Below are 72,089 nucleotides of genomic sequence, written 5' to 3'. Positions count from 1 at the left end.
TATTTCTCAGTCTATGGATTCCCGGCTCGGATACACTCTGATCAGGGGCGGGATTTTGAGAGTCACCTTCTGAAGGAGGTGCTGAAGATAGCAGGAATTAAAAAGTCTAGGACAACGCCTTATCACCCCCAAGGTGATCCTCAGCCAGAGAGGTTCAATCGAACCCTATTAGATATGTTGGGAACTTTGCGACCAGAGCAGAAGGCAACCTGGAGCCAGCATGTCGCATTTCTGGTGCATGCCTACAATGCCACAAAGAACGATGCTACGGGAGTCACCCCATATCTCTCGATGTTTGGGCGAGAACCAAGATTACCCATAGACTTGTGCTTTGGTGTATCAGAGGATGGAGATAGCTATGAAACTCATCAGCAATATGTATCCCGACTAAGAGAAAAGCTGCGGGATGCTTATCGCTTAGCTACCGCTGCGGCTCGGAAGAACGCAGACCGCAACAAACATCGATATGATGCTAGAGTGCGTTCGCAGGAGCTCCAGCTGGGGGACAGAGTCCTGCTGCGAAATTTGGGTGTTGCTGGCAAACACAAGATAGCTGACAGATGGAAGGCAATACCTTACCTGGTGATGGAAAAGCTGGGAGATCTGCCGGTCTACAAGATCAAACCTGAAGACGGTCCAGGGCAAATAAAGACGGTGCATAGAAACCTTTTGCTCCCTGTGGGGGAATTGGTAAGCACCCCTTGTGAGATGGGCCACGGCAGGGCCGCCGGGCAGAACAGAGGTGCTAGACCAAAGCCGCCATCCAACACAGACAGTGGGCCCCCTGCAGCTAACTTACCCCTATTCTGCACATCTGAGAGTGAGTCTGAGGAGGAAGACACAACCCTGGTGTATCCTGGGATGGAGACAAGATTTCAGTCTCGATCAGCTGAACCAAACGAGAGTTTTCCCTCTTCCGCCCTAAACCCAATGGCGGAACTATTTAGGCCCCTTTCTGATACCCCGGTGCTGCTGATGAGACCCCCCTGTGATGACACACACAGGTTATTGGACAATGGGGACAGACAGGTAGAGGATGTCCTGGGCACCTTGGACCCTCCAGCGTTAGAACTAGGAGTGCAGGGGCCTACACCAGTAGCCGAGGGACCCTCCAGGGAAGCCTCTCCATCCGTCACTCAAGAGGATGTTCCCCTTACTTCGGCAACAGAGATTCTCAATAGACGAGACAGGGTGATAAGACCAGTGAAACGGTTAACTTATGATGCACCTGGGGTGACTAGTGAGGAGCCAATACATTTAGCACACAGGCTTGTGGAAGCTAAAGTGGGCTTCCTGAGGCCCTTTGGAGGAAACCAATGAGTTGGTATAAAGGGAGTGTGATTTGTCGGGACGACAAAGTCTCGGCTGGGGGGAGGATGTAAGCAGTGTCAGGATGAGCTCCACCCTGACATCTGGTGGTGAGGTGTGGCAAGTTGTGGAAAAGAACTTCAGGGGCCGATCTCATTTGCATAGGCACACCCACCACGCCTAGAATGAGACCATAGCTGCCCAAATGGTCACTTTGGCTGCTGTGGGATCCCCAGTGTCTCTGTTATTGGGGCAGGAAGAATAAATTGTTATTACCCTGATTATGGGAACTGTGCTTGGAACTGTACGTGGCCTTTTGTTACGATGGAGGGATTCACCATCATCTAAGTAGCACTCGCTAGGCAAGGGTCATGGGTTCCAAAACTGTGTGAATGGAGAGAGGCTGGGGACAAGTATTAATACTTGGTGGCATGGGCCCCTTGGTGAGGGCCTTACATGCTAATTGCACTTCCTCCTCTCTCCACTGTGGAATATCAGAGCTAATTTTGATTTCATTAGAAGTCTAGTTATAGGCTGCTGAGCTCACTTTGGGCTGACAGTGCACCAGCACTGGGGCTCCCCTATTATAAGTTGAATTCACCTAAGCGCTGAAATCACTGAGTGTTGTGTTAAGTAGTGGGGGAGCCTGAAGATATATTGTGGAGCAGTTTGCGGGACGGCTGGCGAAGCAGTTCGACACGGAGCAGTGTGTGGATGGCAGGAGCTGCTTGTGGGCCGTGGAGCTGAGCGAAGGAGTTCGTGGGGCGGCTGGCGGAGCGGAGCGCAGCTGAGCGAAGGAGTTCGTGGGGCGGCTGGCGGAGCGGAGCGCAGCTGAGCGAAGGAGTTTGTGGGGCGGCTGGCGGAGCGGAGCGCAGCTGAGCGAAGGAGTTCGTGGGGCGGCTGGCGGAGCGGAGCGCAGCTGAGCGAAGGAGTTCGTGGGGCGGCTGGCGGAGCGGAGCGCAGCTGCGCGAAGGAGTTTTGTGGGGCGGCTGGCGGAGCGGAGCGGAGCGGAGCGCCGCTATGGAGCTATGGGGCGGTCAGCTTCAGATCACGTAAGGTGCCTCTTACCCCCGTCCCATTTCCACCCAGGTTGGGAGGTAAAGCTCCGCCGATAAACTTTCGAACTCTGGGGCTGCCCTGACCAGGGACAGAGACTTTTGGGGCATTGGACTTTTGGGGTTGCTGGACTCAAGAACCAAAGGGAAAAGGGCATGCCCCAATTTGCCTGGGGTGGGGTTGTTTTTGCTCATGGGTTGTGTTATGAATCCGGTTGGTGGTGTTTCCCCAACATAATGCCACATTGTTTCTCTCTGTTATCAAAGACTTTTGCTACACTCAGACTATGTGCTTGCGAGAGGGGAAGTATTGCCTCTTGGAGGCGCCCAGCGGGGGTGGTATATATTTGTCCCAGGTCACTGGGTGGGGGCTCGAGCCGGTTTGCATTGTGTTATTGGAATGGAACCCCTAGATATTGAACCCGGCCCTTGTTGCTGCCAACTCTGACGGGCAGAAGGGTTACATATACGTAAAGCTGCTGTTATTCAGCATTGTTCTTCCATATCTGCCCTGCTTGGCCTTGTTTAGTTTCAGGCAGTCTGACTCTGCAGCATATTGTTGCAGATCCTCAGCATAACTGCTGCGAGTGCCTCCAGGCGGGGGGCCAAGGACACTTGGGCCTAGTGCAAGGGGGCTTCATCGACACTCATGGTCTTCCATCCCCTCAAGTTACCTAGTGGCCATGCCCCAGTGTCCCCAACATATGCAACAATTTCTGCATACTGATGCCCCACTTGTTTGAACTTGGGACTATAGCTAGACCGAGAAGTGGTGGCTTTATTGTGTTCACAGGTATCAAGTTGGTGTATCACCTGAGTCAACCTCACATTAATGTCCTATGACACAAGGTCAATGTAATGGGGGTTTTCAAACAGATCATGTTCCTCATGCCTGTGGTAAGAAGGAGGTTCAGAGGAGCTGGCCTTCTGAGAAATGCTGGAAAAGTTGCCAAATGAATTACAAAGGAAGATGTCTTAAATATTACTCATTTAAACAAAGAGGTTGTGACCTTTAATAATAAAAATGTACAGCAGTATCTTCAGTTGGTTCCATCTTAGAAAAAAATACAGAACGAATCAAACAGACAGCAAAAATATTACTTTGTGAAGGAATTACCTTTCCCATGTTACAAAGTGCATCAATTCAAACTTTCCTGCTCCATGAAGTAAGAAAAGGGATCATTTTACTAAGATGTGCCAATGAGTTAGTTTAATGGTTTATTTGAAACATTTTTGTATACAAAAAAAATCCATGAAATAGCGAAGCCCCCATCCAGAATCTTTTTGATAACTGTGGGAGATGGAAGCGAAAGCCTTATGAAGCAATGAGTCTGTTCTCAACAGCACTGCAAGCAATGTGAAGAGGTGGCAAGGAAAGCAGCAGACGTTTCCCTCATTCTTATTTGCTTTTAAGGTTTTGGGTGGTGGCATGGGGTGTGTCCTAGTCCAGCCTGCACTGTCACTAATTGAAGTTTTTGTTTGTGTTAATTTATCTTCAGGGTAAGTCAACTGAGGTCAATGGAATTGCACCAGAGAGAAACTTTACTCATTCGGTTTTGAGTAAACTTCTTAGGAAAGCTTTCCTATTGGCTTATTTTCTGTATCTATTAAATATCTAAACATATTACATGGATATAAGCAGAAAAGAAGATGATACAAAGGCCAAAAAACAACTGGAAAAGCAGCAGTGAAAAGAATTTATACTATTTGTTATACAGGGAAGAGATGAAACCACTGCAGGATTCCAGGTTTATAATATTCTCCATCCTATTGGTAGTGTAGGATATCGAGACTGAACTTGAATTCCAATCAATCTATTCCAAGATAGAAGTAAAAGGCATATAGATACACACATCAGGAGCTTCTGGTATTTATCTGTTACTTATTTCTTATAATTTAACCAGATAAAAGTGGCTGTGCACTTTGCTGGCCTAGTTAATGCATGATGTTATTGCTGGGTCTCTCATCCTCTCTCCCTACATTCCTTCCGACTGTTTGGTGTTGTGTCTTCTCTTATTATTTAGCAGTTCAATTGCAATGGGACTCAGCCCTAACATGCTAGGAACTCTACAAACATAATAAATTCCCAGATAAAAACTACATTAAACTGAAGTTAAAGTTGAATATATCTAAGTAACTCTGGGAATACAATACAAGCATTGCAAACTTTCCTCCACTAAAGGCAGCTTCGCTTTACTCCGATTGGAAAGAATGGGAGGCGGTGGCCATTTTGGAAGAGGCCAGTGGAATTCTTTGTATTAGAACATTATTCTTTGACCTCAGGAGGGCCAAATCGCACCTGGAGCTGCAGCTAGCCAGAGATGTCAAGAGTAACAAGAAGGGTTTCTTCAGGTATGTTGGCAACAAGAAGAAAGCCAAGGAATGTGTGGGCCCCTTACTGAATGAGGGAGGCAACCTAGTGACAGAGGATGTGGAAAAAGCTAATGTACTCAATGCTTTTTTTGCCTCTGTTTTCACTAACAAGGTCAGCTCCCAGACTGCTGCGCTGGGCATCACAAAATGGGGAAGAGATGGCCAGCCCTCTGTGGAGATAGAGGTGGTTAAGGACTATTTAGAAAAGCTGGACGTGCACAAGTCCATGGGGCCGGACGAGTTGCATCCGAGAGTGCTGAAGGAATTGGCAGCTGTGATTGCAGAGCCATTGGCCATTATCTTTGAAAACTCGTGGCGAACCAGGGAAGTCCCGGATGACTGGAAAAAGGCTAATGTAGTGCCAATCTTTCAAAAAGGGAAGAAGGAGGATCCTGGGAACTACAGGCCAGTCAGCCTCACTTCAGTCCCTGGAAAAATCATGAAGCAGGTCCTCAAAGAATCAATCCTGAAGCACTTGCATGAGAGGAAAGTGATCAGGAACAGCCAGCATGGATTCACCAAGGGAAGGTCATGCCTGACTAATCTAATTGCCTTTTATGATGAGATTACTGGTTCTGTGGATGAAGGGAAAGCAGTGGATGTATTGTTTCTTGACTTTAGCAAAGCTTTTGACACGGTCTCCCACAGTATTCTTGTCAGCAAGTTAAGGAAGTATGGGCTGGATGAATGCACTACAAGGTGGGTAGAAAGCTGGCTAGATTGTCGGGCTCAACGGGTAGTGATCAATGGCTCCATATCTAGTTGGCAGCCGGTATCAAGTGGAGTACCCCAAGGGTCGGTCCTGGGGCCGGTTTTGTTCAATATCTTCATAAATGATCTGGAGGATGGTGTGGATTGCACTCTCAGCAAATTTGCGGATGATACTAAACTGGGAGGAGTGGTAGATACGCTGGAGGGGAGGGATAGGATACAGAAAGACCTAGACAAATTGGAGGATTGGGCCAAAAGAAATCTGATGAGGTTCAATAAGGATAAGTGCAGGGTCCTGCACTTAGGACGGAAGAACCCAATGCACAGCTACGGACTAGGGACCGAATGGCTAGGCAGCAGTTCTGCGGAAAAGGACCTAGGGGTGACAGTGGACGAGAAGCTGGATATGAGTCAGCAGTGTGCCCTTGTTGCCAAGAAGGCCAATGGCATTTTGGGATGTATAAGTAGGGGCATAGCGAGCAGATCGAGGGACGTGATCGTTCCCCTCTATTCGACATTGGTGAGGCCTCATCTAGAGTACTGTGTCCAGTTTTGGGCCCCACACTTCAAGAAGGATGTGGATAAATTGGAGAGAGTCCAGCGAAGGGCAACAAAAATGATTAGGGGACTGGAACACATGAGTTATGAGGAGAGGCTGAGGGAGCTGGGATTGTTTAGCCTGCAGAAGAGAAGAATGAGGGGGGATTTGATAGCTGCTTTCAACTACCTGAAAGGGGGTTCCAAAGAGGATGGCTCTAGACTGTTCTCAATGGTAGAAGATGACAGAACGAGGAGTAATGGTCTCAAGTTGCAGTGGGGAAGGTTTAGATTGGATATTAGGAAAAACTTTTTCACTAAGAGGGTGGTGAAACACTGGAATGCGTTACCTAGGGAGGTGGTAGAATCTCCTTCCTTAGAGGTTTTTAAGGTCAGGCTTGACAAAGCCCTGGCTGGGATGATTTAACTGGGAATTGGTCCTGCTTTGAGCAGGGGGTTGGACTAGATGACCTTCTGGGGTCCCTTCCAACCCTGATATTCTATGATTCTATGATTCTATGACCTTTCTTGAAGTGGAAACTGGGGTCAGACCATCCTTCCATTCTGTGTTTATACAGCAATTAAAACAGTAGGGCCCTGATTATGATTGTACCCCCTTAGGCGGTACTGTATTACAAATAAATGATAATATCAAAAACCTTCCGACAAGCCTAAGCCAAAGCCTGTTGAAGTCTTTGTATGGTAAGCAAAATTAAAGCCAACACAGAATGAGGCAAACCAAGGAAGAGGCCGACATGTGCATGCAGAAACTTTGACTGTGTGAGTATGTTGGCTCCCATTAGAAACAGTGGCAAAACTCCCATTGTCTTCAGTGGTCAGGATTATGCCCTTAAGGTCTTGCACAGCTGGGTCCTGATTCTGCAAACACCCTGGCTGCCCAACACTTTGCAGCAACAGGCTTCCATGCGGCAGAAGTGCCCTTAATGTAACAGAGTTTGAAGATATAGGGCCCAATTCTGCAAGGAGCTGAGGACTTTTTAAGAAGTGCTGAGCACCCTTCTCCCCTTATTTAATTCTGTGAGGTTTGTCAGTGTATCTGAGACTTTCTGAGTGGATCCATTCAAACATATCATGAGGTTTTTCAAAATAAAATCAACATCTCTTAGTTTGGAGAGGCAGACACATCACAGCGTGCCTGAACACAAGGCCCATAGGCTGGGCAGAGGCTATGATTCTGGTGAAATGCCTGGGACTTTGAGATAAGGAGTAAATTACAAGAGCAGTGAGAGGAATTGACAAAATCCATTTGATCTTCCTACTCTGATGTATTTTTCCTGCTGTTAGTTATGATTTTCAATGGATAGAACTGGCATTTGTACCAGTGAAAGAAAGATGGCTATAGACAGCAAACAGATATCAGGCGCTTCTGATATTTATCTGTTACTTAGCTCTTATAATTTAACCATCTGATTACAAACTGATTCTTTGCAGTCTTCTGCCAGAAAGAGGTATATTTATTTATGGAGTTGGTGGAGATGGGTAGCTATCTGTACCAGAACAAAGGGGCAAAAGTGCTAAACTTTGGAAAAGCATGAGTGGTGATTGAAAGAACATCATGAAAAATCGAGATTAGAGCACTGCAGTCTTTTAATGGGAACGCTTATCATGCAAAGTTTTACAAATATGGAAAACAGCTCATTAAATAACATGTATTTGCAAATAATGTGCATATGACTGCAAACTTCAACTGCAGGTCAATACACCCTGCCCCAAGCAGTGGCAGGGGTAGAAAGTAGAGCTGCACAAAAGTTGTGGGGTGGGTGATGAAGCATGTTTGTGGAGGCGGTAGGTGCAGCTGGGTTTATGGATGTCTGAGTGCAAGATGAGGTAGCTGAGGACTATGGGGGGGTGAAACAGGTTTGTGGCTCTGTCTTTAGGAGGAAGCTAGAGGAATGAAATCTAGGGGAAGAAGCTGGGGACAGCTGATTTTGCAGCAGTGTTCCAGAGGAAGATGGGGGCAGCTGAACCTGTGGATGAGTGCTGGGTTAGGAAGCACAAAGCCAGTACGGGGCCTGCTTCGCCTTCTGTCCCCATCACCTCCATTTGCTGCCCCTGCTTCTTCCCCACGCAGGTTCAACAAGGGGAGCAGTGAGACAGAGGCTACTCGACTGCCTGCTCAACCATTGTGATATTGAAGGTCTTGAACCGATGTCTGAGAGTCCCCAGAGAGCTGCCACATCCTGGCCTCCACCCAATGGCTACTGAAACTGGGTGTGCAGAGAAGCGACTAGGGCTATAGTCCCAGCCAAGCACCATCCACACGGGAGCTCTGATTGGAGGATCGCCCGGCTCTATCGATTGGTTCAACGACGCTATTTGATCCAGGAGGAGGAACAGGAAGTTTGTCTGAGCAACAATGCAGCTGTTGTGGCTGCATTGGATCCTGCTTGTGCCTGCCTCCTGCACCCTGCCCTGTTCCTGCCTTTGCTCCTCTCCCACCATGCTTGATCCTTGCATCTCCTCCTGCCTGTACACCTCGCCTCCCATCCCTAGGGACTTCCAAGCAGGAGGCTCCTGGGAGAAGCTCCAAGGCAGAGAGCAGGAGCAGTGCACGGCAGTGGCGGGGGAGGGAAACCTGAACTGCCTGGCACTTGACAGCCTGCTGGGTGGCTGCTGCACAGGGAACTTAGGGGAGCTGATGGGTGGGCTGCTGGCCCAGCCTGGTTCCAAGCCCCCCCAGCTTGCTCCAACGGGCTGCTCTTCCTGCAAGCAGTGGCCAAAGCAGGCGGCTGCCAAACAACGTCATAAGGGAGCATTGCACAACTTTAAACAAGCATGTTCTCTACTAGATCAGTGACATCTAACAACTCACTGCAGGGAGGGATAGCTCAGTGGCTTGAGCATTGGCCTGCTAAACCCAGGGTTGTGAGTTCAATCCTTGAGGGGGCCATTTAAGGATCAAGGCAATTGGGGATTGGTCCTGCTTTGAGCAGGAGTTTGGACTAGATGACCTCCTGAGGTCCCTTCCAACCCTGATATTCTATGATAATAACATTAACAGGGGTGATGTTAAGTGAAGAGTTACTGTACTCCTCAGTCACATGCACCCAATTATTAGCTGCCAGGAATTGTCTTTCCTAGTTTTATGCCAATTGTACTTGACGTTAGTGATCTCTCTTTCTAAAAACAAGCCTACTGAATCACTGCCATTTACACATCTTATTAAAAGACACCACTGTTCTAGGCATTTTATAAACCGGCAGTAAGAAATGGCCACTGTCCTGACTTTACAGTCTATAAATCCTGCTGTGACTATGCTACTGGGACTGTTTCTTGCAGGGCCAGCCTTAGTGAAAATGGTGCCCTGGGCAAACTTGTATTTTGGCGCTCCCCCCCTCCCCTTCATCCCTGGCTCCTACAGGCTCCCTGGGCTCTACCTGCCCCCATCACCTCTGGGCCATTACCTATACTTCATATGGAATGTCCACAGGGAAGTCCATTCAGTGTAGATGGGCGTCTCCCATGGTCCACTGTGAGTTACAAGTCCTTTGATGAGCCACGTACTTTAACTCATCCCTTCAAGATGTGCTGGCTAACTATCTTGTGGGCATTACCCCAGGAGCAAACATTTGAAATCCAGGTATAGAGCCAATACTCATAACTTCAAATACAAAAATGATACATGCTTACAAATAGCTTGAACATATTCAGCAAATCATAACCTTTTCATAGACATCTTACATGCTACATTTTGTACAAGATTAGTAGCAAATATATAACAGTGGTTGCAACAATGATCTACAGGGTCATGTTTTAATCAGATAATGTCACAATGAGTAACGACTACAACTAGCAAATTCCTAGGCCACTGTCAGCAGAAGCGCAGAAGCAAGAGTGGCATGGTATATGGTGTATTGCCACACATACTTCTGTGCTGCTGCAGTGGCTTGTGGTGCCTGGCACTTGGCCTGCAGCTCAAGGCAGGCTTTGCGCTGTCATATGGGAGCTGCATCTTGCCAGAGCCCACGGCCCTCCTGCAGCCCCTAGCCACTCCTGGCTCACCACGAGCATTTTGACAGGAAGTACCAAGCACTGCAGTAATAACAACAACAACAATAATATGTGTGTGTGTGAAAGCGAGAGAGCCTGTGTGTGTGTGTATGTGTGTGTGTTGGGGGATTGTGTAACAGAGTGTGTGTTGGAGAGTGTGAGACTCTATGTGTGTGTGAGACAATCTGTGTTGGGGGACTGTGAGAGCCAGTCTGTGTGTGAGAGAAACAGCGTGTGTGTGTGAGACTGTGTGTTGGGGGACTGTGTGAGAGATGGTGTGTGTGTTGGGGAGTGTGAGACTGTGTGTGTGAGAGAGACAATCTGTGGGGGACTGTGAGAGACAGAGTGTGTGGGGGGGTGTTAGGGAAGTTTGAGCCTGTGTGTGTGTGTTAGGGAAGTTTGAGAGACAGTGAGCACACTGTCACTTTAAGTCCTGCCCCCGCTCCACTCATGTGAAAGTTTTGCTCCTCCTGGCCCCAGCCTGGTGGTGTCGTGTCCCGTCCCCACATTCCCCGAGACTGCACCGTGCAGGACTGTGGGCAGGGAGGGACTCGGCTCCGCTCCGGGCAGCGAGTAGTGGGCTGCACCACCCGTGACTGGCCACGGCCACGCCACTCTGGGCTCCCCAGGGCTGGGGCAGAGCTGGAGCCCTTGGCTGGCCGGCTGTGGAGCGAGCGGAGGAGGGGCCAGGGGCTTGGGGTTGGGGAGAAGCCTGCCGGCCCAGCGCAGGGGAGGGACCGGAGAACAGAGTCTGGCCACAGCCAGCCAGGGGAAGCCCAAGCCCCTTGTGGTGCCCTCTGGCTACTGCGCCCTGGCCATGGGCCCCGTTTGCTCAGCCCTAAGGCCAGCCCTGGGTGTGCACATGGGGGTCAGGGGCCACAGGGTGCTTTTGAAACTGTCACAAGAGAACCTAACACCCTAAATTGGCCCTGCCCTGCCCTCAGGGCCTGTGCAGCACCCACAGCACTTGGGAATGGAGACTTAAACACTGGGCCAGAATCCTCAGCTGGTGTAAGATAGCATGGCTCCCAAGGAACTATGACAATTTACCACAGATGAGGATCTGGCCACCTGTTAGAAACTCCTCTGCATACCCAAAGGGGATACAAATCTTTTGTCGTCATCCCAAATGCCACTTTTGGCTACGCAGGCCGTGGGAAAGTTTTGCCATGGTGTGTACTCCTGACCTAAACAATCCACCTGGAAGCTGAACTATCCAGTGTTATATGAATTCAATTTTAATTGTATTCAAATAAAGTCAGAAATTCTTATCATTTTTTCCAAATGTCCCAGATTATTCTTTGCTACTGATAAGTGTTTAATATTATAAAAAGGATGTATTAGCCAAATCCTTTTATTAGAGAGCCAAACCCTGAGGCCTTTGTTCCATTTTTACTAGGGCAAACTCCACCAGAAGTTTCATCTGGTGAAGGACCCTGGGATTTCTATGATGTTCACTACAGAAATTCTACAGATGTTTAAAAACCAAGTTCAGTTAGCTAGCTTGAAGAGTTGAAGGGTCTTCTTAGTTCAACTTCATGATCTTTGCCTTGAGAAAATCATGTTAACTTTGTTCAGGGACTTCCTAGAAAAATCAATATTGTTTTAATGTTCAGCTAATGATAAACATTCATCAAAGTTGAACTGACCTTGCCTTATGGGGAATTATGTGCCATAGCCCTGGTGAAGTCTGTAGGTGTTTGGTTAGCAGAAGACAAGATCTGGCATAAAGGACCTGATCGAAAGCCTACTGAGATCACTATAACAACACCCATTGGCTTCAGTGGGCTTTGGCTCAGAACCTAAATCTCCAAACACACTGAATGGAGTCTACTCATAGAATGTGCTCCCCTGGGCATAGTCCTGCACCGGGGTGCTGGAACTAAGGTTGCTGGGGGTGTACCAGCACTCCCTGGCTTGATGTGGTTTCCACCATATCCAGGGTTTACAGTTTGGTTCAATGACTCTCAGCATTCCCCACTATACAAATTGTTCCAGCGTCCCTGCCTGCAGCTGTTTGCACACTGGGTACAGGATGTCTTATGTAGGTCCCCATTCCCACCTGGATAAGTGCCCTCCGGAATGCTCTTGACAGTGCTAGTGGCTCAGAGGGAGACATTCGAAACAGGGCTAAAGTAGAGTGTAGGCCAGGAGACAACTGTTCAGTTCCCCACTCTTTCTTGGATTCTGTATGTGACTTTGGTCAAGTCACTTACTCTCTCTGTGCCTTACTTCCCTCCTTTGCAGTGGGGACTGGAAGGATATATTCATATAAGAAAATAAGATTCTCAGATAGATAGCTGCTCCCTCACTGTACTATGTACCTAGACAGATAACTTTTTTCCAGGCAATATTCTTCACATATTTGCACCATTTTGTACTGCTCTTACAACATGGCCTTAATTGCTAAGGATTTTTTTTTTTTTTAAACTAAGACCTGTGCTTAATGGTAGCACTTAAGGTTAGCTGTTAGGTTTTCACAGTTCATGATGGATGGCACATTGTTGTGAGTAAGCCCAGAGATGTCCCCAGTAGAAGGCCATAAAATTGCAAAAGGATAATGAGAGAAAACAATATGCTGACATAATTAAAATTGGGAGGGCCAAGTTTTCATGTGCGATAGAAGGCACCAAGTCATAGATGCATGCCTACAATTAGAACTGCTTAGTTTTTTCCTGTAAAAAAATTCAAACAAATTTTCATTTGAAATTTTCCTTTTCTTTGAAAATTTTATTTTGAATTGGGATTTTCATTTGGATTCAGTTTTCAAAAACCAAAACTGTTTTGACAATTTTTTCCTTCCCCCTGCCTTTTCCCAAACAATGAAATAGAATGACTGATGTCTAATTTAGTTTTGCTTTTTGAGGGGATTGGAGATGGGAGTTTCTCACTTACTTTTTTTCATACTAAACCCTTCAAAATGTTTCCAGCTTTGGAAAAGTTATTGAGTAATAAAATTTCATTTTTATCAATAACTTTTCCTAAGTTAAAAGAAAAGGAGTACTTGAGGCACCTTAGAGACTAACAAATTTATTAGAGCATAAGCTTTTGTGAGCTACAGCTCACTTCATCGGATGCATGCAGTGGAAAATACAGTAGGGGGATTTTATATACACAGAGAACATGAAAAAATGGGCGTTACCATACACACTGTAACAAAGTGATCAGGTAAGGTCAGCTATTACCAGCAGGAGGGGCAGGGGCGGGGGAAACCCCAAAAAACCTTTTGTAGTGATAATCAAGGTGGGCCATTTCCAGCAGATGACAAGAATGTGTGAGGAACAGTGGGGCGGGTAGAGGGGGGGAAAATAAACATGGGGAAATAGTTTTACTTTGTGTAATGACCCATCCGCTTCCAGTCTTTATTCAAGCCTAATATAATGGTGTCCAGTTTGCAAATTAATTCCAATTCAGCAGTCTCTCGTTGGAGTCTGTTTTTGAAGTTTTTTGTTGTAATATTGCCACTTTTAGGTCTGAAATTGAGTGACCAGAGAGATTGAAGTGTTCTCCGACTGGTTTTTGAATGTTATAATTCTTGACATCTGATTTGTGTATATTTATTTTTTACATAGAGACTGTCCAGTTTGCCCAATGTACATGGCAGAGGGGCATTGCTGGCACATGATGGCATATATCACATTGGTAGATGTGCAGGTGAATGAGCCTCTGATAGTGTGGCTGATGTGATTAGGCCTTATGATGGTGTCCCCTGAATAGATATGTGGACACAGTTGGCAACGGGCTTTGTTGCAAGGATAGGTTCCTGGGTTAGTGTTTTTGGTGTGTGGTTACTGGTGAGTATTTGCTTCAGGTTGGGGGGCTGTCTGTAGGCAAGGACTGGCCTGTCTCCCAAGATCTGTGAGAGTGATGGGTCATCCTTCAGGATAGATTGTAGATCCTTGATGATGCATTGGAGAGGTTTTAGTTGGGGGCTGAAGGTGATCGCTAGTGGCGTTCTGTTATTTTCTTTGTTGGGCCTGTCCTGTAGTAGGTAACTTCTGGGTACTCTTCTGGTTCTGTCATTCTGTTTCTTCACTTCAGCAGGTGGGTATTGTAGTTGTAAGAATGCTTGACAGAGATCTTGTAGGTGTTTGTCTCTGTCTGAGAGGTTGGAGCAAATGTGGTTGTATCGTAGAGCTTGGCTGTAGACAATGGATGGTGTGGTGTGGTCTGGATGAAAGCTGGAGGCATGTAGGTAAGTATAGCGGTCAGTAGGTTTCCAGTATAGGGTGGTGTTTATGTGACCATCGCTTATTAGCACTGTAGTGCCCAGGAAGTGGATCTCTTGTTTGGACTGGTCCAGGCTGAGGTTGATGGTGGGATGGAAATTGTTGAAATCATGGTGGAATTCCTCAAGGGCTTCTTTTCCATGGGTCCAGATGATGAAGATGTCATCAATGTAGGGCAAGTAGAGTAGTGACATTAGGGGACGAGAGCTGAGGAAGCGTTGTTCTAAGTCAGCCATAAAAATGTTGGCAAACTGTGGGGCCATGCAGGTACCCATAGCAGTGCCGCTGATTTGAAGGTATACATTGTCCCCAAATGTGAAATAGTTATGGGTGAGGACAAAGTCACAAAGTGCAGCCACCAGGTTAGCCGTGACATTATCGGGGATACTGTTCCTGATGGCTTGTAGTCCATCTTTGTGTGGAATGTTGGTGTAGAAGGGCCAGGATGGTGTTTTCAGGAAGATCACCGGTGGACTGCAGTTTCCTCAGGAAGTCAGTGGTGTCTTGAAGATAGCTAAGAGTGCTGGTAGCATAGGGCCTGAGGAGGGAGTCTACATAGCCAGACAATCCTGCTGTCAAGGTGCCAATGCCTGAGATGATGGGGCATCCAGGATTTCCAGGTTTATGGATCTTGAGTAGCAGATAGAATACCCCTGCTCAGGGTTCTAGGGGTGTGTCTGTGCAGATTTGCGCTTGTGCTTTTTCAGGGAGTTTCTTGAGCAGATGGTGTAGTTTCTTTTGGTAAGTTTTGGAAAGTTCCAAGAGTGGAAATCGGAAATAAAGTAAGAGGGATAAAAACTGAAAAAGAGGGGAAAAAATCCTGGACATTTATTTTATTGCACTCGGTGGGGAAGTGGTAGGAGGAGGAAACAAACATTTCAAATATTTTTTGGTTTCCAAAATTAAAACAAAAATTTCAAATTCAAAATTTCCCATTGAAAAATTGAATAGTTTAGTCAAATAACATTTTCCTATAGGAAAAAACTGGGTTTGATAAAACCCCATTTTTGTGTGGGAAAAAAACCTCACCAGCTTTACCTACAAGTAAAGACACAATGCAAAGGTGAAGGTCGTGCTCTCTTTTCAGCAATGGAGTTTTAGGGGCCAAATGGAGCCAAATTTTGCCATATCTGGATGAATCTGTTTCACAGCTTTCATAACTCCATGTTGAGTGAGGTTCATCTGTTTCTGAACTTTTAGTAGTTCAATAGGAACATTAAAAGGTGGATAAGGAATTGGTTAAAGGGGAGACTACAACGGGTCCTACTGAAAGGTGAACTGTCAGGCTGGAGGGAAGTTTCCAGTGGAGTTCCTCAAGGATCGGTTTTGGGACCAATCTTATTTAATCTTTTTATTACTGACCTCGGCAGAAAAAGTGGGAGTGTGCTAATAAAGTTTGCAGATGATAGAAAGCTGGGAGGTATTGCCAATTTAGAGAAGGACAGGGATATCCTACAGGAGGATCTGGATGACCTTGTAAACTGGAGTAATAGTAATAGGATGAAATTTAATAGTGAGAAGTGTAAGGTCATGCATTTAGGGATTAATAACAAGAATTTTAGTTATAAGCTGGGGACGCATCAATTAGAAGTAACGGAGGAGGAGAAGGACCTTGGAGTATTGGTTGATCATAGAATGACTATGAGCCGCCAGTGTGATGTGGCCATGAAAAAAGCTAATGCAGTCTTGGGATGCATCAGGAGAGGTATTTCCAGTAGGGATAAGGAGGTTTTAGTACCGTTATACAAGGCACTGGTGACACTTCACCTGGAATACTGTGTGCAGTTCTGGTCTCCCATGTTTAAGAAGGATGAATTCAAACAGGAACAGGTACAGAGAAGGGCTACTAGGATGATCCGAGGAATGGAAAACTTGTCTTATGAAAGGAGACTCAAGGAGGCTTGGCTTGTTTAGCCTAACTAAAAGAAGGTTGAGGGGAAATATGATTGCTCTCTATAAATATATCAGAGGGATAAATACCGGAGAAGGAGAGGAATTATTTAAGCTAAGTACCAGTGTGGACACAAGAACAAATGGATATAAATTGGCCACCAGGAAATTTAGACTAGAAATTAGACGAAAGTTTCTAACCATCAGAGAAGTGAAGTTTTGGAACAGCTTTCCAAGGGAAGCAGTGGGGGCAAACGATCTATCTGGCTTTAAGATTAAACTCGATAAGTTTATGGAGGAGATGGTATGATGGGATAACATGGTATCATGGTAACATGAATAATTAAATATTCATGGTAAATAGGCCCAATGGCCTGTGATAGGATATTAGATGGGGTGGGATCTGAGTTACCCAGGAAAGAATTTTCTGTAGTATCTGGCTGGTGAATCTTGCCCATATGCTCAGGGTTTAGCTGATCGCCATATTTGGGGTTGGAAAGGAATTTTCCTCCAGGGCAGATTGGAAGAGGCCCTGGAGGTTTTTCGCCTTCCTCTGTAGCATGGGGCATGGGTCACTTGCTGGAGGATTCTCTGCTCCTTGAAGTCTTTAAACCACGATTTGAGGACTTCAATAGCACAGACATAGGTGAGAGGTTTTTTGCAGGAGTGGTGGGTGAAATTCTGTGGCCTGCATTGTGCAGGAGGTCAGACTAGATGATCATAATGGTCCCTTCTGACCTAAATATCTATGAATCTATGAACTTCCACCAGAGTTTATCTTTAATCACCAGGTAAGTTAATGAATGTGAGACGACCTGTGCAAAAGTCCATGTAGATGCAGAATATTGGTCATCCCGTCCCCTAAACTCAAATGTCCTAGACAAAAATGCACTTAGAACTTTGAACTATGGTAAACTAGCTGAAAGCAGAACCTGTGAAACCTTTCCTTTTGGTTTTATAATATTACTTTTGGAAACCAGGCAATAAAGAAAGAACATGCTGTATGGTTTCAGAGTAACAGCCATGTTAGTCTGTATTTGCAAAAAGAAAAGGAGTACTTGTCTCTAAGGTGCCACAAGTACTCCTTTTCTTTTTGTGAACATACTGTATGTAAATTAATGAATAATAATCCTCAGCTGGAAGGAGGAATTGGACCAGTGTGGACCTGTTATTAATTTCCCAAGTTCACTCAACAGCTCAATAATTGCATTTTGAGTTTCCTCTTTCTCAAGTTGCCAAAACACAAGCTTTCCTGTTTTATTGCCTAGTCCTTTGTTCTTGCTGTAAGACATTTTAATGTTTTTTCTGCCTTTTCAAGAGACATCGACTATATTTGTGTCTACTATTATTTAAAGTAATGATCACTCTTCTCTCCAGCATATATATATATAAATTGGTGAAGAGAATACAATAAACTAATGAAGTTTACAATCTGTTTCTCCTCCTTTTTATATATGATTTTTATGTGACTATCTTATAATGTGACCGCTTAGGATTGATTTAAGTGGCTCCCAGTAAACTTGTAGTGACCCTACCATATTACCTTTTGTCTTGTCACATTTTAATTTTCCCTTTTATTATATGTGCACTTTGACTGTATTAATCTCTGTGGGTCTTATTCATAAAAATAAATAAATACAAATAAAATTTTGAAAGGCATTTAAAAAAAAGCTGAAGGCTTTCTAAGGTCAGGACAGGGGTCATTCAATAAAAAAGAATTATATCCATTCTAAATATGCAAACCCCAAGTTCAAAAATCCCCATACTCTGCCCTAAGAAGGTGAAATCCCAGAAGTCTAGTAATATGCATCTCTTATGAGTCTGATACAAAGGCCATTAAAGTCAATGGAAAGAGTCTCAATGACTTCAGTGGGCTTTTGCATCAAATCCTAAATGACTAAATATTGCATGTGAAACAAGAAAAGGGTTAGAAAAGTTTAAAGAAACACATTGGCCGCAAAGAGATTCTAATGCAAGGTAACAAATCAGATCACTATTATAAAGTATTTCATGTGTGCAGTGTTCTTGTAGCTGTGTTGGTCGCAGAATATTAGAGACACAAGGTAGGTGAAGTGATATATTTTATTGGCCCAACTTCTGTTGGTGAGAGAGACAAGCTTCTGAGAGCTCTTCTTCAGGTCCCAGACCTCAAGAAGAGCTCTGTGTAAGCTTGATAGCTTGTCTCTCTCACCAACAGAAGTTGGGCCAATTAAAAATATTATCTCCCCAACGCTATCTCTGTAAAGTATTTCAGTAACTTTACCAGACACTAAAGGGCATCTGGCAATGCAATAAATTTGCTGTTGCTTTGTGACAGAGAACAGATGTTCAACTCCACCTACTGTTCTACAAGTTACATAGTAGCGTGTAAAAATTATTCAAGGTTTTAAAAAATACCTCAGAACAAACATCAGACAAATTGTCTGACAAAGGAAACACAAAGGATAAAAATGTATTCTTAACTGAACTTTGTTCATCTGTACATCTCTAAAAATCCACTCTTCCAGGCTAATTAGCTTCCAACTCAAATTGACATTTGGCTCTCATCGTGATCTACAAAGTAACCTGGATATTCTATGATGGGAAACATATGATGCATGCATGTGACCAAAACACTTTTATAGTGTTTGAGAACAGAATAAAAACCAGAAGAGATTCTAAGATTTTCTAAAAAAACTCTTGTTAAATTGAAGAATTTTAAGCCTGAAATGATACAAATGAAGCCAGAACTATATTTCAGGACTGTACCGAGGACTATAGTTCCATTTTAGAGCTTGCAGAAAGACAGTGTCCTTTTTCCTCCTTGATATGCTTGGAGAAATCTTAGCAATTTAAACGGAAGTTATGTGCCTATGCCAAGAGAAGTATGAATTCCATATCAATCTGTGGAAAGATTCTGCCAAAAAGTAGTTAAATAATTCCCCCAAAGCAGTCAGTAAATGTTCATATACTATTTACTCACATTTCATTCATGTCACTTAAAAGCACTGCATTTGTCAATGTTTGATGTGAAGAGAAAAAAGAACACCATACCTCATGCAGAGCTTTTCTCGCACCGCAGTTTATGCCTCCAATAAAGACCATGTTGGGCATCACTGGTCTGGGATACTCAAACACAAAGTCATATCTCATCAGCCAAATCGATGTAGAACTCAGAAGGTCCAACAATGTCACATCTCTTTGCAGAACCTCAGAGGCGAAGCTTAGACCTTGTGCATAGAAACTATTGCAATATAAGAATTCTACAGAGTCAACTAAAACGTTTTTCAATCGTTGGGCAAATGTCATGTAGTCTGAGTTCATTGTAAAAATTCTTGGGACATAAGAAAGAGGATCTGGACATTGATTCGCTTTGTAATGTAAATTGCATGGTAATCCTCGCATGAAGAACACAGATGGGAGTGAAAAATAATTAGCAATTAGTGCTCCACAAAGAGAAATGGGATCTGTGAGGAGAGCATCAAAGTCACTTTGTTTCAGATATTGCATCAGTTCCTTGTTGTTAAATAAATTCTTACAATTACTAAATATCATATTGAAAATTGCTACTGAAGAGTTATGTATTGATAGAACATTAAATGGAAATGGTTGTCCCTTTAGGTGAGCATCAACATATGTCTGTAAGCTTACATCCATATCTTCCTTTGTATAAGATACTGGATATGTTTTCAAGGTATAGTTCCCTGTTATTCCCAGCTGCCAATTTACTTGAGGTACAACAACCACCACTTCATGTCCTCTCTGACTGAGGTTTTCCACTACCTGACGCATGCTGAGCCAGTGGCTTCCATCCATGGGCACAACCACCAGCTTCCCACCTTCTGAAAAGCCAGCAATCATCAGGAGAAGCATCCATGCAGCAAGCTGATAGCGAAGGAAAAGGGCAGTCAACATCTTTCTGTTGGAACTCAAAACCCAAATAAACCTTCCTTCTTCAAGAGAAAACAAATTTCAGGAGCAAACACAAAGATTTATAACTGTTGGCTTCTGCTGCATTCTCCATGTGATCTAGTAAATGATTATTAGATTATTATACTAGTTTGTTTCCAGATAATGATGGTCAGAGGAATTTTTAAAGCTGTTGAGGGAGGGCCAAAATGATCTTATGAATGATCACAGAAGTTCACCCTTGAAAAGATTTCTTGTATTTGCATCAGTGTGCCCAGGGTGGTGTTTACAGATAGATACTGAGATCAGTGGAGTTCAGCCAGGGAGAAATTTGACCCCTAGTGTTTAAGGCAGTGGTTCTCAGACATTTTACAACAAACACCCACTTTCAGTAACGCAAACCATTTCAGGACCCACCTTCAAGTGTGCTAAAGACACTATTCATACATGGCCAGTACTAATGAAATGTACAATTATAATAGATTTTGCTTTGAATCATTTCAAGAGATGAATTAACATGTTGCTAGCTTATGCAGTTCTGGAAAGACTGATCCAAACTGAAATTAGAGTGACCTGAGAATCACCCCCGCAGGGGGACAGGGTCTGGAGGTAGGCATTTCAAGTGCAGGGATGGGGTACCAACTACCAAGTGAAGCTCCCAGCCCGTTCCCCTTGAAACCACATTTCCATAGCCTGTATAAGCAAAGCCCTCAGAACAGCCAATAGCTGCTGCCGTCTCCTCATGAGCAGCTCTATGCTGGGCTGGGCACCGTAGGGAGATGGGAGCAAAGGAGGAGAGAGTCTCTCTACCCTCAGTACTGCTAGCACCATTGCAACCTGCTGGATCTCGTGAGGAATCACTGCAGCCATGATGTATGCATGAGGGAGATGGTTGTCGTAGCTGCAGCAAGCTGACAGAAAATCTAATGGAAAATCCCAGGCAGCCATTTGCATTTTTAAGATTGTAAATAAGATGAGAGTTTCAGGCCCCACTTAGACACTCTGCAGGACCTGAACTTAATGCCTGCTGGGTGAAAATTAAATTCTGGTAGACTGTCAGTCAGCATAGTTCACGCAGCCAGAAACCCAGATAATTTCCCCAAGGCAATAAGAAGACGTTCTATAAATACATTGTGAACAAGAGAAAGACAAGGGAAAGCTTAGATCTTCTACTTAGCAGGGAAGGAGAGATAATAACTGATGACATCAAGAAGGTCTAGGTGTTTAATGCCTATTTTGCTTCAATCTTCACGAAAAGGTTAATTGTGACCAGATGCTTAACATAATTAATATTAACAAGGGGGAACAAACACAAGCCAGAATAAGGAGAGAACTGGTTAAAAATGTCTAGATAAGTTAAATGTATTTATGTTAGCAGGGCCTGATAAAATTCACTCTTGAGTAATTTAGGGACTAGCTGAAGCTATCCCAGAACTATTAGGATTATCTGCAGGAACTCATGTGGGACAGCTGAGATTCTGCAGGACTGGAGAAGGGCAGACATGGTACCTATCTTTAAAACAGGGAACAAAGAGGACCTGGGAAATTACAGACCAGTCAGCCTTACTTTGATACCTAGAAAGATACTGGAAGAAATTATTAAACAATCAGTTTGTAAGCACCTGAAGAATAATAGGGTGATACGTAATAGCCAACATGGAATTGTCAAGAACAAATCATGCAAAACAAACTAATTTCCTTCTTTGACAGGATTACTGGCCTAGTGGCTGGGGGGAAGCTGTAGATGTAATATATCTTGACTTTAGTGAGGCTTTTGACACAGCCCCTATGACAGTCTCATAAGGAAACAAACGTGATCTAAATTAAATTACTACAAGGTAAGTGCAGAACTAGTTGAAAAAACATACTCAAAGAGTAATTATCAATGGTTTGCTGTCAAACTTGGACAGTGTATCTAACAGTGTCCTGTAAGGGTCTGTTCTGGGTTTGGTATTATTCAATATTTTCTTTAATGACTTGAATAATGGAGTAAAGAGTATGCTTATAAAATTTGCAGATGACACCAAGCTGGGAGAGGTTGCAACAATTTGGGGGAACAGGATTAGAATTCAAAACACCTTGACAAATTGGAGAATTGGCCTTTAATCAACAAAATGAAATTTAATAAAGTCAAATGCAAAGTACTACACTTAGGAAGGCTAAATCAAATGCACACATACAAAATGGAAAATAAGTGGTTAGTCAGTAATACTGCTGAAAAAGATCTAGGGGTCATAGTGGATTTCAAACTAAATATGAACCAACAATGTGATACAGTTGTGAAAAAGACTAATATTCTAGGGCAGGGGTGGGCAAACTACGGCCTGTGGGCCAGATTTAGCCCACCAGCCATTTTAAGCAGGCCCCCAAGCTCCTGCTGGGGAGTGGGGTCTGGGGCTTGCCCATCTCCGGCACTCCAGCCAGGGAGCAGGGTCGGGGGCTGCTCCAAGCGGCTCCCGGAAGCAGTGGCATGGCCTCCCTTCAGCTCCTACGCACTCCAATGGCCCCCTCCGGCGCTCCAACGAGAACTGCAGTGGACGGGGCAGCATGCAGAGTCGCTTGGCCATGCGTCTGCACAGGACCTGGAAAAGGAACATGCCACTGCTTCCGGGAGCAGCTTGAGGAAAGCGCCACCCAGAGCCTGCACCCCTGAGCCTCTCTCCATGCTCCAACCTCCTGCCCCTGCCCTGATCCTCCTCCCGCCCTCCAAACCCCTTGATCACAGCCCAGAGCACCCTCCAGCACCCCAAACTCCTCATCCCCAACCCCACCCCTGAGCCTGCACCCCGAGCCGGAGCCCTCACCCCTTTTCCCCCCTCCCCAACCCCAGCCCAGAGCCCCCTTCTGCAGCCTGAACTCCTCATTTTGGGCCCCACCCCAGAGCCCGCACCCCCAACCAGAACCCTCACTCCCTCTCGCACCTCAACCCCAATTTTGTGAGCATTCATGGCCTGCCATACTATTTGTATTCCCAGATGTGGCCCTCGGGCCAAAAGGTTTATCCACCCCTGTTCTAGGGTATATTAACACAACTGTTGTATGTAAGACATGAGAGGTAATTGTCCCAATGTACTTGGCGCTGGTGAGGTCTCTGCTGGAGAATTGTATCTAGTTTTGGGCACCACACTTTAAGAAAGATGTGGACAAACTGGAGAAAGTCCAGAGGTAAACAGCAAAAATTATGAAAAATTAAAAAAGCAGATAAATTTGAAAGGTTAAGAAAATTTGGTATTTTAGTCCTGAGAAAGGAAGACTGAGGGAGGACCGGATAACAATCTTCAATTATGGTAAGGGCTGTTATAAAGAAGATGGTGATCAATTATTCTCCATGCCCATTAATGGTAGGACAAGAAGTAATGGATTTAATCTGCAGGTAGATTTAGGTTAGATATTAGAAAAAGCTTTGTATCTATACAGATAATTAAACTCTGAAATAGGCTTCCAAGGGAGGTTGTGGAATCTCTGTCATTGGAGGTTTTTAAGAACACACTGGACAAGCACCTGTCAGGGATGGTCTAGGTCCTGCCTCTGCATGGGAGAATGGATTAGATGATTTCTCGAGGTCCTTTCCAGCCCTACATTTCTATGAACTTTTGGGCAGTCCGGTCAGAAAATGGAGTTTGTTTCTGTGGAAAATTTACACTTTTTTATGAAAAAAAATCTAAAACTCAAGTATTTTGGCCCAGAACAGAAGTATTCCAATTAGGGGGTACTGCCTCAGTGCCTCCATAGAAGTTTTAATTTTGGTTTATCATGCACCCATTCTCCTCTGTAGGCCAGACTCTCTAGTCAGACTACATCTCCCATAATGCATCAGGGTTCCCTCTTGGAGAGGAGAAGCGAGTGCGTCTTGAGAGATGTAGTCTGGCTGGAGAGCCCTACCCATAGAGGAAAATGGGCTAGTTGCCCTGCTAGCCCCCCCCTTAACATAGCTCTCAGTGATTTCAGCTGTTAAGGGTAGGAGCCTTACTACTGGGGCACATAAGGCAGTTTCTTGCAATAGAGACACTATCTCAAAGTAAGTCTAACATTTTAACCTAGGTATCAGTGATTTCAGCTCTAGACCATAAAATAAAATTCCCCATTAAGTCTAAACTAGCTCTTTTATTGTACTATAAACAGATAACAGTTCAAAGAAAACCTACACCACCAGATACTACTGCTCATCCCCACCTTCTCTTAACTCGCTGTGCTCTGGAACCCATGTCCCCTGCCGAGCGAGTGCCATTTAGTTGAGGGTGAGTTCCTTCATCAGGGTATGCCAGGTACAGTTCTGCTGCCCTTGGTTCACACAACAAGGATAACAACCCTTTACTACTCCTGCCCCAATAACAAGGAGACTGGTGATCCAACATCAGCCACAAGTGATCATTTGGGGAAGGAATCCCATCATGCTAAGCATCTACACAGGGTGGGTGTGTCTATGCAAACAAGATCAGCTCCTGAAGTCTTTTCCACAGCTCACCACTAGATGTCAGAGGAGAGCTCATTCAGACTGCTTATATCTGGAAGTTTCACTTGAACCCTGCAATGTCTAGTCATCTCTTCCCCTTGGGCAGTGCTGAGTAGAGGAGTCCAGAGACAACAGTTCCTGCAACACAACAGGAGAGGTGGAACAGCTTTGGGACCTGGCAGACTTTCAGCAGGCAAAGGAGTAGAGTGGCTACTTTAAGGGTAGGGTAGGACACGCAGGGGCCAAGGAATGGGTGGAGAAGCTGGGAGACCAAGGGCCCACTCTGCTAGCAGGAGAGGTACAAATAGGTAGGGGCAGCATGGTTGATAGGAAGAGTAAGCATGATTTTAAGGGAAGGAGAATTGTTTCACTGTGAGATATTGTTTAAAGCAGGGGTGGCCAACCTGTGGCTCCGGAGTCAAATGTGGCTCTTCATAAATTAATATGTGGCTCCTTGTATAGGCATCGACTCCGGGCCTGGAGCTACAGGCGCCAACTTTCCAGTGTGCTGGGGGATGCTCACTGCTCAACCCCTGGCTCTGCCACAGGCATTGCCCCCACTCCACTCCACCCCTTCCCACCCCCTCCCCTGAACTTGCAGTGCCCTAGCTCCTCCCCCTCCCATCCCAGGGCCTCCTGCATGTCAAGAAACAGCTGATTGGGAGGTGCGGGAAGGGAGGGCGAGGTACTGATTGGCAGGGCTGCCGGTGGGTGGGAGGCGCTGGGAGCGGGGTGGGGGAGCTGCTGATGTATTACTGTGGCTCTTTGGCAATGTACACCATTAAATTCTGGCTCCTTCTCAAGCTCAGGTTGGCCATCCCTGGTTTAAGGGGATGGAGTCTAATAATGGGAGCAGCATTGCTTGAGAGGAGGTGTTTTCATGTTGGGAGGAGAGTGGGTTTGGCAGCAGACAATCTTTTTTGCCTCAGTTGATCATCGTAAAAAATAACACAGGCTCACCAAACTTCTTATCTAGTTATAGCTCATTGAGATCTCATGTATTGGCTGCAGTTGAAGATTTTTTAAAAAGGTTAATAGTAATTTTTGCTGTTATCCTTCGTAATTGAAATTTGTCCTTCAGTGGAGGTTGACAAATAATGTTTTTCTACAGAGACTTCCATATGCCTGTCTTGTCCTATTGTTCCCAATCAAATGGGGCTGAAAGTGTCCTTAACTAAACCCTCTTTGAGAATGAGCACTGCCTCCCATTGTTCCTAAGAGGAGGCTTGCTTTTTTAAATTATCTGCCGTTAAATGGTGCAGTGCTCCATTAATGATCTCCAGTTTATTTCACTTCCTCAATAGTAAATTAGTCTCTGGGAAGGATGAGGTAATTTTAGATAGGTTTTCCCTAATCCCTTTAGCAATGAGAGTGTCTTGCATATCACAGTCTTGTAATAGGGCCTTCTGCTGGCTCAATTGCAGCGGGCCTGGGTAAGGGAGACTGATCCAATGCAATATAATTTTAAAGAGGCCACTGGACCATTTTCAAGGCACAGGCTCAGAGTTTCTGCCACAGACGCTTGAAGGCTTGCAGGAATAACATCGCAATCCACACTCAAAAAGGTATGAAAGTGACAGAGGGAGAGCCCCATTTTGGTTCAACAAAAGTATTTTCCATGCACTGTGGATTGTTTTGGAATAGCCCTTGCTAGTAAATCGAAGATTCTACACTGCAAACTCCTTCCGCATTATAACCTCTTTGGAGCAGGGACCACCTTTATTCCTGCATTTTGTACAGCACAGAGCACACACATTGTCAGCAATTGATTATTGCCAACCCCATGCACTGAAAAATTACAAGACAGGCATCCCAAAATCATGAGATTGGATTAAAAAACATGATTTAAAAATAAACAAACATTGGGTCTTTTTATTTGCCTTCTGGTATATTTACTTCTCGCTTTCAAGTTCTGCCTCCAACCTCCAGTGCTAGAAAACTCTCGCAGTGGCTTTTTTGGGATTGTGGGGGGATGGGGAGATGAGATTCTACTGCAACCTCCCGACTTCAGGAGCTGAGTCATTAAGAAAATCACTAAATATCACAAGACTCACGATAACACTGCAGGACTTGGCAACACTTGTGTTTGATACATACTAGTTTCAACAACTGGGAGAGGCAGACCCAGAGCCTGTGAGAATTTGTTTAGGGAATGTTTGGTAAGGGCTTTGTGTGTGGTGTATGCAGATAGCATGTGCCTGCCCTCCACTGTGATGAGAAGAACAGGACTTGAAGAAGAACTTGTGGCACCTTAGAGACTAACAAATGTATTTGAGCATAAGCTTTCGTGAGTTACAGCTCACTTCATCAGATGCATGCAGTGGAAAATACAGTAGGACGATATTATATACACAGAGAACATGAAACGATGGGTGTTACCACGCACACTATAATGAGAGTGACCAGTTAAGGTGAAGGAGTACTTGTGGCACCTTAGAGACTAACCAATTTATTTGAACATAAGCTTTCGTGAGCTACAGCTCACTTCATCGGATGCATACTGTGGAAAATACATAAGATGTTTTTATACACACAGACCATGAAAAAATGGGTGTTTATCAGTACAAAAGGTTTTCTCTCCCCCCACCCACTCTCCTGCTGGTAATAGCTTATCTAAAGTGATCACTCTCCTTACAATGCGTATGATAATCAAGGTGGGCCATTTCCAGCACAAATCCAGGTTTTCTCCCCCTGTGGGGAGTGGGGTGGGGGGAGAGAAAACCTTTTGTAGTGATAAACACCCATTTTTTCATGGTCTGTGTGTAAAAAAATATCTTCTGTATTTTCCACAGTATGCATCCGATGAAGTGAGCTGTAGCTCAGGAAAGCTTATGCTCAAATAAATTGGTTAGTCTCTAAGGTGCCACAAGTACTCCTTTTCTTTTTGTGAATACAGACTAACTCGGCCGTTACTCTGAAACCAGTTAAGGTGAGCTATTACCAGCAGGAGAGAAAAAAAACCTTTTGTAGGGATAATCAAGATGGGCCATTTCCAGCAGTTGACAAGAATGTGTGAGGAACAGTGTGTGTGTGTGTGTGTGTGTGGGGGGGATTAAACATTGTCAACCAAGTGTTCCTTGATGAACCACTTAATTTGAACAAAAAGAAAAGGAGTACAAGTGAGTTGTAGGTCACGAAAGCTTATGCTCAAATAAATTTGTTAGTCTCTAAGGTGCCACAAGGTACTCCTGTTCTTTTTGCGGATACAGACGAACATGGCTGCTACTCTGAAACCTGCGATGACAAGGGATGGGTGGCATTTTATGAGTCTTTATACCACATTTTCTGAAATTTTCTCCCCATTAGATTAAGTCTCACAGAGAAGCCACCTTTCGCCAGAGAGACTACATCTCCCAGCAGGTATTGCGGTAACTACTCCCAAGCAACTACACCTCCCAGCGGGCTTTGCGGCAACCACTCCGAGTCAACTACACCCCCCAGAGAGCCTTGCGCCCGCCGCTTCCGGTCATATGCCTCTACAGAGGGTGCTGCGGGCCCACTCGCCGGGTTCCCTAGCGGAGGCCGCTGACTCCAGCTGGCGCGTGGCCTGTGGGACTTGTAGTCCGGGCTGCGGGAGGCGGCGATGCAGGTGCCGAGGGAAAGACTCCAACTCCCATCGCGCCCCGCGGGAGCCGGCTGATAACGGAGCCAAAACAACCATGGCGGCGGCGAGCTGGCCGCGGTGCTGGTCCCGGCTGTGAGCGGTGAGCGAGCCCGGAGACTCCCCCTCGGGCCTCCCTGCCGTGCGGGGACCTCCCACGCTCGGGCGGGGAAGCCGCAGCTCAGGGTGGGGGAGGGGCGGAGACGCATCCCCGTCGCGGCGCGGCGCGGGGGCGGCTGTGGGGCGCTGAGGCACCGGGACCCCGCCGGGCCGCTCCGCTGGCTCCTCCGCGGCGCGGGGACGAGACCCCCTCAGCGGGGCGTTTGCGTCCCACCGTCGCGGCGCGGGGACGGGGGCGGAGCTGGGGAGGGGTTTGCGGGGAAAGGTGGATGTCCCCGCCGTGGAGAGGCCCGGCAGGGAGCGAAGCGCTGCGCGAGACCTCGCTGGCCTCAGCGCCTGAGGGCGGTTGGCCGCGGCGCGCGCGGGGCGGTTGGTGTTCTAAGGGGCGCCCGGCGAGGGTCTCCTCCGCCTCCCCGGCCACTGCGGTCAGGCCTCCCTCCCCCTGCGGCCGTGAAGGAGCACCTCGCCGCGCGGGGAAGTGCTTGTTCGAACCCATGGTTGTCACAAAACCAGAAATCGGATTCTGCCGAGCCTCATTCCGCTGGCGTGGCGTTGGCGAAGCCCCCCCTTTGAAGCGCCAGGCGCGCTCCTGCGGCCAAGTAACGCGCTTGGTGTTGGGTGATCCCGTTTGTTGTTCGGTCACAAGCAGCGATGAGCTGCCCAAATCTTAACAACCGGTTCCCTGTGAAAAGTTCTGATGTAAGGGATGTGCCCCAGTATGTATTTTTTGTGCTTTCCATACGTCTGTATTTTCCTTGGGAGGAATTTTTAAAATTTAAAAATTCCTCCCGGACGGCGATTTAAGAACCAAAAAGCCTGACCTGTCTGGGAAAATACAGGTGTGTGTTAACCCTGCCTAAAGTTCTTTTTTAAAAAGATGGGACTGAACTAGAAATGAGCTCTGTTTCACATGGGTGGGTCCCTGTCACTCCCGGGGGTGTGCTAGGGTGACCAGATGTCCCAGTTTTATAGCGACAGTCCCGATTTTGGGGTCTTTTTTTATATAGGCTCCTATTACCCCCCACCCCCTGTCCTGATTTTTCACACTTGCTGTCTGGTCACCCGAGGGTGTGCACATGTGTGGGTCCCAGCTGCTCCCTGCCCCCCTCATTGAAGCAGGTGTGCAGGGTAACTGCCTTGGGAACTGCAGGGCACCAGTGGACGTGGGGCCAACTGCAGACAGGGGCGTGGGGCAGGGCTAGCTGGAGGAAGGGGGTGCAGGGCTGTCTGCGGGCAGGGCAGGGGGTGTGGGGTTGGCTGGAGACAGGAGGGTGTGGGGTTGGCTGGAGGCAAGCGGGTGTGGGGCTGGCTGGAGACAGTGCAGGGGCTGACTGGAGGTAGGGGCTGTCTGCAGGCAGGGCAGGGGGATGCAGGGCTGGCTGGAGATGGGCTGGCTGAGGGCAGGGCAGGGGGTGCAGCAGGGGCTGGTGCGGGTAGGGCAGGGGGTGTGGCAGTGGCTGGCTGCGGGTAGGGGGTGCGGGGGTGGCTGGAGAGGGGCTGGCTGCCGGCAGGGCAGGGGTTGCGGCAGGGGCTGGCTGCCGGCAGGGCAGGGGGTGCGGCAGGGGCTGGAGACAGAGGCTGGGTGGCTGTGGGCAGGGCAGGGGGTGCGGCAGGGGCTGGCTGCGGGCAGGGGGTGCGGGGATGTCTGGAGATGGGTTGGCTGCGGGCAGGGCAGGGGGTACGGCACGGGCTGGTGCGGGCAGGGCAGGGGGTGGCTGGAGACAGGGGCTGGTGGCAGGCAGGGCAGGGGGTGTGGCAGGGGCTGGCTGCGGGCAAGGGGTGCGGGGGTGGCTGGAGACAGGGGCTGGCTGCAGGCAGGGAGTGCGGGGGTGGCTGGAGACGGGGGCTGGCTGCGGGCAGGGTGGTGGGTACTCACGGGGAGAGCAGCAGGAGCTCCAGGGCCAGGGGAGCAGCAGCAGCAGCAACAGGGCTTGTGTCCAGGGCCAGGCGGCAGCCCACATGGCTCCTGCAGCGCAGCGCCCCCGGCAGCCGGAGGAGGAATTACATCACTTCCCGGCCGGAGCCCATCAAAGCCTCAGCGCCCCCTGCAGGGAAGTGGGTTAACAACCGGTTCTAAAAACTGCTTCAAAATTTAGCAACCGGTTTGCGCGAACCGGTGCAAACCGACTCCAGCTCACCACTGGTTACAAGTCTGTGCATGTTTTGGAAGAAGTGCCCTGTTTTTACCAAAATCAGAATAGGGTGTTTTTTATTCCAAAAGAAGTATCCACCTAAAGACTTGAAACTAAACCGCAAAGGTATCAATAAAAGCTGATATTTTGGTGCAAGTTTGTGTATAGACAAGGCTTTGGTCACTAAGATTGGAATAAAATTATGAAATGTCCAGAAACTGAAATCTGTGGATGTTAAAAAGTACAAAAACAATAACTTTTAAATTATCTTGATTTATAGCTAAAAGTTGATATCTTTGTGATTTATAGTAGATGACTAGATAGAATGGATGCATCAGTGATTTCAGTGTTGACATAGTTAGGCCAAGGCTGAGAACTTCTGAAAACACTATGTTCAAGATTCAATTAGCATGTACTGCATAACCAATTAATATTGCAGTTTTTGTGCTAAATGGTGGTTTTTATTGGATTTCTGAAGGACTATAGTGTGGCTTCACAATGTTTGGAGACTTATTTGAAGAGGACTTTTCCTTTGTGTCAAATAATCAATGTGGAAAAGGGAAGAAACCAAAGTCCAAAGATACTGAGCCTCCTGCTCCAAGGGAGTTCACCAAATTAAGTGGTATCAAAAATCAGGGCGGGACCTGCTACCTCAATTCCCTTCTCCAGACTTTGCATTTCACGCCAGAATTTAGAGGTATGGTATCTTAAAATTTAACTTTCTAAAGTAACTTTAAAATTAACCATGTTTATTACAGTAGTGCCTAAGGGCCAACCAAGAGTGGGGCCCCATTGTGCTGGCCACTGTACAAACACACAGAAGAAGACAGTGCTTGCCCCCAAACAGCTGTCAAGCTAAATAGACCAGACAGACCCAGGGTGGAAGGAGGAGTAGAACACGCCAGCAGAGTGAAAGATGTGATGGCAGTAAACACTGTGTTCCACGCTTTCCCCCCCTTCTTTGGGGTGGGGGTTCATTGAGGATATGCTGAATAAAAGAAAAGGGAAGGACAGGAGAGAAGAGGGGCAAGTATGGAGTGAAGCTGAGGTGGAGATACTGTGGAGGGAGGGGAGGGTTGGAGTAAAAAACCAAGAGAACAGAGAAAGTCCAGTCAAATCTGTAGAAAGCTCTCTGAATGTCCAAAAGAGCAAAAGTCCCTGCTTTTGCCCCTACCAGCAACATGTCATATTAACACTTTTTTACTAGAAATTCTGCATTGACGGTTGTCAGTTATTTATAAAATGTTACCAATGGAAAGCCAATTTCAAAAGCACTTTAGTACTGTTCACTCCAGATAAGCTGTAGCAGCCAAGATGAAAACAAAGAGCAGGTGGTCCATAAAGTTAATATCTCTCTCCTCTGCAAAAAGGCAAATAGCATGTCTTGATATTTTATGTATAATTCACGTCATAGAGACACAAATGTGCTTATAACTTCTTTAAAATAGGGTGCCATTTCACTTTGGCTATTGCCGCTCATTCACTTTTCACGTAACCATTAACTTATGAAGAAGCAGTGTTTGAAGACATATAACCATTTGTATGTTTCTTAATATTGATATTTAATTTGGGCGGGGTGAAAATAAATTGGTACAAAAAAGTGCAAATGTCATTCAGGAATAAACTTCTTAAGGTATTTAAGGGCTTCCTGGGATGTTTTTGATTGCTAACTGTACAGCATGTTAACTTTTCATAGAAATAAACTAAAATATGATGCATATGAATGTAAAGCTTCTTTATTTTAAAGTCATGTTTCCTTTTCCATTACAGAAGCACTGTTTTCCCTGGGCCCTGAAGAACTTGGTTCTCTGGAAGATATCAATAAACCTGATGTAAAGGTGTTAAAATCTACTCTTATTATCCTCTGCTGTAGGTTGATTCAGAAAAGTGTGGGGTTGAATCAAGAGGGAATACAATTTCTGACCATACTGGGAATATAAATTGCTGGTGAAGTGAGTTTTCTTTGTAAATCAAAGCTACAATAGCTGTCCTAGCTATGATTTAATTAAATCTAAAACAATGTTCTTTTGGGGTTTTTTTGAGGTACTAAAATGGGAAAAATACAAAAGAAAGTTACTTGTTTATAATATGATAAAATCATTAACCTAAATTTAATCTTCTTTCTGTATATTAGTTTACCACCATTGAAATAATAAATTTGAATTTCTCAAGAGATACTTAACTGAGAAGGATGAACTATTATGTAGATTTTGGAAAGATTTATCCATATTTATAGAATTGTGAAGTAGGCCAAGTTATAATTAGAACATAAGTGCTACTGGGTTGACGGTGGCTTATTCTCACTTCTGTGCTAAATCCTAATTCATTTTATTTAAAGTACTGGTTTTGAAGTTGCTTCCTGAACTTTTTTTTTTTTTTTCTTCAAACGTTTAGGTTCGAATAATTCCATTACAGTTACAACGCTTATTTGCTCAGCTTTTGCTTTTAGATCAGCAGGCTGCATCTACAACAGACCTCACTGAGAGCTTTGGATGGAACAGCAATGAGGTACAGTATGGTATCTGTAAGGACCCAGCTTGTAAGAGTTTCTTCCAAAAGAGAGAGAGGATGACTCTTGGACACTTGAAATATTTTGATACGTGAGAAAGTTTCTTAGAATTTTTCAAGCTGGGGAAATATATTTTTAATTTGGTAAATATTCTTTTTTTTGTCTGTATCCCCACTGACAGCACATACTGTTTCCTGTGGAGAACAAGAAAATGGGTCTCTGCAGATATAAAATATATTTTAAAAATATTTTTGTAGTTTTTCATTTTTTGCAGGATACTGTTTGCCTGATGACTTAAGGCTCAAAGTCCTTTAAATAATTAGGCATATACTTTATGAAAGGGAATAGTCCCACTGAGTTCAGTGGGAGTAGAGTGTATGACCTGGACTATGTTATGCAGAACTATGTTATGCTATGTTATGTAGCAGAAATAATGGAAGTAAATTAAGGCTGGAAAGAAGTAGGGAAAAAAACAAACTTTTAAGTCAGCACAGTATTTCTCTCTTGGTAGTGGGCATCTCTCACATTGTATCTTGCTTCCTTTTAAGGCCTTTGTTATGTGTCCAATGTAACTTTTGATTATTGCTTTTAGAAAATGCTTTAGTCATCATAATATAAAAAGCCACAGACTGCACTAATAAACCCTTTCTTAAAAATGTGTCCTATGTTGTCTTGCAGGAGATGAGACAACATGATGTACAGGAGTTAAATCGGATTCTGTTCAGTGCTTTGGAAACTTCCCTTGTGGGGACTTCTGGCCATGACCTTATTAATCGGTTGTACCATGGGACTGTTGTTAACCAGATTGTTTGTAAGGAGTGCAAGAATGTCAGTGAGAGACAGGTAAATTCGTAGGCATGTTCCAGGATAGCTTTGTGTGTGTTTAATAGCATAGCTTGTTGGGAACTTGTTAAGCAGGTTACGGTTTATTGAAGATGTTAAATTTTCTGTACGTGTAAATGCTTGCTTAACCTCACAACGTGTTCCAAGCTAATTAAATATTTTGACCATTCTAATAATCAATTTATTGGAACCATGCAGCTTTTATGGGTTAGGACTCTGTAGACTTCTAAACACATGGAAAATACTCAAGGCGTATTTGTTCATACTGAGCCTTGACTGGTATTTTCTAAGCTCTTCCTAAGGTGAGGGCATAAGTCATCAGAAGAAAACAGTAGCACTGTGGCAGTTTCTAGCTGAGTTACTGTGTATCGCATATGGTAGATATGGTTAGAGATGTAAGTAATGATGTTACTACAGTGAAACTCCATTTTTCATTCACATTTTACAATCTATTTTTACTTTTTCTAATCTGATATGTTTTTTACAACTAGGATTTCTTACGAAGCTAAATTATGACAGAGGAATTAAACAGTTTTTTTTTTAAAAAAAATCCTAAAAAATACTAGTATTGCTGAAATAAAGTGATGAGAGAGATTCCCTTAATCCAGAAGCATGACTTGTGTTAATGTGTTTCTTTATATGTAGCAAATCTGCTATTGTGCCTGCATGCAAATGTGCTGTAGTATACCAAATATCAAAATCTGTTTACACAACTTATTGGCTTTGGTTCTCTGCTGTACTATTGTATAGGAGGATTTTTTAGATCTAACGGTAGCAGTGAAGGATGTATCTGGCTTGGAGGAGGCCCTGTGGAACATGTATGTGGAAGAGGAATATTTCGAAAATGATAACTTGTACCGATGTGGAGCGTGCAACAAATTGGTTGAAGCAGCAAAGGTAATGGGTTAGCTGGTCCATAGTATCCAGTTTGACAGCAGTTCAGGAATTTGGATAAGATTGGCATTGGTACTTTACGTTAGGGAGGGCTTTGGCATTCTTTGCCAAATTGATTAATATATAAACTCTTAGCAGTCACCTTAAGCAGAGAACATGTGAAAAGACCTCTCATTTCCCCCCCCCCCCCCTCTGGTATGAGGAATGGTTATAGAAAATTTTTAAAATATTTTATGTCTTGTGTTAACATATACATTATTGCAGTTTCTTACTAGGTCCTGGATGGATGGGGTAAGGTTTGGGCGGTATGAAATATCAATTCATCATCCAGTAATAATTTTCCAGTGATTTACAGCACCACTGCAACACATAATAGTTTAGCCTGAGTTAGTATCCAAGTGTTCATTCAGGCTTAGCAAATTGTAAGATTTTTTTTTTCTGAATGAGTCTGTCAGTGTAGAAGAGCAGATCTCTTCACTTACCTCAAAATAATGCCCATTGTGGCTGGAGGCAAGAGGGGCTAGGACAAGCTGCGGCTAAACAACTTGGAGTAGATCAGAAGACCACAACTGGCTGGTGCAAACAATTTTGTTAAAAGTAGATTATGAACGAATCTTACTTTCTAGCTAAGACTGATGGCTCTGCGCAGGGTTTGACAAATCCTCTCCTCAAAGGCTACTAAAATTTCCCTGGCAAATGGGAGTGTTTCCTAGCACTTTTTACAGAATTAGATTAAACCAGTTGTTAAATGCCTGTGCCTGCTGTACATTAGCACTTCCACTCTTGCTGGTGGTGGATCTGCACCAATGCAGAAATATACTTCCAAGTTGTCTCAGTGTAGACATACCTTCTGAACCATGAAGCTGCTTTTTGACCAATACTCTGATCTTGGAGCTGGAGTAGACTCTGCTCTTTTCATGCTTCTTCTGGTCCTGTCTGCACCTCCATGTGGGTAAAACAGATGTAAATGCATTGGCTGAACCTCTTTGAGCCTCCAACATTTCTATCCTTTGATGTGGGGGAATTCTGCGTCACTGCACAGTGCAGAATTTTGCAGAAATTAATGTGCACACGGAGTTTCCTTTTCCATTCCCACAGAAATGGGCTGCAAAGATGCTGACTGCCCCTAGGGGCCGCTGGACCTGTCAGAGCCTAGTTCGCATCTAGAAGATAAGGCTGGCGGGAGGGGAGGGAACTGGAGGTTTCCCAGCAGCTGCAGTTCACAGCACACCCTAAAGGGTGGAGGTGGTGGTGCACAGGAGACTCTGTGCAAGCCCAGGACCCAGCATCAGGCTTTCTCCCTCTGGATCCCTGGGCTCTAGGAGGTGTGAGTGTCTGGGCCGGCATGGGGAGGCAGAGAAGCAGGAACTGGGTTGTCATAAGGGTTTTTTTTAACTCTCTACTCCTGGGGGAATTTTTGTGTGTGTGTGTCTGTATTGTTACGGATATGCTTGCTCACAGGTATTTTGAAATAATTACCAAAATTGAAACTGGCATGATTATGTAATGCTATTTTGTCAAATAAAATTTGCAGAATTTTAAAATATTTATGCAGAATTTTTTATTTATTGGCACAGAATTCCCCCAGGAGTAGGAAATGCACTGATCAGCAAAAGGGAAAACAATCTCAAGTTTCCCTGTGTTGAGCAGGCAGGTTAACTACTATAAAAGCTGACTTGCTACCCTTATAGGACGAGAGCCATACGTGTTTAATGCATCTTGTACACTATATGAAAGCTTCTTTTAACTTTTAAAACAAAGAACATATGAAATGGGTTAATTTTGTATTTGAAATATATATCAGTAGATGTGATTTGCAAAATACGTCTAACTTACAAGTTAAGTATTAATTGAATTTGTTAACAGATATCGTTGTGTTCAGATACTAAAAATATAAAGTGCATGTTGCATATGGTGTATATGTACAATGATAAATATTGACCTAGATTCATATCTGCATTAATATATTTAGGAATAGTTTCATATATTTTCTGTATGGGAAAGCCGCTTTTTTTTTTTTTTTTTTTTTGCGCAACGGAAGTACACCTCTACCCCGATATAACACGCGGTAAAGCAGCGCTGTGTGGGGCGGGTCTGTGTGTTCCGGTGGATCAGTGCGTCACCGTGTCTGGCTCTGACACGCTGCTCTGAGTGGCATGTTAAGGACGCCGGAAGGGGTTGGATAAGGGGCAGAGGGTCTCGGGGGGTGGTCAGGGGACAGGGAGCAGGGGGGGTTGGATGGTTCAGAGATTCTGGGGGCGGGGCAGTCAGGGGACGGGGAATGGGGGCGTTGGATAGGGTGAGGGAGTCCCAGGGGGCCTGTCAGGGGGTGGGGTTGTGGATAAAAAAGGGAAGGAGGAGGATCCTGGGAATTCCACGCCAGTCCGCCTCACCTCAGTCCCTGGAAAAATCATGGAGCAGGTCCTCAAGGAATCAATTCTGAAGCACTTAGAGGAGAGGAAGGTGATCAAGAACAATCAGCATGGATTCCCCAAGGGCAAGTCATGCCTGACTAATCTAATTGCCTTCTATGATGAGATAACTGGCTGTGTGGATGAGGGGAAAGCGGTGGACATGTTGTTCCTTGACTTTAGCAAAGCTTTTGACACGGTCTCCCACAGTATTCTTGCCAGCAAGTTAAAGAAGTATGGGCTGGATGAATGGACTGTAAGGTGGATAGAAAGTTGGCTAGATCGTCGGGCTCAACGGGTAGTGATCAATGGCTCCATGTCTAGTTGGCAGCCGGTATCAAGCGGAGTGCCCCAAGGGTCGGTCCTGGGGCCGGTTTTGTTCAATATCTTCATAAATGATCTGGAGGATGGCGTGGATTGCACCCTCAGCAAGTTTGTGGATGACACTAAACTGGGAGGAGAGGTAGATACGCTGGAGGGTAGGGATAGGATACAGAGGGCCCTAGAGAAATGAGAGGATTGGGCCAAAAGAAATCTGATGAGATTCAACAAGGACAAGTGCAGAGTCCTGCACTTAGGACGGAAGAATCCCATGGACTGCTACAGACTAGGGACCGAATGGCTTGGCAGCAGTGGACGAGAAGCTGGATATGCGTCAACAGTGTGCCCTTGTTGCCAAGAAGGCCAATGGCGTTTTGGGATGTATATGTAGGGGCATTGCCAGCAGATTGAGTGAAGTGATCGTTTCCCTCTATTCGACATTGGTGAGGCCTCATCTGGAGTACTGTGTCCAGTTTTGGGCCCCACACTACAAGAAGGATGTGGAAAAATTGGAAAGAGTCCAGCGGAGGGCAACAAAAATGGTTAGGGGACTGGAACACAGGACTTATGAGGAGAGGCTGAGGGAACTGGGATTGTTTAGTCTGCGGAAGAGAAGAATGAGGGGGGATTTGATAGCTGCTTTCAACTACCTGAAAGGGGGTTCCAAAGAGGATGGATCTAGACTGTTCTCAGTGGTAGCAGATGACAGAACAAGGAGTAATGGTCTCAGGTTAAAGTGGGGGAGGTTTAGGTTGGGTATTAGGAAAAACTTTTTCACGAGGAAGGTGGTGAAAAACTGGAATGCGTTACCTAGGGAGGTGGTGGAATCTCCTTCCTTAGATATTTTTAAGGTCAGGCTTGACAAAGCCCTGGCTGGGATGATTTAGTTGGGGATTGGTCCTGCTTTGAGCAGGGGATTGGACTAGATGACCTCCTGAGGTCCCTTCCAACCCTGATATTGTATGATTCTGTGATAATGGTCGGGTCAGTCAGGGAACAGGGAACAGTGGGGTTGGGTAGGGGCTGGGGTGCTGGGGGTGATTAGGGACGAGGTGGTCTCTGGAGGCGGTGGTCAGGGGACAAGGAGCTGGGGGGGTTGGATGGATCGGGCGTTCTGAGGGGTCAGTCAGGGGGCGGGAAGTGACTATTAATAACCGAAATGCTCAAGGCCAAAGTAAGTTCAGTATAACGCAGTTTCACCTATAACACGGAAGATTTTTTGGCTCCCGAGGACCGCGTTATATCAGCATAGAGATGTAATTACGTTTTCACAGACATTTAGAGGTGTCTGAGAGCTGCTCTGTAAGCAGCAAGCTCAAACCAGCAATCTTGTCGAAACATTAATACCAAAAATTATGGTGTCTTTATTTTTGTCAGATATGCTGAATTTGCAAATCAGTGCAACTCCACTTGTACAAGAGCTAGACAAGCGGAGAATCACTGCACTCTTGAATCTTCGAGTCAGATCATGGTTGGTGGCATTTTACACCATCATCACCTGACTGTAAATGTCTGTGAAGGGCACAAGATGGGAAATGGCAAGTGGATCCATAGAATCATAGAATATCAGGATTGGAAGGGACCTCAGGAGATCATCTTGTCCAACCCCCTGCTCAAAGCAGGATCAATCCTCAATTTTTGCCCCAGATCCCTAAATGGCCCCCTCAAGGATTGAACTTAAATCTCTGGGTTTAGCAGGCCAATGCTGAAACCACTGAGCTATCCCTCCCCTCCATGTAGCAGTGGATCAGTCACCCATGACCCTGAATCACCACTGCCCAGCATACTGTGCAGGGGAGCCCTTAAAGGACTGTCCTGTGCTGTCCAGGAGGTGTGCTTCCCCAGCTCAAGCTCCTTAAACCATTCCTCACACCCTGTGCAGTTAATTGTATCCGCAACTCCTGCATGCACTTCTTCCTCTGTGGGAAAGAGGGCAGGATTATTCATCTCTAAAAGACTGTAAACCGCTTTCATTCATCTCAGCGGACTGTAAACTCTAGGCTGTCTGTGTGCTCTGTCCTTCAAAACTGGTATGTCTGAAGTTTTTCTGATGGGCCTCATAACCTGTCAGAGGGAAAGAGAAACATTTAGACTAGTGCAGTACTGGATGACCTGTCAAGGAGTGGATCTGAATAAAAGGTGGTATAACATCTACTACTTATTACTTGGGTCTCCCTTGAAAGTGTCAAAGAATTGACTAGTGATTGTGTTGGCACTTACTAGAACTAGTCACTATATGTTCATCTGTTCTATGACAAGTAACCGTTTCACATAATATGTAATGTGGTGAAAAACATCTTTCGATGTGCTATTCAGAATTCTCCTTTACATAGTTTGCTTTAATTTTTACTTTCCACTGTCATTACCTTTGGGATCTTCTTTTTAATGGATGATATCCTCTTACAAAATCCATAATGGCTGATTGCTTTCTATTGAAACCTTCTGGGAAACTTTTCTCCTGACAGCCTGAGAGAGTTGTGTTTAGAATGGAGGACATTCTGCTTCTTTCCAGTAATAAACTCATACTTAAAACTTTTTTATTCATTTTACAGTCTGCTAAACTACGTAAGTTGCCGCCCTTTCTTACTATCTCGCTCCTGAGGTTTAACTTTGACTTTGAGAAGTGTGAACGATACAAGGAAACAAGCTGCTATACGTTCCCTATCAGGATTAACCTCAGACCTTTTTGTGAGCAGGTTTGAACAATTTTGTCTTAATTTGTTCTCTGGCTGAATATGTAGGAAATTTATCTCCAGGATGAGCCATATTTTATTTTACCTTTTTGGTCCGGTCACAGACTATTTACAGAAGAAACTGTATGGCTTTCCCTCTGTCTGCAATCTATCCTTCCAAAAGAGATCTCTTTTAATAGTGTTTGTGGTGCGAAAATGTGTAGTACTGACAAATGGGAAAAATCAGTAATAGATAAAATTTAATTGAACATTCCCAGGCAAAAACCTCATTACCTGAAAGTTAGTTGTTGCATTACATTAATTTTTATGTTGGTATTATCTAATAGCATTATATAGAAACTCAGTTGTATATTGCCACACCATGATAGTTTATGCACTCTTAGAAATCTATACAGATGAATAGTCATATTAGACATTCATATAACCAAAACATAGTTATTAACAAAACAAAGCCTTTACGTAATTATCTTTAGTCCTTAAACTATGTAAATAATATACTTACTGCAGACACACTTTTTTAAAATCTGCTTTCCTAAAATCTTAATCACCATGGTTTTGGTCTTTAAAGTTCTGCAAACTGGCAGTTGAGGAAGAATTTTTCAACATTCTTTGGTGGAGGAGCTTATTATTTGCTTTAATTTAATTTTTGTAAAGGTTAGGCTACATGTGAGTTTTTTTTGTTAAGCTCCGCAACGTTTCAAGAGTTAACAAAGCCTTTTAGAGGGGTCAGTGAAATTAGACATTCCCCCTTTCCCCCCCCACCAGCATTTCTCAAGAAGTCACTTTTAACTTAGAACTTCTAAACTATTTACTTGTAACTTTCCAGAAAATTGCAACTATGACTTGAAGTGGTGTAAACTTGTTTCTGATAAACATTTTTGTTTCCAAAGAAAAGTATTTCAACAGCATTCAATTGAAATATTCAACACAATATTAGCTAATGGAGCTGCTAACTATACTTCAATAAATATGAATAGTAATTTCAGGGAGAGCCGAGTTGGCATGTTTCAGCAGTTGAATAAAATGTACTTTTATGTTGACCACTGTTACTGAAAATATTTTACTTCTAATGTAGTTCAATGCATCTTTGGCTTGGTTCAAATGTATCTTTAGCTCTGGAATAATGGTGGTTAACGGAGAACTGCATTGATTGATCCTTTTCCCCACTAAAACACCTGAAGTTTTGTCCACAGTGTAAAATCCTCCTTGTAGTTGTGTAAAAGTCTTACAGGCTTTATTAATTTCCTCTTGTTTTAGACTCAGTTGGATGATTTGGAGTATATGTATGAGCTCTTCTCTGTTATTATACACAAAGGTGGCTGCTATGGAGGACACTACCATGTTTATATCAAAGATGTTGATGCATTAGGAAATTGGCAATTGAAAGTAAGTCTAGAACACTCATTTTGTATGGCTTTTCTCCTGGTTGTCGAAAACATTGTATTGTACTAACATTGACTGTACTAAAGCATTAAGTACACTTTGTATCAACAAAAATAGTCTAGTGAGGCATTTACTCAAGCTGTCCTTCATGGCCTTTGTCATGCGCTCAGCTGATGTGAAGAGACCCTTTATTCAGTCAAGGAATGATTTCTTCTAATTGGAGACTGGAAACGGTATCAAACCTTGTGACTAGATTTGGTTGTCTATTCGCTATCCTGCTGAGTTAGATCACATCATATGATTTAGAGAGGGATTTAAGCTCCAAGGGGCCTATCAAATTTACAAAGCTAAGCCTTTTAGAGGTGTCAGCTTCATCTGTGAGGCTGACCAGCCCATATCAAAAATTGCCAGTGACCTCAGCATCTATAAAAGTCAATGTCCTATACAGTATGAGGTTTGATAGTCCTCTTCAAAAATTATTTTGTTACACTGTAAAAGCTCATGGAATTTCCGTTCACTGAACCTTGTCTGCACTGGCAGTCTTTGAATCTAACATTTGACATCTCATCTGACAGGCTGCATCATGAGGTTTGGGGAAGGATGTGGAAATTAGGAGGGGCAGTAACTGAGTGATCAGGAGCCTTCTATAGACAAAAGTAATAGGGCCAGCCTTGCATGCCAAAGTGTTTTGCCACCCAGTGTGGAAATTGTATTTCGCTCCTCTGAGCATCCAAGTTAATTTAAAAAAAAGGAGGTGGGGGGAGTGGAGCAGCCAAGCAGTATGATGCCTGCTCCTATGGCAACCCTGTTGGTGAGTAAGTGTGTGTGTGGTCTGATACGACCTCTTTAATGACATTTTCTCCACCTTTAACTGCTACAGTTATGCATGGGTACCCATAATTCTGAAAGAGAAAAGAATCTGTTAGAAAGCCAAAGGAAAATACTGGTCTCTGTTTGAAATAATAGTATTTACTAATCTTTATTTCCATAGCCTTGTAGTAAGGACCCCATCAATGATCTTTTTCAGGAGGAGGAAAGCAAACTGATGACTGAAGAGAATGTTCAAAAAGATACTGAAAATTCCAAAGAAATGGAGAATCCACTGACAATCCTGAAAGGGATTTTATCAGAGGTATGGTATGTAAACAGATCTTTACTGCTCCCTGTTAATTAATGATCTGGAAGGGTGGGTAAGTGAAAAGAATCTAAACTTGTCCTAGTAATTCAGCAAGGAGCATGAGACTGAAAGTGTGAAGTTGATTTTTAATATAAAAGTAGCCATCCACTGGATTTCTCTGAATACTTGTTTGGCCACTCCATTAGTAGCCTTAAGTAGTTTACCCAAGCTGTTGCAAAGGTTAGCAAAACCCATTAGTTTATTGCATACTTCTTGGTTGGTGTGTTTGAGGTTTTTCCCACCACTTCTTCATCTCAAAGTCTGTTAACTGTGTTCCTTTAGGAAGAATCTAAACAAATTCCTGTGGATCAGTTAGGGCAGAAACTACTGGAGAAAAAAGGAATGTCCTGGAACAAAAAATACAGGAAACAATATGGACCAATACGAAAGGTAAGAAAAACAGTAAAACTCTAACAGGTGCATTTAGTTAAATTTTCGTTAAACCTATTACTAACAAATCACTTCACATTTTTCAGTTTAAGAAAAATTTTTAAACTTGTGTTCTTATAAAATTTCAAATGTTAAGAACAATAAGAGAAACAGTGGCTCTCCTTTCCCAGCAGGCAATCTGTAATGTAAGTCTAATATATGAATGAAAATGCATATAGCAATGTATTTAGAAATGTCAGTACATATGGAAATATTAATGGTGATTTAAAAAATACAGTACACTTGAATTAGCAACTCAGTAGTCATGATTGTAATGAGACTCTTATTCTGAATCCTACTCATTGGTAGTTTAGAACCCATCCAAAAAATTACCACTTGTAGTAAATTCTCAGGCTTGCCAGCTCAAGAATTGCATTGCAATAGTAAAGGAAACTGCTGCATTTGAATTTTGAGTTTGAACTTAATTTTAACCTTTTGAATGATTCCTCTTAAGAGTAGTGACACACAGGCCCATTGGTGGGTCATCAGTCTGTGTAACTCTTGTCAGGCCAGACAAATTCATGACACCTACCACTTTGCTGTCATAGTATTTATCTATAAAGGATGTTGTGTGAGGTATCAAATGAAAGCTTATATTATGCTGGTCATAAGTATTGCCAGATATATGTATGCATGTTATTTAAGAAGGCGTATGCATGTATTGAAAATATGTTTAGAATCTGTGTTCCAGACAGGGTTGATGATCCATCTATCTATCCATGCCCTGTCACCCAATCCCAGCTTCTGGAAAACAGAGGCTAGGGACACCATTCCTGCCCATCCTGGCTAATAGCCATTGATGGACCTATCTCCCTTTTGAACCCCATTATAGTATAGGCCTTCACAACACCCTTTGGCAAGGAGTTCCAGAGGTTGACTGTGCGTTGCATGAAAAAATACTTTCTTGTGTTTGTTTTAAACCTGCTATCTATTAATTTCATTTGGTGGCCCCTGGTTCTTGTATTATGAGAAGGAGTAAATAACACTTCCTTATTTACTTTCTCTATACACTCATGATTTTGTAGACCTCTATCATATCCCCACATAGTCACCTCTTTTCCAAGCTGAAAAGTCCCAGTTTTATTAATTTCTCCTCATACAGAAGCCGTTCTATACCCCTAATCATTTTTGTTGCCCTATTCTGAACCTTTTCCAATTCCAGTATATCTTTTTTGAGATGGTGTAACCACATCTGCATGCAGTATTCAAGGTGTGGGTGTACCATGGATTTATATAGAGGCAATATGATATTTTCTGTTTTATTATCTATCCCTTTCTTGATGATTCCCAACATTCTGTTCGCTTTTTTGACTGCCATTGCACATTGAGTGGATGATTTCAGAGAACTATCCACAATGACTCCAAGATCTCTTTCTTGAGTGGTAACAGCTAATTTAGACCCCATCATTTTATATGTAGAGTTAGGATTATGTTTTCCAATGCACATTACTTTGCATTTATCAACTTTAAATTTCATCTGCCATTTTGTTGCCCAGTCACCCAGTTTTGTGAGATCCTTTCGTTGCTCTTCACAGTCTGCCTGGGACTTAACTATCTTGAGTAGTTTTGTATCATCTGCAAATTTTGACACCTCACTGTTTACCCCCTTTTCAGATAGTTCATGAATATGTTAAATAGGACTGGGCCCAGTACAGATCCCGGGGGGACACCACTGTTTACCTCTCTCAATTCTGAAAACTGACTATTTATTCCTACCCTTTGGTAACTGGTTAAAAGACAGGAAACAATCTATGAGAGAACCTTCCCTCTTATCCCATGACTGCTTATTTTGCTTAAGAGCCTTTGGTGAGGGAACTTGTTAAAGGCTTTCTGAAAATCTAAATACACTATATCCACTGGATCTCCTTTGTCCGCATGCTTGTTGACCCCCTCATCGGATTATCTAAAGAGATGAATAAGGCTAAAATCAGGCTCTTAGTACTGTACTTTGAAAGAATCCGCCTATTAAATATTACTACTAACCATGGTCCTGTGCTAATACCCACCTCCTTCCCCCACCCAGCCTACAACAAATAAGGTTTTACATATAGGCAGCTCAAAAAGCAATGTCTCTTTAGGCAATAGAACTGTATTTCCTAAAGTATGTGTCAGGCAATTGACTGTACATAGTCTATGTCGTCTTCCTTTCTCACTCCTGTTTTTATATTATCTTTCTGTCTATTCCCTTAAACTTACAGCCAGAAGCTGGGATTGGGTGACAGGGCATGGATGAGCAGCTTTTTGCCAGACAAGGGGGTGTGAAATCACCTATCCACGCTGTCTCTATTGTAAATTAAACACTGGGAAACCAACACAAAGGAAGCTGCATTTGAGAAAGTCCAACAGGAAATGTCAGGTTGGGGGATGTGAAATCAACATGGAAAGACACCAGAAACTAAAACCATAGGGAAGTTGTCTTGTTTCTGGCATCAAAACAATTAATTTTGGGGAAATATAAGGAGAAGCAAAAAATACATGTTGTTATCCATTTCACTGAGCAACACCCTTGGCAGAGGAGGGGTGGTTCATGAAAAATCTGGATCCAGGTTAAGCCTGAAAACTAGCAAGTTCTGTAAGGCCTGGTCTACACTGTGGGGGGGATCGATCTAAGATACGCAACTTCAGCTACGAGAAAAGTGTAGCTGAAGTCGACTTATCTTAGATCGACTTAGAATCACTTACTTCGCGTCCTCATGGCGCAGGATCAATGGCCGCCGCTCCCCCGTCGACTCCGCTTCCGCCTCTCGCCATGGTGGAGTTCCGGAGTCGACAGCAGCGCGATTGGGGATCGATTTATCGTGTCTACAGTAGACGGGATAAATCGATCCCCGATAGATCGATCACTACTCGCTGATCCATGGCCTAGAAAAGGTTTCAGGTGAGAAACTGCTTTAGATAAGATTAACTTGCTAGAGCTAAGTTCTGGTCTTGTAGAAGCAGGTTCTTTTTGTGTTTATTATTCTTACTGAACCATCACTTGAATTCGTGACTCTCTGTTCATTGTTAATACACTTATTTTTTTCAGAGTAACAGCCGTGTTAGTCTGTATTCGCAAAAAGAAAAGGAGTACTTGTGGCACCTTAGAGACTAACCACTTATTTTTGGTTTTATTATAAACAGAGTGTGACTCCTTAGCTGAACCAGACAGGCTGGTATGTCCACTGTCTGTATGGAGACAGCGAACTTGGTAATTTCTGTGAGTGTCCGGTGTCAGGAGCTGGATACTACAGGGGAATGCTGTTCAAGGGGGCTCAGGGATTGGGGTGCACCTAAAGTTAATCTGCAGGGCAAAGTAAAGGCTGACACAGCTTCTGATGAGATTGTTTTGGTGGCCAACAGACTAGAGTGACAGGGAGCTGACACCCAGTTTAGCACTAGCAAGTCTCTCTCTAGCTGAGCAATCGGGTAAGAAGATGACTTACAGTCCTGAGCACTCCCAAGAAAGCTTCACTGAACTGCAAAACTATTTTCACATTTTGAATAATTCAAAAATAGTTTAAATTGTGAAATTCAAACCGCTCTCTTAGAGGAGTAGCTTCTTTGCTGCAATTGAAAGTAAACTGAGAAATAACTTATGAGCTAAAAAGCATTCTGAACATACACAATGATTTCTGTCATGATTGAATGTCTGTTAACAATTATAATGTGCATGTACATATGTGTGGGTTTTCATGATGTCAGTACATCTAGTGTACAGATCTGTCTTACATGTTCTGATTAATGCATGTGTGCTTATTTGAATGAGACTGTATGAACATACTCTGAAATCAACTCATTTGATACTTCAAGAATGTGCTTTTGTTAGTGATCAGAAATTACACTTGTCTGAGGTTTGGATTTACTATATAAAGTGCTTATATTGTAAGCTGACTGGGGCAGGGAGTGTCTTTCTGTGTATTTGTACTTCACTTGGTACAATCAAGGTTGGGACCTCTGGATGCTCCTGAAATATAAAGGCCAAAAAACACTAGTCCTATGGATGAATGACAAATTTAAAGTCCACAAGCTCTGATTTGGTATGATGCAGTGGTATAAAGTATTAATTTTCATCCATGAAAAATCTTGTTCTGGTTTATCATCTTTCCTCTCCCTGTTGCTGCCCTATTCCCCACCCAACATTCCACTTCAATTTGTCTGTTTGCTGGGCTTGATATCAGTGCTGTTTTTCAACACTCTGCCATGTTACTTATCTATCCTGTTTGTCTCCAGAGGTAGGCCACTGTAACAGAGGATCCTCTCTTAAATTGAGGAACGATATTAGTTCAACAACAAAAACCTTGCAGCATGGGTTTTATTCTGGAGACTTGCTGAGAAACACATACAAGAAGAAAACAAAATGACATACAATAAATAAAAACTAAATAGGGAAAACTCTGAGAGTTAGGAAACAACCCCGTCCTTTGGTCATTTATGTGCAGTTCTACTTTAACAAAGGTTTCAGAGTAGCAGCCGTGTTAGTCTGTATCCGCAAAAAGAAAAGGAGGACTTGTGGCACCTTAGAGACTAACCAATTTGTTAGTCCCTAAGGTGCCACAAGTACTCCTTTTCTTTTAACAAAGGTGTTTACTATGTCTGTTTGCCAAGTAGCTGTTCTTAGTTTTCTGTATTCACTTCGGGATCCTGTTTGGGCTGTCAGTCCCTAACCTATCTTTATTATTTCATACTTTAATTTACTGAAGGTTTTTTTTCCTGTAGTTCTTACTGTAGACTTTTTTAGGAGGTGTCAGGTAAGCAGGACTATGGCAAAAGCTGAGAGAGACCAGGGTTCAAGTTCTGTGAAAGCTACAGTGTGCTAATGAACCAAGCTGTATTCTGTTTACACTTTCTGCATTCTTCTTCAGAAGGCAGGAACAAAGCACTTTTGAAAAACTGGGGTCCTTATATGGTGTCAAGTTGAGTACCAAATGATTTGAGGCCAGTAACTTTAAAATTCCTGACTTTAGTCTGATCTCACTCTTGATGCTGTATTTTTTTCTTTGTTTGTGGTAGTGCTTATAGTGTGGCTGGCCCTTTCCAGACAAGAAGGGAAGTTCCTGCCCTAAGAAGCTTGCAGCCTAAGGATTGACACATGAGGGGGTGGGGAGCAACAAAAGGGGTTTTCTATACAAATCAAGATGACACACTATAGGAAGCATGGTAGAAGCAGGTTTTTCAGAGATGCCTAAAAGTGGGTGTTATTTCAGGGAGGTCAAGCCATGCAAAGGCTTGCAGGTGACAGATGCAGCTTTGCACAAGTAATAGACGTTTCCTTCGTTATGACAGTACTGTTTTTCTTTCTTTTCAGTATTTGCAGAATCATTCTCAGATATTTCGACTTAGTCCTGATAATAAGGTTAGTCTAAAGGAGATGTACCATAAGCTCCAATTTGGGTCAGATTCCCAAGGACAAGGTCTGCAAAGCTCTTCTCAGAACAATGATGTCCAGTGGACTTCAGAAAGTCTATGTACAGTACTAAAGGACAGCGCTTCTGGTTCCCATTGGTTTGACTTGAATGATTCAAAAGTCCAGCCCATTAAGGAGAAGGATATTGAGAAACAATTTCAGGGTAAAGAGAGTGCCTACATGTTGTTTTATCGAAAATCCCAGTTGAAAAGACCATCTGAAGGTATGAAAAATACTAACCATGACAGATTCTTCTTCCCTCCACAAAATTACTTTTACTTCAGACAAACAAACCGAACAACCCAGCAGTGGAGTTCTTGTATATATTTTCTGTTCAGAAGGAATAGAAAAATCCTCTCACTACATAATGGAGGAAAGGGTTAGCAGGAGATTTAATGGGGTGGTGTGAATGGTAGTGATAAATTAGGCAGCTAATGGTCTCCAGATGCCAAGATTTTCCAGCATCTTCCACAAACTGGCAAATTACCTCACTATTGTAATGAAAATACAAGCAACAATTTTTATAACAGTTACATCTAGTATTTCATTAAGTAAGACTTAATAGAAACAGAAATAAAATGTGCATATTGTATCTACATGTAATTTAAGAGAACCCACCACTTTCTTCATTAAAGACTTTAAAAGATTACCATATTTGGTGGCCTGGCCTTGAGCATCTTCTAACCCTGTCAGTGTGGCTTTATACAACTAAATCCAAACTAACCAGCTTGCTTTGGTCACAGCACAAGCAAATCCAAGATATCGGGTTCCTGGCCCTCTCGTGAATGAAATGGATGCTGCCAACATCGAACTGCGGAAGAGAAGGTATGTAGTATCTTCATCATCACTTTTTCATTTGTAGATCTCAAAGTGCTTTACAAAGGAAGGAAAATATCATTATCCTAATTTAGCAGATGAGAAACACTGAGGGTACATCTACAGTACGAAATTATTTCAAAATTATTCTATTCGAATTTTCGGAAGCTATTTTGTACATTCGGTCTTCTGTGTCCCCACTAAAGCGCGTGAATTCAGTGGAGTGCATCCACAGTACCAAGGCTAGCATTGAGTGTCAGAGTGGTGCACTGTAGGTAGCTATCCCACAGTTTCCACAGTCCCCACCGCCCATTGGCATGTTGGGTTAAGCTCCCAGTGCATGATGGGGCAAAAACATTCTTGTGGGTGTTTCTGGGTGTGTCGTCAGTTGCTCCTCCCTTTGTGAAAGCTGCCAACAGTCCTTCAGGTGAATTGTAAATTTTTTGTTTCCAACTCCCCTGCTGGTGAATCTTGGATTAAGCATGTAATGGCCTTTTAGCACCTCGCTGGCAAGCCAGGGTGCCTTTGTCTTTGAGAAAATGGTCTGACAGTGTTTCCCAGAATTACAGCATATTTCAGTAACAAGCATATAGTAAACTCATAATTTAATGTGCAGTGTTACACATGTTTGAACAGGATAATAATATTCAGCAGATTGAGTTTTCAAACGATACTTCAGAAGCAGTGTTCTCTCTAATTTTTCCCACCCATGTGCGGAATGAATTTTGTTCTGTGCACCAGTATGGAGGTGAGGTGTGACACATCACCTCCATATTGATGCACAGAACAAAATTCATGTGGTGGGGGTGGGGCCGGGGCCGAGGGGTTAGGAGTGTGGGAGGGGGGCTCAGGACTGGGGCAGAGGATTGTGGGTGGAGGGGTGAGGGCTCCTGCTGGGCGTATGGGCTCAGTGGTGCGGCCGGGGAATGAGGGGTTTGGGGTGCAGGCTACCCGGGGGCTATGGTGGGGAGAGAGGACTCCCCCCAGCTCTCTCTCTCCCAGTAGCAGCACTTGAGCTGGGGGGGGAAGAGGCGCCTCTCCCCACGCCGCAGCAGGTCCGGGTTGGCGAAGGGGTGCCTCTCCCCTGGCTGCAGCAAGTCCAGGACAGGTCTATGCTGGGGCCGGCAGGGAAAGGTGCCTCTCCCCGTCGCAGCCCTGAGCCCCTGCGGGGCTGTGCACCTTCGAGGAAACTTAGCTTATAAGGAATATTTTGTACACAGCATACCATAATCATATAACGGGATGAACATGGGGTTCAGCATGTCATATGGGGTATAGAGTGTAGTCTCTGTCCCCTTTTGAAATTAAGGGCTCATCTTTCTCCACTTGCTCTCCTGGGGGCTTTGTTTACCTTGCATGTAAATGTGCTTTTCTTTGGGTGATGCCTGGCTTAATTTACATCAGAGACATCTTCAAACAGGCAGAACCTCATTCCTTTCTCTGGAACAGGCATGGTTTAGGCCCTGCCTGCCAAATACTTTTAAAGAGCATATTTGCAGCACATATCTTTGAGGTCCTTTGTGGGTTTATTGTATATACATCATGCAAAAATTTTAATCATCAGTGAGTTACTAGTTTTCCAAATATCTATTACATGTCACCTTTTGGGTGTATATCATGACAACAGTGTGCTGTCTGACACTGGATGGTCTTAGGGTCACTGGGCCTGTGCAAATTCCCACCTGTGGCTCTGGTGCTGATATAAAGCTAATCTGAGAGCTCAACACCATAGTGTGCCAATCCCGTAAGAGTGAATGCAACTCTAGAACAGTCATCAGTAAATCACCTTTCATTTTAGCCTGTTGGTATTGATATGTTTTGTTGATGTGTTTTTTTAAAAAGGATGGACTGTGACTCTGCAGACAGTAATATTGATTTGCACCTCCATTTGGGCTCTCACTATAAACTTTACCATGGGGCCCTACACCCATCGCTTTCTCAGAAGGAAAGTATGCTGGATCTGACTATTGATAAAAGAAAAACCCTAGGAGATCTGCGACAATCGATATTTCAGGTATTTACTTTTTTAAGAGTGTTAATCCAAACATTTTATCTTTACCTGAGTTACAAAGACAACTTTAAAATTGTGGATGCGACTGTGCTTTGTATGCCAAGAAGAAATTTTCTATAGTATTTGACGTTTTGCTATCTGAAGCCATGGAAATGATGAAATAAACCATCGTAATGAAAATAAACGTTAAAGTTGACTTACAGACTTGTACACTGTGGATGGGGATTGAAGTCTTGAAAACCACCTGACTAATTCTTGACGTTTTGTGTCTGCAATCTGGGTATTGCTGTTTCCAACTGCATATTAGGAGGGAGCTTGCTGACCTGGACTGGAAAAAGAGTTAAGAAAATACTCAGCAATTAGAGTTAGCATATGCTGAAAAGAAGTCCTAGAATTTTTTTGAAACTATCAAACTGGGAAATCTAACTCTTTTTTTTTTTCCCCCAGTAAACCAAAGAAACATCACAATTCCCAGAGAGTGGTCAGGTTCAGTTTCACAAATAGCACAGGAGTTAAAAATGGCTTTGTTTTAGAACTCAAGTCACTTTTTATTTTCATTGTAGAGTGCAGACAAAATATTTTCAAACTTTGGCACAAATGCCTGATCTGAACTTTGTTGGCTAGGTAATCATTGGTGACAGTTGGCTAAAAATATTTGAGTGCAAGACTAAAAAGTGCTCTAGCATACTGCTTATCTGCTTTGCAGAGAGAATGTAAATATAATGCATGAAACTCTGTCCTCATTGAATTCATTAGTAAAACTCTGTTCAACTTCATTTTGGGGGCCAGGATTTCACCCTTTACAACCAGTTTGAAACTTTGAGGGGTTAAACTTTTGCTTTTTTTCACAATTGGTTGTTTTATTTTTACCCATTAGCTGTTGGAATTTTGGGAAGGAGACATCATTCTCAGTACTGCAAAGTCTCTACCAGCAGGACTTCATCTTTACCAAACACTTGATGGTAAGACCTGCATAAAACAAGGCTTCATTGTCTATTTACATGCTCTGTACCTCGTTTAGGGAATTTTGAAGATGTTTCATTTATTAATTTATTGGAGAAATAGATTATTACATTTTATTAACTGCAGTGTTCAGTTTGACCTATTTGCAAATCCACTGCAGTCTCTTCAGTCTTGATCTTATTTATGGCAAACTTAACTTAGGTTGTAAGCTGTGTGGGACGGGCTGTTTTTCATCTGTGTTCAGTGCCTACGATGGGGGGGACCTGGTCCATGACTCAGACTCCTAGGAACTACGATAATACAAATAATAAATAACATAATATTAAAACATAATACAGTTTTATGATCCTTACAGTGGCTCTTCTGTGAAGCCTTTAGTGGGAAGCAGGATGAAAGTGTAGGTCTCTGTGATTTACAGACATGTAAGATTTTACTGTGATATCCGTTTGAATGTTTGTCTTATTAGCATTTATCTATTAGTTAAAAAGCTACAGGATCTGAGAGGCAGGATAGTAGCTAACAAGTGGACTGGACATTTTAAATTGAATGTCCTCATGGAAGTGTTTCAGAGTAACAGCCGTGTTAGTCTGTATTCGCAAAAAGAAAAGGAGTACTTGTGGCACCTTAGAGACTAACCAGTTTATTTGAGCATGAGCTTTCGTGAGCTACAGCTCACTTCATCGGATGCATACCGTGGATACTGCAGCAGACTTTATATACACACAGAGATCATGAAACAATACCTCCTCCCACCCCACTGTCCTGCTGGTAATAGCTTATCTAAAGTTAAAAAACCTGGATTTGTGCTGGAAATGGCCCAACTTGATGATCACTTTAGATAAGCTATTACCAGCAGGACAGTGGGGTGGGAGGAGGTATTGTTTCATGATCTCTGTGTGTATATAAAGTCTGCTGCAGTATCCACGGTATGCATCCAATGAAGTGAGCTGTAGCTCACGAAAGCTCATGCTCAAATAAATTGGTTAGTCTCTAAGGTGCCACAAGTACTCCTTTTCTTCATGGAAGTGAAAACTTGAAGAGGAAAGGTTTTTTTATGTATATAAATACCACAATACACAGTTCAGTTAAGATGTAATCAGTTTGGCTTTCATTAGTCTTGACACTTACAACTTTATATGGCTTTGTCATTCTAGATATTGGGACAGATTTTTTTTTTAAAAATCTGACTTGTTACGTGAAATACAATATCTATTGCTTCAGGTTTTAATTGGATATAAACCCATGGTATGCCCACATCTTAAATACTGCGTGCAGATGTGGTCACCCCATCTCAAAAAAGATATATTGGAAAAGGTACAGAGAAGGGCAACAAAAATGAGTAGGAGTATGGAACAGCTTCCATATGAGGAGAGATTAATAAGACTGGGACTTTTCAGCTTGGAAAAGAGATTACTAAAAGGAGATATGATAGAGGCCTATAAAATCATGACTGGTATGGAGAAAATAAATAAGGAAGTGTTATTTATTCCTCATAACAGAAGAACTAGAGGTCACCCAATGAAATTAATAGGCAGCAGGTTAAAAACAAACGAAAGGAAGTATTGCTTCACACAATGCACAATCAACCTATGGAACTCTTTGCCAGAGGATGATGTGAGGGCCAAGACTATAATAGGATTCAAGAAAATGAAATAAATTCTTGGAGCATAGGTCCATCAGTTGCTCTTAGCCAGGATGGGCAGGGATGGTGTCTCCAGCCTCTGTTTGCCAGAAACTGGGAATGGGCGACAGGGGATTGATCACTTGATGATGACCTGTTCTGTTCATTCCCTCTGGGGCACCTGGCATTGGCCACAGTTGGAAGACAGGATACTAGGTTAAATAGACATTTGGTGTGACCCAGTATGGCCATTCTTATGTTCTTATGATAGGCCTTGGTCTGTCTGCCTCAGAAAATTAGGTTTTTGCCAAAAATACTCAATTTTTATAGCATAAATGTCAGAAAACAGAAGCTAAACAAAAAACTGTTCTTGCAAATTTTAATGTAATCCTTGTAGATTTAAAGTAATTGTCATTTAATCTGTATTATGGTAAGAAAGTAAAACTAGTTACGTGCAAAAATTAAGCACATCTATGTCAAATACTGGCTGTAAGGATACAGTACGTGACTACTTCAGCATTTAGCATTATTACTTAAATTTAAAAATGTACTTTTAAATCTCATGTGGGAAGTTATTGACCATACAGATTGGTCAAATAGAGTTTAATGTCATAGTCCTGCAAAAGGATTTGCCTAGGTGTACCCTTATGTCTATCAGTAGTTCTGTTGACTTAGCGGGACTCCTCAGAGGCATATGGGCCTGGATCACTTTACACAACTGGGCCCTGAACTTAGCCTTCTGCATCTGTTCTTCATAGCAACTTTACATCTAGATAGAACATCCAAATATGAATGAAGTCTATTCTGTGTCCAGTTTGCCAGCTGACATGGGTGTTACCTATTGGGAAAATCTTGATGGTTTGATCTTTTCAGGAGATGAGATGACACTGGGTGGCATTGGACTTGCCGATGGAGCAGATGTCTTCGTGTGGAATGGCAAGGAGGTAAGACAACAGGAAAATAAATCATATTCTACAGATCCTGAGAATCTGATTTTTAATCTTCAAAAAGGTTTCTGGTCATTTTAAATCCCTTTTAATACTTTCTTGAGGAGTGCTGGTGATATTTGGCATCAGTGATGCCGCTCCAGCCTCATTCACAGATGGCTCTCTCTATGCTGCTTGTGACTATACCCTTCATTTACCTCAAGGTACATTTATTTTCCTGGTAGGATATGGATGTGTAAACAGACTGTACCACCTACAGTGTGTGATAGTCAATGAGATTCCCAGGTGATTACTGTATAGATTTTTGGAGGAAAAAAAATTCCATACCAATTAAGCTAAAGCAGATTTTTAAATTTGCTGTGTGCTAGGTCAGTTTATGATGCAGTAACAAACGTTTGCTCAGCTGCACAACATCCAGCAGACAGCTAAATTTGCATCAGTGATTGATACCATATATAAAAGAATAATTCATTGAACACAGCACACTCTCCGTGGATTGTTCTCTTCTTTTGAACATAAAGGCCTCTGCTTTGTTTCAGCACCTAAAATGCAACAGTTATGTAGTAGTAGGAGATGGCTTGCCCTCAAAAGTATTAATTTCTGTAATCTCAATACTTTATTTTTCTATAATAGAGTAAGATACTAGGGAATCTTTTAAACCTTGTTGCAAAATGTGTCTCCATTTCCAATTAAAATTTCACGTTTTAAAAAATTGTATATTAAGGATGTATCCAATAACTAATGAAAACAAATTTAATGTTAACAGTCTCAGCTTTTGTTCTTGACATGCACATTTATTTTTGTTCCCTTGCTAAACTTAAAAATAGCCCAACTTTAATTTTTTGGGCTGCCTTGGTCTTATTCTTATATATTTTTGTATTGAATAAAAGTGTGTAGTTCATAAATATCTTGAAGGGGTAAATCAGTGAGGATTGACAATGATTATTCATCTGACTGAAGCTTAGATTCAGTATGTTAGTGTTCAGATCCAGGTAATATAGCTGCAGGTATTCTCTAGATTTCTGTGCTAAAAGATTAAATGGGTCCATTATCGTCCCAATTTTTTTTCCTTTACCACCAGTATTTTCAGGATGGATGCAGAGTTACAGCAATCCCTGGCCTCCTAGCATTATATCCCCTTCTTGACACCTCTGATATTCTTTAGCAAGCTGTTCAGGTGGAATTCAGTCAGGGGGAGGCTTAATTCTAATGAGGTGGGGAAAAAAGCAAGACTTCCTTGTCCTGAATGACTGAGCAACTAGAACCATCCGTACTTTGTAGGCCTCTTGCTATTGTTGATTACCCTTCATCTGCAGATATTGCACGCTTCCTACAGGTTGGTGGTATGGAGGTGTTATCAGGTCTTGACCATGAACCCGTGCTCCTAAATGTTCTTCGGTTGGCGGGCTATAATGAAGGAGGAAAAGGTCAGCATTTCATCGAATCCCAGCATGCCGTTCCATGCAGTGCAGAACTGAGCACCCTGTGGAAAGCCTTACCATTGCCAGGAGGGATCATCTTAATGAACAGTTCGGGATCTGACAAAGAGGTGGAGAATTGGAAGGTCGTTCCTGAGGAGGATATGAAGAAGACAGTCAGAAGTGTTGGCCTGACAGATGGAAGCTCAATATTAGTTTTAGATAGCCATGACCAAAGGTAAATTTCATAATTGTGTTTCTTACCTGTGAAGGACTTGTTTCAAAGTTAGGAGGCAGTTAACAAAGCAGAATTCCTTTGACTAGAATTACATTGTTACATGTTCTTGTTGCTATTCTTGTTAGTCATTTTTGCCACCACCATTAATGTGATGATCTCAGGGTTGTGTAATGGGGGTGCTTAGAAGTTGGGGGAATTCCAAAAAGTTATGATTGCTACAGCAACATTAACTTTGCCATGCTGAACATCCTTTGTGCATTTAGGGTGTATGTGAAGAAGAGAGGTTTACATTTTAACATGGAAAAGAGCAATAAGAAGCTCTTTATGTATGCAGCTTGGCTGAGGTAACGCTTCTGGAATTTCATGGGTGTTTAAGTACTTAATGCAACATCAGGAATGGGAAATTAATTGGCATTTGACTTCATAGGATATCTTTAAGGAGCTTGTATGTGGTGGTGGGAGAGGAGAATTGTAACAATTGTCCTGGGCAGCATACAGCTGCGTTGGACTTGCCAGTAGACATTTTCAGTTCTCTGAAACAGCCAAATGTGCACTTATATGGAAGGCTCTGTGCATGAAAATGCAATTAGTTAAGTGCACTCCTGCAGATATGGAAATTTTCAGCTGCAAGTGCCCATGGTGTAAATTTTGACTTATTGGTTACAGTAAAGTTTTTAAACATTTTAAATATAAAAAGTGAAGCAACAGGTTCTCCATTGGGGACTATATTAATACCAAGACTTAAATTTCAAGTGGTTTATGGTACTCAGAATGATTAGAATATTTTTACAATGCAGAAAAGTATATTTCCCCACAAAATACATCACTTAAACCCTACGGAGTTTTGTCAAGCAAACAGATTTCACATTTTGGTCAAAGACCAGATGTACAAACATCAGCCAAACTAGTGTCGGTTATGGAGATGTGAGAACAAGGTTGCAATGGAAACTATAACTAGAACAGTTATGAGTAGTGACACCCGGTGCTTTGCTGTAAAACACTACTACTTAACTAGCACTTATTAAAGGGCAAAAAGTAAAAGTTCAGTTTTAAGCACAAAATGGTTTTCCTCTTAGGAGGGAAGTGCAATTAATACTAATGCATATGTCCAAACTTACATTTGGTGTATACATAGTAATACATGCCTCAGTTTCAAACATTTATTGGGTTAATTACAAAGACACTTTTTTTTTAATTTTGGTCATACTGGCTGTATTTTACTCATTATTGTCATTGTTATGGTAGTGCACGGGGGGCCTGCCCTTTTGTTCTGGATACTCTATATGGACAGAGTAAGAGACAGTCCTTGCCTTGAAGAATGTAAATCTTAATAGACACGGCTGGTAAAGGGTTGGAAAAAGGAATATTGTCCTCTTCAGACAGACGAGGAGCTGAACTGAATAGTGACTTTGCCCATGGTCATACAGGAAGTCTTTGGAGAGACCCAGGAATTGAACCCAGATATCCTGAGTCCTACACCAGTGCCTTAAACCACAAGGACAAAAACAATTGGCAAATGGCAAGATCTGTCAGGAGTTGAGTAAATTTACACAAGCAGATTGGCTCATTAATCATCCCTCTTAGATGGAATGCTACTGATATTCCACCACTTGCCATTTTGCTGAGCAAGAAGTTCTGATCGTGGAAAAATTGTATGGTTGCTATCTAGTAAGATCATGTTGGCTTAAGCCCACCAAATTAATTTCCTTTGTGTATAAAAAAAATAGAAACCTGGGCCTCTGGAGGTCAATGTAGCTCTTTTAGTACAGGGGCTGTGGGTAAAATTTGTCAGAATGACTGACGTAGGGTATATGTGCACTAGACACGTTGCTGTTGCCGTTGTAGCATAAACTCGTACTACAGAGATGGAAAGTGTTCTTCCTAGCACTGTCTACACTGTAGATTACATTGGCTTACCTACATCTCTCAGGCATGTAAACTTTTCATACCTATGGCATAGCTAGGTTGACTTAACTTTCTAGTGTAGACCAGCCCAGAAACTCCTACGTCCCATTTTTAAAAATAACTTAAAAATAACATTGGCTTTTAATGAGACTTAGCCGTGGTCTACACTACAGAGTTAGGTCGACGTATGGCAGCTTACATGGACCTAACTCTGTAAGCAACTACACTAAAATGTCTCACCTGTCAATGTAACTTGCCCACTATGCCAACTTAATAACTCCACCCCCATGGGAGGTGTAGAATCAATGTTGATTTAGTTAGGTTGATGCAGTGTCAGTGTAGACACTGTGTTGCTTTACTTGGACTGTTGCTGCCTTTCAGAAGCCATCCCACAGTGCTTGTGTCAATGACATACTCCTTGTGTCAGCAGGGCACGTCCTCACCAGGAGTGGTGCAAGCGCTCCTGGTGAGGACGTGCCCCACTGACACAAGGAGTGTGGTATAGACTCCTAGAATATCAGGGTTGGAAGGGACCTCGGGAGATCAACTAGTCCAACCCCCTGCTCAAAACAGGACCAGCCCCCAATTTTTGCCCCAGATCCCTAAATGGCCACCTCAAGGATTGAACTCACAACCTTGAGTTTAGCAGGCCAATGCTCAAACCACTGAGCGACCCCTTCCCCCCATGGACATGCAAAAGCGATTTAATTACTGCGGTGGCTGTACATCGCTGTAACTTAGGTCAACATAATTTTGTAGTGTAGACATACCCTTAGACTCCCTACTGCCTACATCCCTTTTGAAAATTGAAATTAGGTTCCTTAAGTTCTTAAGGCATTTTTGAAAAATTTACCATATAACTATTTCTGTTTGTCCAATACCTACCACAGAAGGATACTGACTGGGACCTTTGGGTGTCACCATGTTATAAGCGTAGTAATAAGACCTAGTTCATATATAAACAATAAGACACTGTGGCATTTAGCAGTCTTCCTCAGTATAAGTAATGTACATTTTCCTTGTATTCTTCACTTACATATAGTACATAAATCTGCGCTCTAAATATATCTTGTTTGCAGCTTGGTGAACATGGCAAGTGGCAATTTGACTGCTTTTACACATGATATCAGCTGGCTACAAGTTAAAAATTTCTGCCGGTTGGAAGCTGAAGAGAAGCAAGTTAAAATTACTGCAACCATTGAAACAGTGAGTAAAGGAGTTACAACTGTTCAGGGATATAACAGAATTCTTCCCTTACTCCGCACAGCTTCTTCAGTTCAGTTGGGTTAATCACAGGGGGTAAAATCCTGGCCCTATTGAAATCAGTGGCAAAATTCCCATTGACTTCAGTGAGACCAGGATTTCATCTTGGGAATTTTCAGTTAAGTACACTGGCTTATGTTGGAAAAACAGCAAGGGTGGCAAGCTTGGCATTGTCACCCACAAGAGCCAGAATAACATTGTGTAATTGTGACAGGCACATGCATGTCTGCTTTGAAGAAACTTTTTTAATTTCTTTAGGTTGTGATGCATTATGTAGACTAAAATTCACTGAGGTAGACTGTAGTAAAAGTCCACAACAGCTTTTCTAGGGGCCATCATGAAAACAATGTGTTGCATGAGACTGTGCTGGAGAACAAAACTTTTAAATATCTCTTTATGAAGAAAATAGTTCTTGTTACAAGGGTACGATGGAAAAAAATGGTGGACTGTGTGTTTTAGCACGATCTTAACAGTAAAGAACAGAAGGAATTTGTGCATTTAATCTAAAGCTATTTTAATTATTCAACTTAGATTTTGGTTTCTGTGTAATTCCTCTCTTTTTTAACATATTCACGTCTGCATCCTTTATTGCTTCTTTTATGAGTATTTTACATGTTAATTACTTTCTGTACACCATCTCAAACTCCCCTATCTTCTGAATCTTATTCCCATCTCCTCAAACCATTTTCTCTGATTTCATCACCCACGTTATTTATACACCTGAGTTGTCTTCTTAATCTCCTACTACATTAACTACAACTTCACTTTCCTAAACTTGTCATAAGATATAAATCCTCTGAGACTTCTCTTGCTCTTTCTCCCATTATTGTTGAATGCTATAGAAAGAATATTAAACATTATGTGCAGCACAGTGCATCAGTTTCTAGTTCTTTGTTTGGTGCATTTTCTTTTGCGCTGTAGTCTGATATTATATTCACTTTTGGGGGGTGGGGGGGTGGGAAGGGCTGCAGCTGATGGTTTTAAAAATCCCAAAATGTGACTATGTAAATCGGAGAAAATATCTCCTTAATATATTACCAATTTGCAAAATGCTACAGCAAAATCAAAGAGAAATTAATGCACTTTAAATGAAGAGTAATGTCTTTCTTAGTGCTTGAATTCCATACACACACACACACAGCTTGCATTCTGTTTTTTGCATAGTCTATTATATTACATAGTCACTAATAATTCTCTCTTAGGTGATGTCAGATATCAAAATTAAAGCAATACAGGAGCTGCAATTAGGGGAAGATCTAGGTAAATAACTGTTCAATAATTATTTTGTTGGTAATATGGTTATTTCAGTTTGCTGGATGGCTTTTATAGTTTACAAAAGGGAGATTACTTGAGATATGGGAGTTAGTCTTTAGTATTAAGACTTTTTAATAATTTTTCTCTGCTGCAGGATGTAAAGGATTTGAGACTCCTTTAGTTGTGAATAAAATGACAAATCTTCCTGGCTAAAAATACTACAATGTACCAAACTAACTGCTGTTGAAAACATACGTATGTTAGGAGTACCTTATTTATATCCACCAACTACTTTTCCTAGAAGCCATTTTTTTGCAGGTCCAAAAACTTTGTCATCTTGTTTAAAAAAGCAAAACAAACACATCACAAATGAAAGCAATTCTGAGACTGGTAAATTGCCTTCCTGTAAGACTTATACTTTCTGTCCCTCCCTATAAGATTTATTTCAAGGCATTTTTAAAAATGTGTATCCAAAGTTGGAAACTTTGGCCAATCACAATATTCAAGCCATTATTGCTAAGGTAGCTGACTTTTTAAAAAGGGAAAGTAATGTCCAGCCAGGAGGCTAGGCTAGCAGTGTTTTCTTGACCTCTGGGAAGTGCTATCAAGTTGTGATATTAGTGCTGTACCGTAGGGACAAAAAATTTTCTACTATGAGATGCCTCTACTTAGCTAAACCGGTTAGTCTGTTAATTTTCAGTCCTCTATCACTCCAAACAGCTGAGCCAAATTCAATTTGATTTTAATCTATTTAGTCCATCTTGTCCTCCTTTTTCCTCCATTGTAGTGAACGATAGCTGTCTCAGACCTATTAACAGAAATGGGAAGCTTCTCTCTCCAGGTAAGCCTCTTTAGTAATCTGTCAGATAAAATTAAGGAGAAGATGCATAGCTGCTATATTTCTCATTTAATAGAACATACAAATATAGCTGGGTGAATAATAGATTCACTGTCATTCATAGTGGAAGTTCATAGTCATTCATAATTATAATGAATAGTCATTGTGCCAGGGAGAAAGTGAGAGTTGTTCTGTAGCGTGGTGGCTAGGCCGCTCTCTTAAGACATTGGAGACCCAAGTTCCAGGTTCTTCTCTTACTGTTGATACAAAGTGGAGCAGCTTGAGAGAAGAGATGGACAGAGACCCACCCCAAAATACCCCATCAGCCGATGACTAGGACATACGCCTGCAGTATGGGACACCAATGTTCAAATCACTTCTCCCTGTCAGGAAGAGAGTGAATTGTACCCTTGTCACTGGACTAAACGTTAAAAGGAGGGCTGTGGGGTTGCCACCGCTGCTGCTTCAGGCTGCTTTGTGACTCCAGCCCAAAAACTCGAAATGTTTTGCTAATGTTGAAATGAAACTGTTTGGTTCTTATATTACCGAAATATTTCAGTTTTTCAGTAATGTCGAATCTATTCATGAATTCTTATTGTGTTTGCCAAATGGTTTCAGGTTGGCCAAATAAACTATTCATTGTAACAATTTCACCCAGCTCCTATATACAAGTCTAATATCACATTAAAGTGATGAGTAGCATTTCATGGTGTTCCCATACTTAATTAAAACAGGAGCCTTTTTTCCAATAGTAATATTTGTCTGTTAGCATTTCCGCTATCAGATAAATAAACCATTTGTCTTTTTTTATTACTTGCATCTAAATTCACTAATATTAAATACTGTACTACCAATCATGTATTCATTAGGAACTGGATGCTGGATCACTGCAGAAATGCACAAAAGGTGAACAGCTACCCAATACAATATACTATATGTAGATGAAAATAACTATTAGTTTTCACTAAGTAAGCCATGTAAATAAATTTATAAAGAAAATAGAGTAATTTGAATCTTGCTAAAAATATGAGTCCATAGCTCCTTTCATTTTTAAGGCTGCTTGCTAACTGTTTCAGGAAAAGTAGAGTCCCTCTTTATGGATTTACAACATATATTCCTATAAACATTACAAACTAAATGTTTATATTGTTAAATAATTAAAGTTGATACACAATAGGAGGATTTTAGAATGGATTGGATAACTAAGCATGAATAAATATATTAACAGTTAAGTGTTTGCATCATCACTTTCATGACCATGCTGGCAACACTAGTATTTTTTGGAAACAAACTTTTATTGTTTTATTGTTTTTTATTGTTTTATTGTTTTATTGTTTATCCTCTCTAAAGTGCCTGAGGATTATACTGTCAAAGAAGCAGAACTAAAGATGGGAAGTCTTTTGGGACTGTGTCATGGAAAAGCTCCAACTTCCACTCAGGTAAAAGAGTAGGGATACACAGAAAGAGGACTTGGCGCAAAAGAGCTTTGATCATGTTTACATTTCCCAATATTCATCATTTGTATTTTCTCATCATAACACTTCGTAGAGTTAATGGCAGTATAGGAGAAATGCTCATTCCTTTTACGAAATATGCTAATTGGCTTACTCACTTTAGAGACTTAGGGGTAGTAGGAACATTGTCATTTACTCGGCTCAGCACCTTCCCTGCCTTATTTCATTTTTAACTGTAAGATGTACCTGGTCTGCCTATTGTATGTTTTGCCACAAGAGGATTTCAGTGCTGTTTGTTTTGTTAGAGAGACAACCCTGCTGTAATTAACCAACATGCATGTGCAGTGAATACAAAGAAAACTTAACCCTGTTTTCATTCTTAACTATATCTTCTGAGAGTTTAGATAAGTAATTATGATAGACTACCCCATATTTGTAAGTAGTCTGTCTTAACCTTATTCTGGAATTAAAAATCATGTAAATCTATTATATGTGTATATAAAATCATGCTGCATGATCTCTGAGCTTTAACTTGACATGCTATCCTTTTCTTAGCTCTTCTTGTATTTTGTTGTTGGGAGTGATCTGCAGGGAGGCCCGGAGATGGAGATAATAGTGGAAGAGACTGCATCTGTGAGAGAGGTAAGTATTGGAGTCTTTCCTTTTGCATGGATACTTTAGCACTCCAATGCCAGCTCCTCTGCACCTGGATACTTCTCGCTTGCTACTGTGTATTGCTTCAAAATAGCACCCATATTACAGCAGGTGCCCCCGGGAAAATTGATTTATTGGGGAAAATTTCAAAAGTAGGAAAGGGGAGAGAAATGTCTTGAGTTCCTTAAAGATGGTGGGGAGAGGATACTGCCCATGGACTGATCAGAATCCAGCTGGCTTAGACATGGTCATGTGATCATCTTTACAAGTAGTGTCACTTTATTAGTCATGTGGGACCATGTAATACTATGACAGGGTTGATCACGATTAAGTGGGGTGTAAGCAGCTGGATCTGCAATTTTATTGTAGAATTAGTCATTTTAAAAACTGAAGCAAGGTCTGTGAGCAGAGCCTATTGTGGAAGAGGAAGAAGGTAGCTTTTGGTAGTGGCTGACTCTTTTTGCTAGAGTTGGCTTCAGAGCAGCACCTTGCTCCAAACTAGGAAGTGGATACGGGTCTTGATATCAAACAGTGCTTTAAAATATGTTTTAAATTGTTGTGGTTATGAAGCTCTAATGTTTAATATCTTTAACTTTTGTGTTTTGGAGTTACCATGTCTTTAAAATATGTACATGCTGCTCCTCTGGACTTTTAAAGCAAAGTGTTGGTGCTGAACATAAGGACACACACAATGTGGGTTCAAAATCTTTTGGAAGACACTTAAAAAAACAAAACAACTCTCTCTCTCTCTATCGCCAGCCCACCCCCATAGCAGGTGCCCTGCTGCTGCCACAGCAGTTCTCATTGTGACTAGCATAAACTCTTAGTATCTACCATGCACATAGTTAGACTAAAAGTAATCAGAGGGAGTTGGGCTTTTTAAGATTCTGGCTTTATTTTAGTAAAGGAAACCTGTGGGAGGAAGTTGTCGTGTCAAACTCCTACACAACAGAAGTTCTTTCATAGAAGTGATAAATTGATAGCACAAGTCTATTTTCTGACAGGCTGTGAAAGCTGCTTCTTATAGAATATTAAAATTTTGTATGTATACATTTATACATGAAAACAATTTTACATTCTAAGGGCCCAGATATGGCTTTCCAACAAGCATCAAGTAACGGTTTGAGTGCAGTTGTTCTATCCATTAAGATAGTAACAGATCAGGAACCAGACTGTGACTTGGTCACATGTTGGAAAATCTAGTTTTGTAAATGAAATTATTTTTCAATTTATGTACTGGAGTTAAATATCACCATCTATTTTTCTTTTCTTTCAGTGTCTAAACTTAATGCTGGAGAAATCTGGGTTACCAGGTTAGTTGTACCAGGTAGTTTGTCTAATATGTTCAGTGTTTTCCAGATTTCTTTTGCACACCCTACAAGCTTAAAAAGTAATTGTTTAAATTAAGCTCATTTGCATCATTGTGAGATGCAATGAAAGAGAGAGAGGATTTATAGAGGCTGGAGAAAATGAATGAAGGTCTGGAAATAAAGTTCATGCCAGTCTAAATTGGGCAAAAACTCACCCTTGACTTCAGTGATCACAATAAATAAAAAGAGATCTTTAAATCACTTTGCCAAAGCAAACTGTAAAAGTGAAATTAATGGTAAAATTGCATCTGTGAACATGTGCTTTGGACCATTCCATTATTAAAGGTGCTAAATGAAATGAGCATGCAGAAGCTATTTAGTGATTGACTGTCTATATTGGTGGTTTTGTCAGTACAGCATTTTTCATTGCTGCTGGTTGAAAAAAAGGAGAGAAAAAGGAGCGTACCATCATTTCCTCTATCTTGAGCACTGAAATTAATATGTATTAAATGCAAAATTCTATGTTAGTGTAAAGTGAAGGTTTAAAATTTAAACACAAGTCAGATAATAGGAAAGTTCATGTTCAAAAAACATTTTCATCTACATTCATTTACTTGTATTAGGATACACATTAAGCAGCCAAACTAAAACTTCTCTGTGTGTGTGTACGCACCACCCAGTAGGTAAATTCATGTTTGAAAAATGTTAGCCTCATTAATTTCTGTAAGTATAGATTTCCCTGCCATGAAAGCAATGGTACTGTGTTCTTGTGTGTTACTTTATATCACCAACCCTGAAAAGCTGAAATAGGCCTTAATTTGAACTTCATGTATAGGTGCTCTCTTTCTAATAAAATGTGTGTTTCAGATCACTTGGATTCTTTTTTTCCTCACATAAAAAGACTGTTGGACATGCTTTTTTTCTTGAACTTTATTAAAATAATTCTGTTTGGATTTAGGGGTTTTAGTTAGGTCAAATTTTAGACCTTAAAATGCATACATATATAAATATTTTTATAATACTTTCCTCAGAGGAAAAATTCAAGAACAAACATAATTGCTCTTCCGTAATGCTTTGTGCTCACTCTGCGCGCGCGCGCTCTCTCTCTCTCTCTCTCTCTCTCTCTCTCTCTCTATCTATCTATCTATCTATCTATCTATCTATCTATCTATCTATCTATCTATAACGTATTATAATCCCAGAACTAGTGCAAATCAGCCCTGAATCTTTGCAGGTAGTAAAAATACCCTTTTCTTACAGCAACAGTTGTATTCATTTTTAAGAGGCCATCATCAACTTTAATTGTACATCTGTTTGAAAATATACCTACAAGTAACGCTTAACATCTTTGTAACTGAAAACTAATTTTTATCAATTTTTAAAATTTTGTTTTCTTTGTATTTGACAGCATTTTTTTAAGCGGACAATTCACTTCTCTTCTATATCTTATTCAGAGAATCCTATAATAGCAGGGTTGGAAGGGACTTCAGGAGGTCACCTAGTCCAACCCCCTGCTCAAAGCAGGACCAATACCCAACAAAATCATACCAGCCAGGGCTTTGTCAAGCCTGACCTTAAAAACCTCTAAGGAAGGAGATTCCACCACCTCTCCAGGTAACCCATTCCAGTGCTTCACCCAGTGAAAAAGTTTTTCCTAATATCCAATTTAAACCTTCCCCACTGCAACTTGAGACCATTACTCCTTGTTCTGTCATCAGCTCCCACTGAGAACAGTCTAGAGCCATCCTCTTTGGAACCCCCTTTCAGGTAGTTGAAAGCAGCTATCAGATCCCCCCTCATTCTTCTCTTCTGCAGACTAAATAATCCCAATTCCCTCAGCCTCTTCTCATAAGTCATGTGCGCCAGCCCCCTAATCATTTTTGTTGCCCTCCGCTGGACTCTCTCCAATTTTTGCACATCCTTCTTGTAGTGTGGGGCCCAAAACTGGACACAGTACTCCAGATGAGGCCTCTCTAATGCTGAATAGAGGGGAATGATCACATCCCTCGATCTGCTGGCAATGCTACTACTTATACATCCCAAAATGCCATTAGCCTTCTTGGCAACAAGGGCACACTGTTGACTCATATCCAGCTTCTCGTCCACTGAAACCCCTAGGTCATTTTCTGAAGAACTGCTGCCTAGCCATTCGGTCCCTAATCTGTAGCAGTGCCTGGGATTCTTCCATGCTAAGTGCAGGACTCTGCACTTGTCCTTGTTGAACCTCATCAGATTTCTTTTGGCCCAGTCCTCCAATTTGTCTAAATCCCTCTGTATCCTATCCCTACCCTCCAGCGTATCTACCTCTTCTCCCAGTTTAGTGTCATCTGCAAACTTGCTGAGGGTGCAATCCACACCATCCTCCAGATCATTAATGAAGATATTGAACAAAACTGGCCCCAGGACCGATCCTTGCGGCACTCCGCTTGATACCGGCTGCCAACTAGACATGGAGCCATTGATCACTACCCGTTGAGCCCGACGATCTAGCCAGCTTTCTATCCACCTTATAGTCCATTCATCCAGCCCATACTACTTTAACTTGCTGACAAGAATACTGTGGGAGACAGTGTCAAAAGCTTTGCTAAAGTCAAGAAACAATACATCCACTGCTTTCCCTTCATCTACAGAACCAGTAATCTCATCGTAAAAGGCGATTAGATTAGTCAGGCATGACCTTCCCTTGGTGAATCCATGCTGGCTGTTCCTGATCGCTTTCCTCTCCTCTAAGTGCTTCGGAATTGATTCCTTGAGGACCTGCTCCATGATTTTTCCAGGGATTGAGGTGAGGCTGACTGGCCTGTAGTTCCCAGGATCCTCCTCCTTCCCTTTTTTAAAGATGGGCACTACATTAGCCTTTTTCCAGTCAACCAGGACCTCCCCCGATTGCCATGAGTTTGCAGAACCATTGGCCATTATCTTTGAAATCACATCTGCCAAGTCCTGTAGCACCCCCGGATGCAGTGCATCCAGCCCCATGAACCTGTGCTCATCCAGTTTTTCTAAATAGTCCTTAACCTTTTCTTTCACCACTGAGGACTGCTCATCTCCTCTCCATACTGTGCTGCCCAGTGCAATAGTCTGGGAGATGACCTTGTTCGTGAAAATAGAAGCAAAAAAAGCATTGAGTACATTAGCTTTTTCCACATCCTCTGTCACTAGGTTGCCTCTGCCATTCAGTAAAGGGCCCACACTTTCCTTGACCTTCTTCTCGTTGCTAACGTACCTGAAGAAACCCTTCTTGTTACTCTTAACATCCCTTGCTAGCTGCAACTCGAAGTGTGATTTGGCCTTCCTGATTTCACTCCTGTATGCCTGAGCAATAATTTTATACTCCTTCCTGGTCATTATTATTAGTTTCCTCTGGTTAGGGGAAGAGAGAGAAACATTTATAAAATGGGAAAATGTGGTTGCAAAACAACAAATTGTTTTAGGGAGTTGAGCATGTATGGTATCTGTAACTAGTTTTAATTTAAATTTGGCATCCATTTAATCTCTAACATTTTGTCAAAGTTGAGAAATGTATGAATTACTTACCCTTGGGAAGAGTGTGTTTACATATTATTTTGTAATAGTGATATTTTGCTGCATGTTTTCAGTGTTCTGCTTTTTGCAGGTGACAACTGGCATTTGAGAAGAATTGATTGGTGCTATGAAGCTGGAGAGGCATTAAGTGAGGAAGTAAGAGAACCCTATGTTTTACATTAAAAAGCAAATATGTTAAGGGCTCCTAGGTCTGTGGTATATTGGAGATCACATCCTATTTTATGTTGTTGGTGATTAGGCAAGAGTGAGAATGTGTGCAGAATATGTAACACACAAAGTATTTGCCCTGTAGTGATTTGCTGTGGCTATTGTTAAAGATTTTCCATACAATTGTTTCTTGAAGCCTAGGATTTGGTGTGTTAGGAGGTTTGAGATCTACTGATAACTGCTAGGTATTATTATGTATTGATAAATTAGGGAGCTTCAGAGGAAATGGGAACCAGAGAGCAATAGGACACCTGTTATACTTGCAACACAGACCCATATAAAGGGATGACTTGTACGTTGGTGTGGATATTTGGTCAGGTGGTGGCACAACACGGTACTCCAAATTCCTGCTCCGTCTAGTGCATCTGAATAGTTGTTGAGTCTCCATCAAGTAATCAGCAGCCAGATGAAGTTTAAAGTGCTCTTGTATGGAAAAACAAGCCCCTGTGGCTTTAAGGCCTGCACACCCAGCACGCTTTTTACAAGTGAAAAAACTCATTCACTTAACAAAATACAGTATGCTTTCTGCTCCCTCAGAGTGCCAGACTGAAGGAGCTTAATGTCTGCAGTGGAGATACTTTGGTCATAACTGAAGGGAAACTGCCACCCAAGGTAAAATTTTCACTTTGTGTCATGCTACAGTTTGGCAGATCCTAAGCCATTTAGAATTGTATAAATCAAAAACAAAGCCTGAAACTTCACTCGGTAACCAACAGGCAGCCAGTCCAGATCTCTGCACAGTAAAGTGCACATGATGAGAGACACTACTTAGATCACCACATTTTGTATCCGGTTTTTCACAAATGGTTTTAAAATGTGTGGAGCGCATTGCAATAGGCTTGAAGTGAAGTGACCAAGAAGTGTGTGATGATAGGTCTGCCCCAGAAAGATATGGTTGCAACCTTCTGGTCAGATGTGGACAGAGAGCGTCATCCTAGTCATTTCCACTTCCTGATCAACTAAGGGCAGTTAGGAGTCTAACCAGAGCCCCATAATGTGAAGCAATGTCACCAAAGATGGACAAACACCCCTGTCAGAGGGGCAGATGTCATCTTTGAAATACAGTCTGATGCTTTTCCCCAAACTAGCAATGTCACTTAGGTCTTATATTAATTAAGCCTCAGTCAGCTAGTTCTTACCATGTCTCAGTCTCTACAAGCCTCTGAGCAAGGGGTTCATTGCACTTATTGGAGACAAAACTGGGTGACATCATTATGCTGCTACCAGTTTTGTCACTAACCGTTTCCCTGGGCTCTATACAGGTAGAACAAGCTAGAATCCGAGGCCCATGCAGGAGTCCTTTACACAAAACAAGATTAGAAAAACAATGAAAATGGAAAATTAACATTGCAGATTAATACTCTTCTTCTCTGTTGATGCAAAAATCAAACTTCTGTACTATTACAAGTAAGTTATTTTTCATTCACTGTACAGGGATTCTTGAAAGTGCCTATCTGGTGGTACAAGCCTTTGATGCACTTCGGACACCAGGAGAGCATGCAGGATCAAATGAACTGCATGACCTGCATGATGGGGGCATTGCGAGTATCTCCAGCAGGAGGTGAGTTCTTGGTGTTCAGAAATAAAGGTTTCCATGAACTTCTTGAGTAGAGAAAGTTGCCTTTTGCAAAACCAAATGGCCATCCCATATTTACCAAGTAGGCAACAATATTTGTAGAATATTTTCTTGAAGGGCCTGATGTTTTATGGGTTATAACAGTCTTCTTCTGATCCTTGTAGTAGGAAGAGAGCCTAAGACATAAGCCCTTGTATTAGAGGCTTGGTATTATGTAGGACCTGCTCACAGAATCTGGCAAGAACAGGGCTAGTAATGCAAAAATACACATTCCTAAGAGGTGCTAAGCACAAAGTACTTACGCAAACACATCCTGATATCAAGTTGTACCAGAACATTCCAATATTAAGGATGGTACATAAACATTTCCCAAGAATAACAGGAACACACTGATCCCTCCTAAAAGATAGCACGTAATAAAAATGTTTTAATTGAACCAACGTGTACAAGGTGATGGGTAATAACTAGCCACCTTGGGGCAGTAACTAACTGTGTCAGAGCCAGTACTAACTTGTTTGTATTAGGGTATAAAAATGTATTTCAGAGGGAGTATCTTTGTCCAGCTGAGGGGGGAATGGAAAGTCCTGCCAGTTACTGAGTTGCATCCATTGTCATGGGCATACATGTCTTAGTATTCTCATAGAGTCTGCCAGGTGCTATTACCGCACTTTGCTGACAATAAATCTGGCAGGGTGCCTTCTTACCTTAACGGATCTTGTGGTTATTGGGCGGTTCACTCCAGTTCTGCTGTGCTGGCTGTTTGTGCAGAGCTGGGGCAGCATACAAAAAACCCACACAGATGCAGCCGAACATCTAACCACAATCCTTAAACTCTGTACACTGCCCCACAGTTTGGATTATGGGGGTGTGAATATCAGTGTGCAGCAACGTACAGCTCTGTAACTCCTCCCATGTGAAAGCTACATTACATTAACTTAGTCCTATTTGAAGAGGATTACATTAATGCGAACTAGGAACCTTCTAGTTTGCACCCACAGCACTTCAGTGCTGGTTGCTGTTCACACCCCTGTAATCTGAACTGTGCAGTAGTGTAGATGAGCCCAAAGTATTGCTGACAAATGTAACTTTTCATAAGCTGCAAAATGATGGGTGAGTAAATAGGGCATAGCTACTAAGGGTGATGCATACATTGCTTTCTTCTAGAAATGTTTGCTCGTTTAAAATTGATAAAATCAAACAATACCAGTTAAGGTAGGAAGATTAAATGAAGTGGGGAAGGAATAAAATAAGGTGGAGAAATAATGCAAACTGGAAAAAACCAAAGCTACTTTCCACCTCTTCCTGCTGCCAAACGAAGGAAAAAACCCTCCTCTTCAGTACAGAGTTCTGTTGCATTACAGAAGAACTCAGTATTCTCTGTCTTTTCTTGTTACTCTCCTCCCTGCTTCAAAATTAGCATAACTGGTCACTAAATAATATATCCCACTCTTGCTATGTAAGATGTGGAGCTGTACCAATCTTCTTGGAATGCTGTTCAGATAATAGCTTTCATTGGGGCTTCCTTGTCCTAATACCTGTGTTGTTGAACACCGTTTTAACATCTATTGGCAGAGGGGAAAATCATGTTATTTTACACTCTGTCTTGGTTTCTGATCTACTTAGTAAGCACATACTTTCTTTCTAATTAAGAAGTTATAAGGAGGCAAATCTTACACACCACTCATTTTGAGGTAATTGGTTCAATGTTGCCTTTGAG

The 72,089-nt window shown here is 42.5% G+C and overlaps 1 protein-coding gene across 1 annotated transcript; it reads left to right on the top strand.

Moving 5' to 3' along the window:
* Nucleotides 1–28,022: 28,022 nt before the first annotated feature.
* On the top strand, nt 28,023–70,407 carry USP40 (ubiquitin specific peptidase 40; the record flags this gene model as incomplete). Its single annotated transcript, XM_084643785.1, has 25 exons — nt 28,023–28,159; nt 30,787–31,005; nt 32,079–32,140; nt 32,703–32,816; nt 33,496–33,660; nt 34,411–34,557; nt 39,839–39,982; nt 41,237–41,365; nt 42,390–42,494; nt 42,822–42,929; nt 48,253–48,574; nt 49,095–49,176; nt 51,010–51,181; nt 52,056–52,140; nt 54,636–54,706; nt 56,046–56,365; nt 59,350–59,476; nt 60,736–60,793; nt 61,575–61,628; nt 62,976–63,064; nt 63,635–63,721; nt 65,010–65,046; nt 68,660–68,724; nt 69,334–69,408; nt 70,231–70,407. The coding sequence occupies exons 2-25, from the start codon at nt 30,807–30,809 to the stop codon at nt 70,405–70,407; spliced, it is 2,994 nt and encodes a 997-aa protein (XP_084499911.1). The 5' UTR covers nt 28,023–28,159; nt 30,787–30,806.
* Between the last annotated feature and the right edge of the window lie 1,682 nt (nt 70,408–72,089).

This window comes from Lepidochelys olivacea (assembly GCF_965140295.1).
Source record: "Lepidochelys olivacea isolate rLepOli2 genome assembly, chromosome: 11".
Classification (NCBI taxonomy): domain Eukaryota; kingdom Metazoa; phylum Chordata; order Testudines; family Cheloniidae; genus Lepidochelys; species Lepidochelys olivacea.
Note: the sequence above shows the minus strand (reverse complement) of the source record. Positions and strands in the feature narration are given on the sequence as shown.